This window comes from Panthera onca, chromosome B1 (genome assembly GCF_046562875.1).
Source record: "Panthera onca isolate mPanOnc1 chromosome B1, mPanOnc1 haplotype 2, whole genome shotgun sequence".
NCBI lineage: Eukaryota > Metazoa > Chordata > Mammalia > Carnivora > Felidae > Panthera > Panthera onca.
In genome coordinates, this window is record NC_138342.1 from 15,808,059 (window position 1) to 15,880,147 (window position 72,089).

At 36.7% G+C, this 72,089-nt stretch overlaps 1 long non-coding RNA gene across 3 annotated transcripts; it reads right to left on the bottom strand.

Moving 5' to 3' along the window:
* Positions 1-9,253: 9,253 nt before the first annotated feature.
* LOC132693350 (uncharacterized) lies at positions 9,254-50,671 on the bottom strand. 3 transcript variants are annotated; one of them, XR_013554932.1, is made up of 8 exons: positions 50,518-50,671; positions 47,802-47,927; positions 47,198-47,467; positions 43,736-43,858; positions 27,927-28,022; positions 26,915-27,108; positions 24,637-24,786; positions 21,725-21,809 (listed from the first exon to the last, which is right to left on the bottom strand). It is a non-coding gene; the product is annotated as an uncharacterized LOC132693350 (long non-coding RNA). The 3 variants fall into 3 exon arrangements; XR_009616748.2 differs by lacking the exons at positions 21,725-21,809; positions 26,915-27,108 and adding an exon at positions 9,254-9,486 and having other exon boundaries at positions 50,518-50,668; XR_009616750.2 differs by lacking the exon at positions 26,915-27,108 and having other exon boundaries at positions 50,518-50,668.
* Positions 50,672-72,089: the final 21,418 nt, after the last annotated feature.

Here is a 72,089-nt window from a genome sequence, read left to right on the forward strand (position 1 = left end):
CAGAAAGAAGTAACAATAGTTTGGAAATATTGCAATAGTGACAGTGTTGTCATCATGATAGAAAGAAGTAAAGAAGTACATGAAATATTTAAGTTAAAATCCACCAAAAATTGGTGGTGGACTGGAAAGCAAAAGAGAAGATGATGTTAAGGATTATGTTTAACTTTCTTGCTTTCAGGCAGATTTCCTTTTCAACAGCAAGAAGACTAGATTCAGGTGGGTTTTGACCTCCTGGGTCTGAGATGTCTTTAAGATATCCAATTGAAGACATTTGTAAATAAGAGTTTTACAAACATGTTGGAGCTCAGATGAGGCATCCAATTTGGATGTCTGCTAGACTTTCTCCAATGCCTCTAAATATACCCCGTATCCTCTCCTTCTTTCTGTATGTCCAAAGGAGTTTATTCTTTATTAGGTGTATGATCTATATCTCTTGACCTCTGGGCAGGCTTATCCTGGTTGGGTTTTTTCAGTGGGAGATGCCAGGAGATCAGAGGATGGAACGAGAGTAAAATTCATACTGAGGGGTAGTAAAAGCTCCCAGCCTTTGCTAGCCCCAGAATGCTTTACCATTTCTTTTTGGTTTCTCATATTCCAACATATATTTCTATAAGTAGTCCTTTATTAAACTCTCCTTAATTGGTCCATTTGTACCACCTGTTTCCTGTCAGGATCTTGAGTGATTCAGTAATTGACACAAAAAGTGGCCCCAGGAAACACCCTTAAAATAGGTTCTTGGGATGGGTAGCTAGCATATTTGAGAGTTCACAGATAGGTTCTTTGCTTGGGGAAATGGGACACTGATAATCTCTGGCATGCTGTGACATCGTGATTAGTCAAATAATCACTGGTGGTGGCATACGATGAAGTACAGATGCAAGGAAGGCGTTAGGAGATCAAGTGGCTGTGGCACTTAGTCACTATGGCAACAATGGTTATTACAAAGATTGTAGCAAAAGAAAAGAAAAAAAAAATTAAAGGTCTGATTCAGACCATGAATGAAAAATCAGAAAGCTTCTATGGAAACCTAAAAGAGTCCCTTATCTCCAGTAGCCATAGGGCAGATATGAATGAGAATCAAGTCCAAGGACTGAATGTAATTGGAAGGTCGTCAAAGTCAACTAAATGGAAAAATCAGCCACATATCTTACGCTAAGATAAGGGCACTCGTGGAAAAAGAATAGGACCCTGCGATATTCTGGCAGACCAGGGAAAAGATAAACATTTTGAATTTCTGAATTCCAGGTATACTCAACTGGGATTAGAAAGGCAGTGAATTGGGCTTAGTTACCCACAGAGTGGTTCTCACATCCAAAAGGCTAATTAACTCAAGTTTGGGCTCCATGATGGTTTACAATCAATGAGGAAGAAACGCTAGAAATCTTCTGACACAGTGTAGTGGCACTCGACCTTGGTTGTACACTGAAGTCACAGAGGAAGGCTTAAACCAATAAAAATTAATGTCTAGGTTCCACCCACATAGAGCATGATTTTACCATTTTGTTGTAGACACTGGGCATTGGGTTTCTGAAGCTGCAGCCTTAGTTGGAAACTGCTAGTGATGAAGGTGAAATCTTAAGGTTTAGGGCTATGGGAATATTACAGCAGATTTAATATGTGTATCCACCTCAGCTCCCCTCTAGCAATCACCCTGGAAGTATATGGAGGACACTTTCCCTCCCAAAGCATCTTCAAACATCTCTACACTGACTGTCTTTATAGTCCAAATATGACTGATAGTGGGAGATGCTGCAATGGAAATAGAGCCTTATTTCAGTGGGAATAATGGGATGTCAGGGTGTTAGAGGCCAGATCAAGGGGCTTAAGCATCAGAAGCAACATGCTGAAAATCACATTAATAAGGCAGATGTTGAATAGGTAATAGTGTTCTGACCTGCATTAACCTATGTCAGTGGCTTTCTGATCACTAGGACAGCCTACGGAGGTGTGGCTTAATATATAAAAGCAGACATTTTCTGGGTCTAGTGTTAAAAATCTAACTCAAGTCATTATAATGAGGACTCATAGCCTCTTATCCAGTTCCAAGATCTAAGTAAATACAAATGCCTGGAGGCCCCTCCTTTGAAGGGGAGGTTCGTTCCCTTCGAGAAGTGGTGTGCAACATAGTCATTAATAAAGACTACATGTATTCCCCAAACCTTCTCTACATGACCTATAGCTATTTACCAGGATGGCTGTGCATGTGTGAATGAGAAATACTCAGAACTTCTGTGGGATTATTAATTGAAGTCTCTGAGAGGCTGCTAATCACTAGAGACTCTCAGTAGAGCCTGGTACCCTAATAATGGGCATGTACTGATGTCAGGTAATAGGTGAAATCTTAACTCCCTTCATCTCAGAATGAGTCTAACAGGACCACTGACTTATTCTATGGGTTATTTGGGAAGGGAGGGAGTGGAACACCACCACTTTGCTGGAACAAAGTAAGTAGAAGCTCCTAAAACTGTATCCACTACCAAGAGAGGATCAAAGGCAGTGTTCCATCCCTGAGGGTAATGCAGAACAGTATCGCCATCAAACACGAGAAAGATGAGTGTGGTGGGAGATATCAGAGATTCTAAACACATGGTCAATTAACTCACATATTTTGGCCGTTGGAAAGCCAAATTCGGAGACTGACTATGGATTGTTACAAACAAAATCAGTCATTAATGCCTGTGGTGGCTCTGTTTCCAGATGCAATATATTTCCTGAAGAAAATTGATAGTACCCTTGTCACTTGAATTGGTTCTCAAAGTGTAGTTCTTGGACCAGCAGCATCAGCATCACCTAAAAACTTATTAGAAATGCAAATTCCTGGGTCTTACCCAAGAGAGAACTCTAGAAGTGGGGCCCAAAACTCTGTGTTTTAACAAGACTTTAATTCTTTTGCACTTTCCTGTTAGAGAAACACTGACTTCAATAATGTTATTTCTTCCAATTCCCAAACAATTTGCCTCTGCAGTGCAAGGGTAACAACTTCTCTCCCCGCTTTAGTCAACCCTCATGCTCTCTTTTATGGTAGAAAATGAGGGCATCTAACGATCTTTGTGTCTCAAAAAACATCAAACTGGTCTTTACATTGATGACTTGATGCTAATGCTGTCTGTAAGTAAGAGGTGCACGCACTGGTTGGCTTCCCCTAACATATAGGGACCAAAGGTTGAGAGATAAACCTTGTGAAAAAGCTCAAGAGACTGAGACTGCCATAGCGACAGGTTTACAAAGTTTCAGTAGCCTAGGATAAGACAGGATATTTCTTCCAAAGTAAGAGATAGATTACAGAAACTTTTAAGAAGCATAAAACTTAGCGAGCTTTTTAAAATTGTGGAACCAAAATATACTACAGTTTTGCATGATGATCTAATTCACCAGCTAATTTGTAAGACATCACAAGACATTAGGTTGGGGCCTGAATTAAAACAAGCTCCACAGTAGGTCTATATTGCAGTGTAAACCACACTACCATTTGGGCGTTATGATCAGCAAATGCAACTGTTTGAGATAAAGAAGCCATATGGAGCTTCCAGAAAATTCTAAAAAGGAGCATAGTTAAGCACAATTCGATGGCTTTGGTGGAAAATCATTGACACTTTTCTCCCAAAAATTCATATCCATTTGAAAACTAGCTTTGCTTTTGCATTGGGGCCACTTATCTGGCCCACGGGTCTCTGAGAAATGAACTTCTCATCATCAAATGTTTCTTATCTCATGCAATTAAAATTATATGTTAAATAGTAACAGGGGCTGAATTTACCCTCACCTCTGAAACAGCTGAAAAACTGGAAAAAAACATATGAAAACAACAGTTTGCAAAATATTGAGCATTAGCAATGAAAAGAAACAAGTGAGAAAAAAAAATGGAGGAAAGAAACAAATGAGAAGCTCTGGGATTGTCCCATCTTACTGACAGGAGAGTTCCCAGGCTGAATCTTAGGTACCAGAGATCTCCCTGAATTGTTGAGATATTACTGGGAGTTTGGGAAGGAGAAGGCAGCTAGAATTTACAAGGCAGAGGACCAGAAGTGAGAGCCGAGGGATTTTCAGAAGTCTGAAGACTTCAGCTGAATACTGACTAGTGTACCCACGTGAGAAAACTATATGAGACTCAAAAAGTAATCATTAGAAATAATTATGTAGAATAATACTAGGTGGCGATCATGGAGAGCTTGAAATAGTTTCCACCAGTCAGCTTAGAAGACATCATAATTTCAGGGACATCAGGTAGAGTACATAAACTGGTTTGCCAAAATGAGTCCTGCTACTGCTAGCAAAGTTTACAAAACAGACCAAAAAGCATCATATTGTTTATGAATAACATTACTGCATCACAGAAAAAAGTTCAATCATATTTACAGAAATAAAGTTCACGGGGCTACAAAATATCTATTCATCACCAAACAAGATAAAATTTATAATGTCTGGCATCAAATTTAAAAATAACTAAACATTAGAAGAAATAGGAAACTATTACCCATAATGGGAGAATAAAAGGATTAATTAAAAACATTGAAAAATAGTACAGATGGTATAAATAACAGACAGTTACTTTAAGGTGGTCACTATAACTATATTTCACATGTTCAGGAAGGTAGGGGAATGATTGAACATAAACAGACTGAAATTGATATTCCAGACATGAAAACTACAACATCTGAGATAACAAATAATTGAATGGGTTTAACAGTAGATTAGGAATTGCAGGGGGAAAATGAGTGCATTTGAAGAGCAGCAACAAAAACTATCCAAAATAAAACACAAAGAGGAAAAAAGACCGAAGGAAATTAACATAACACCATTGTGCTGTGGTTCAAATTCAAAAAGGCATTATGTAATTAATTGGGGTCTTTAGAGAAGAGGAAGGAGAATGGCATAATTTTTTTGAAAAAATTAGTGAAATTTTCCTAATTGATAAAACTATGAATCTATAGTTATAAGACCAATAAACCTCAAGAACAAGAAGCATGAAGAAACATAAACCATGGGATTTCACAATCAATTTTTATAAACCAGTGAAAAGAAAATTCTTAGAAGCAACTGGCAAAATAAGATACATTATATAAACAGGAACAAATTTACGGTGAATTTTTCATCTGACAACAAAAATTCATGCCAGAATATGGTAGAGAAACATGCTTAAAGTACTGAAAGAAAATAAACTACCAACCTATAATTCCATACCTACTGAAAATATTTTTCAAAAACAAAAAGGAAATAAAGGAGATTTCAGACATACAAAACTGAAAAAAATTCATAAGCAAGACCTACACTATAAAAAATACACTATGGAGAAAATTATACTAGGTGAAAATATGAATCAACATGAAAGAATGAAGGGGACTAGAAATGGTATCTATCTAGAAATATATATTTTTCTAATAATTTAAGTAATTTAAAACATGAATGAATGGTAAAAAATTAAAACTATATATTTTGTGATTTATAGGTTAAGGAGGACTGAAATATATACAATAAAGCAGAAAGACCAAGAGGAGAGACACGGACATATACTATTGTAAGGTGCTTCTATGTGAAGAAGTATAACATATGACCTGAATCTTTACAATGCGAAGTTAAAATATATAGTATAAACAAAAATAATAGAGTCTTAGCTAATGAGTCAACAAATAAAATAGAATGAAATCATTAAATGTACTCAATCCAAAAATGACAGGAAAAAAAAGAAAAAGGGAACAAAGACCAGATGGTACAAATGGAAAACAAATGGCAATATGGTAAATTCAAAGCCAACCATACAAGTAATCATGTTAAATGTAAATGGTCTCAACACCTAATTGAAAAACAGAGATCACTAAGTTGGAGAAGAAAGCAATAGCTGACTGTATGTTACAAGAAACACACTTTAAATATAAAGAAATAATGAAATTAAAAGTAAAAGTTATAGTAAAAAGTATATTACATTAATAATAAAAAGGTTGATGTGGCTGTATTAGTATTAGACATAGTAAATACCAGAACAAAGAATATAGCCAGGGATATAGAAAGCCATTCCCTATAATAAAGAGGTCAATTCATCAAGAGGACATAATATTTCTAAATATTTATAGACCTAATAATTGTAACAACTTTAAAGTACACAAATCAAAAATTGATTGAACTTCAAGGAGAAACAGGCAAATCCACAGTAAGAGTTGGAGTTTAATACTCCTCTCCAATAATGAATAGAATGAGTAGACAGAAAGTCAGTAAAAATAAAGAAGACAATAACATTCCCAAACAATTTAACCTAAATGACATTTACTTATAGATCACTCAACCTAACAATGGCAGAATACATGTGCACACAGAAGATTTACCAAAAAAGTCCGGAGTCTTAATAAAATTGGAAGGATTCAAATCAAACGTTTCCTATTTTTAGGTTTTTTAAACCTTATTTTGAGAGAGAGACAGAGAGAAAGTGCACAGGCAAAACAGAACGTGAGCATGGGAGGGGCAGAGAGAGAGGAGAGAGAATTCCAAGCAGGCTCTGGAGTGCTGGAGTTCCTCACGGAACTCAGGAACCGTGAAATCATGACCTGAGCTGAAATCAAGAGTGGGAGCTTCACCGACTGAGCCATCCACGTGCCCCTCAAATAAATGTTTTCTAATCACAATGGAGTTAGGTTTGTAATGAACACAAAGACATCTGGAAACTAAATTTTGAAACCAAATACACTTTTAAATCACATATGAATCAAGAAAGATATCAAAAGGAAATTAGAAAATAAAAATAGATTGAAATATATTGAAAAACATATTGAAATAAAACATTAAAATAAATGAAATCCAACATAACATGTTGTGTGACATAACTAAAGTAGTACTTCGAAATGTGTAGCACTAAATACCTATATTAGAAAAGTAGAAAGTTCTCAAATCAATGATTCTACCTTTCTACCTTAATAAAATAAAAATGGCAGAGCAAGTTAAACTCAAGGCAAGTAACTGAAAAGAAATAATTACAAAATTATAATTATGCTAGAAATCAGTGAAAGAGAAATATACAAAATCTATGAAACCAAAAGCTAAATCTTTGAAAAATTCAATCAATTAATAAATTTCTAGCCAGACTGATCAAGGGCAAAAGAAAGTATTTACTGTGAGCTCAAAAATCAGTTCTGCCCTGTAGATTCTGGTTCACCTTCCAGATATCATAGCATTTTTCAAAAGACCAAGTACAGGGGTGCCTGGATAGCTCTGTTGGTTAAGCATCTGACTCTTGATCTCAGCTCAGGTCATGAACTCTAGGTTCCTGAGTTTGAGTTCTTCCAGTTGGCTTGAACAACTACGGAAGTGCCAGCTATAGAAAGGGCTATAGGACAGATGTCAAAATTCAGGGTCAAGGACTCTAGGGATATATTTCCCCAAATGGTCTACTTAAGGAGTTTTTGCTTTCCATCTCTGAAACCTTGGGCTTGGCGTATTTGTAGTCATAGCGCTTACGGAAAAAATAGTTCCACTGGGGAATGCAGTCAGTTTATTTGTACTGGAAGGTAAGTCTCCATTCTGACCATTTTAGAATCTTCATGCTACTAAGATAACAGCCACATTATTCACTGCATTGTACCAACGGATACTGGATTACATCTCCACAAATGGGAGGAGAACTCTACCTGCAACTCACAGACTTCACAAAGCCAATATCCCTTACCCAATTGTCCTGGTTGATGGGAAGCCCCAACAGCATAATAAAGATAGAATCAGCAAGGATTAAGATAATGATAGAATAAATATTTGTGTCACTCATTATGTAAAGAACACCACCCAGCTACGGGTAAAACTAAGAAAAATGTGAAGGGTGTGATAGAAGAAGGAAACATAGGCTTTAGGACATGGTACTGAAGCAGGGGCAGAAGAGCTTATGTTTTACATTAACTTTTTAATTTTACTTTTAATCTCTGCTTCATTCCACAGCAACTTCTATGAAGAACATTGACAACAAACAGTTTTAATTTTGGCTACGAGTATAGCTGATTTATCAGTCAATGACAATAAAGTTGTGGATAGCTTTGTATGTCCTTTAGTTAGGGACATGCGATTAAAAAAAAAACCTGGACAAGATTTTAAATATGTACAAATGGATATTGAAAGAGAAAAGAGGGAGGCTGTACTGAATAGACTTCGTTTATCCCTTCAGGTTCATGATCTGCTCTTCTTCCCCCTGATCTGTGTCCTAGACTGCATTTTTAATTAAAAAAAAATTTTAATGTTTATTTTTGAGAGAGAAAGAGAAATGGAGAGTGAGCAGGGAAAGCGCAGAGAGAGGGAGACACAGAATCTCAAGCATGTTCCAGACTCTGAGCTGTTAGCACGGAGCCCAACGCCGGGCTCGAACTGGAACTCATGAACCACGAGGTCACAACCTGAGCCAAAATCAGACACTTAACCAACTGAGCCACCCAGGCACTCCTATGTCCTAGACTGTATTAATATATTCAGAAAGCAGAGGGCAAATGTCACTGGGGTGTTTATTCCTCCAGATCTCTCTCTTAAAGACCATACAAAGACGTATTTGAGGAGGATGAAGAACATAAGGTATGAAAAATATTCAGAAATAGGCCGATATAGTAGAAACGTTTTTCTTTTTTTCTCTCTGTTGAAAATACATTCATTTTTATATAAACAAATTATGTCATTCAGTGTCCCAAGGAAACCTGATGGCCCATTTGAAAGGTTTTACATGAAATTTAATGAAAGGAATGTTCACAGAGATGTGGGCAAGCATAACAAAACACATAAGAGATGAGGAAGTGTCTAGATATTAGTGACAATGGGAATTCATTACTATCTCTAGGGCCAAAGGGGAAGAATATATTATATAATCAGCACTCAGTAAGCGCTGATTCCTTAGAAGACATCCCAAGCCACCAGGCATTGTGGCTGTAGGATACAGACACTGCCAGAGCCCAGGGCACAGGGGAGATGAGGTACTAGAGGAGGAGGGGAATGGAAACTAAATATTTTAACCTCTCTCTATCACCTTTCCATTTCATGTTACGCCCTCTTGGCCAAATACATCTAGAATTCAAGGGGCTAAAGAATCAAGTGATGAAGTCTATGGAAGTCAAAACTCCTGGGGCAGAGAGCAATTCAGAGACCAGCAGAGAAGAGAAATCTGGTGAGCATGTAGTTAGGATGGGGGAATAGAGTGGGGTGAGGGGGAGAGCAAACAGATAAAAACCACCACACCAAGGAAATTATTTTCAACTGATTTTTTTAATGAACAAAATTGAAAACAAAACACTGAGTGGAATTACATTAAGAAAATTAACATGTTTCAAAAAATGCTTTGAGTCAAAAATCACAGTAAAAGCAAAATACAAAAAAATGCTCTTGGATTCAACACATTTATAACAGTTACAAGAAGCTGGATTGACTAGTATAGCTTTGATTCTCGTTTCCTCTTGATCCTGTAGTACATGTTATCTTTTAAGGCTCAGAATAATGAGTACTCCTGTGGATTCCCTTGTATCTCTGCTGTAATGCCTTTGAAAGAGGTAATTACTATAAATAGCCTCATTTCTGCTAAAAATTGTATGAATTTTTTATGTAAGAACAATAAATCAACTCAAACAACTGCCTCACTATTATTCATCATAACAAACTTGCGATATAGCCAATTTTGGGGAAAAAATGCAATTTTCCTAAAGTGCCTCTTTGAATTATTCAAAGTTTCTATTGCAGCTAATTAATTTACAGCATATTACTAAAATGAACCAATGAAAATAAACAAACTACTGAGCAAAAATAAAAGTACAGATGCTAGTAATATCCTATCTTCTTTGTTACTATGCTTTATACATCTGCCCCAAACAAGTAGAAATTAATGTAGTAAACTGATACTATTTTAATGGATTCTATATATAGCCAATTAAATATTAGCAATGATGGCTGGATATGTAATTTATAACATACTGTAGATGGACAACATGTAATTTCTTTGGGGAAAGTGTGTTTGCCATTAACAAAAATTAAGGTAAAGAAGTGAGTCTTTATTAAATCCACGATCATTTCAAATAGTTCCTTCTTTCACTCAGTTTTTACTTACAAGGGGCAGCCTACTTTAAATATTACATCTCTTATATCTAACATTAGATTGCTTCTTCCTAAGATTATTACAAAAGAAATTATAAGAAGTGATAAAAAAAATCCACATCACAATGGAAGGCAAATCTATTCTTAAAATCACATCCACTAAATTGCTAAATTGCCATTTCTCAGGCTAGAGTCACATGCCCCTTCCTTGAAACTTTTTTCTTCATTTAAGGAGACATTCAGCTCAGATCCATCTGATTTTATGAAACCAGAGACACTGAAAGCTGAGAATTCTAATCTCAGCTCTGTCATTACTATATAACATGACCTTGGGCAATCTCTCAAGCCTCATCTCCTTTATCTAAAAGATGATGTTCTCAACTCAGTGATAACTCATTTCACAGTCTTGTTCAAAGGAATAGCTAGCAATGTCTGTCAGGTATATTGAAAACATTAAGTTCTAGACACATATTTAATCATGAGATGGAATGTTTGTGACATTAAAAAATCTACTGCAAGAGGTGCCTGGGTGGCTCAGTCAGTTAAGCGTCTGACTATTGATTTGGGCTCAGGTAATGATCTCAGTTGGTTAGTTGGAACCTTGCATTGGGCTCTGCGATGACAGTGCGGAGTCTGCTTGGCATTCTGTCTCTGTCCCTCTCTCTCTGCCTCTCCCCTACTCTCTCTCTCAAAATAAATAAATAAACTTTGTTTTTTAAGTCTGCAAAAAAAAAAGCAAAATAAATCATGTACTACTGGGAAGCATAATCAGAGCAATTGGAAATTTTTCTTATAGGCTAGTTAGATATTTATGAATAAGGTTTACTTTTTAAATTTTTTTAGCTTATTTATTTTTGAGTGAGAAAGAGAGAGCGAGCCAGCAGAGGATAGGTGAAGAGAGGGGGAGAGAGAGAATCCCAAGCAGGCTGCACACTGTCAGTACAGAGCCCGAAGCAGGGCTCGAACTCATGAACCATCGAGTTCATGACTAAGTCAAAATCAAGAGTTGGATGTTTAGCCAACTGAACCACCCAGGTGTCCCTATGAATAAAAACTAAAAAAAAAAAACAAAAACTAAAAACCAAAAAGACAACTTTCTCATGGTATCTGTCTTAGTCCATTTGGGCTGCTATAACAAAATACTATAGACTGGGTGGCTTAAACAACAAACATTTATTTCTCACTGTTCTGGAGGCTGAGAAATCCAAGATCAAGATGCTAGAAGACTTGGTGCCTGATGAGAGTCCAGTTCCTGATTCATAAATGACTATCTCACAGTGTCTTGACAAGGCCTAAGGAGAACAAGGGAGCTATCCGAGGTCTCTTTCATAAGGATACTAATTCTATTCATCAGGGTTCCACCTTAAATGACTTAGTCACCTCCCAAAGGCCCCACCTCTAAATACCATCACATGGGACATCAGGTTTTATCATTTGAGGTTTTGAGGAAACAAACATTCAGTCCATAGCAGCACCTGTTGCAAAAACAAAACAACTAAGCCACGTTTACAATATCATTTTTTAGGACAATGAACTCCATGCTCCAACAAGATTTATGTTGAGGCAGGAATTTTACTAACATTGTGAAAAAACTGAAGAACACCTGTTTGTGCTACTCCAAGTAAATGTATTGTGACAAGGAAAACATTTAGATTCTTTATGGATCTGAGAAAGAATCAGATGTGATATGGAGGACTATTTCCTGCACTTTATTCTCTTTTCATACAGAGGAAGGTGAGTGGAGCAGAGTGCAGATGAATTATACTCTATAAAAAGATGACAGCAATATTTCCTTAAAAAAAAAAACCATCTTGGAAAATCAATCCAGTGAAATCTAGTTTTTCGAAAAGATCAATAAAATTGATAAGCCTCTAGGCAGGTTAAATATAAAAAAAGAGGCTACAAATAATTAATATAAGAAGTGAAAGAGAAGGTATCATTGCATATCCTATGGACATTATAAGGATAATAAAATATTATGAACAACTCTCTGCCCACCAATTTGATAACCTAGAAGAAACATTATCTTTTCTTCTTGAAATGTACTATTTGCCAAAACTCACAGAAGAAAGACAATCTGAATAGGCCTGCATCTATTAGAGAAATTGAATCTATATTAATAACCTTCCAAACCAGAAAGCAGTAGACCTAGATAGGCTTACTGATGAACTCCACCAAACATGTAAGAAAGAAATTATACAAATTTTCTAAAACCTCTTGCACAGGACAGAAATAGAGGGAATACTTCCTAATTCATGTTATGAGGCCAGCATTATGCTATGCCAGGACCATTAAAAGATTTGTAAGAAAAGAAAAATACAAACAAATATCTCTCAAGATAAGACATGCAAAAATCAACAAATAATATTAGAAAATTGAAGCCAACAATATAAAAAAAAAGATTATACACAAGTAACAAGTGGGGTTTATCCCAGGTATGCAAGTCTGGTTCAATATTTGAAAACCATTAATATAATCCATCACATCAAGAGGCTAAAAAAGAAAAATCACTTGAATATATCAGTAGATGCCGGAAAAGTATTTGACAAAATCCAACACTTATTCATGATGGGAAACCTCTCCAACTTGATAAAGATTATCTGCAAAAACCCCCACATCTAACATCATACTTAGTGGTAAGAAACTTGAAGCTTTCCCATTAAGATCTAGTATAAGAAAGGGCTGTCCCCTCTGTCACTCCTTTTCAACATTGTACTAGAAGGTCTAGCTAATGTAGTAAGACAAGAAAATAAAATAAAAGGCATACAGATTGGGAAGGAAGAAATAAATGGTTTTGTTTGCAAATGACATGATCCTCTATGCAGAGAACACTAAAAAAAATGACCAAAAAATCCTCTTTGAACTAAAGGGCAAATTAAAAGCTTGTAGGATATAAGGTTAAAATGCAGAAGTCAATTGCTTTCCAATATCATTAAAAGTGCAGTATCATTTACAGTAACATCCTCCAAAATAAAATAGGTAATTATAAATCTAACAAAATATGTACAAGATATAGAAAAGGAAAACTACAAACCTCTGATGAATAAATTCAAATCATAGAATGTTTACCTCTTAGAAAAATTAACTTAAAATGTATCACAGATTTAAATAGAAAGTTCAAAACTATAAAATTCCTAGAAGATAGCATAGGAGAAACACCGATGACCTTGAATATGGCAATGATCTGTTAGATGCAATACCGAAGGCATGATCCTTAAAGAAATAACTGACATAAAAGACTTCATTAATTAAAATTTTCTGTTTTGAGAAAGACATTGTCAAGAGAATGAGAAAATAAGCCACAGTCTGAGAGAAAATATTTGCAAAGATGGACCTGAATGAAGACTTTCATACAAAATATACCGAGAATTCTTACTACTCAACAATAAGAAAGCAAACAAATTAAAAATGAGCCAAAGACCTTAACAGATGCTTCATCAAATAAGATATGCAAATGGCAGATAAACCTATGAAAAGATGCTCCACATTATGTGTCATCAGGGAAATGCAAATTAAAAGAGCAATAAGAAACCAGTACAAACCTATTGAAATAGCCAAAATCCAGAACATTGACAACACCAAGTGCTGACAAGGATGTGGAACATCAGTAATGCTCATACATTCCCAGTAGGAATGCAAAATGATACAGCCACTTTGGAAAACTGCTTGGCAGTTTCTTAGAAAACTAAACATATTTTTACTTTTTGGCCCCACAATGATCACATTCATTGGTATTTATCCAAAGTAGTTGAAAACTTATGACCATACAAAAAGTACACATGGATGTCAAGAGCAGCTTTATTCATAATCACCAAAATTTGGAAGTAACCAATATGTCCTTCAGGAGATGAATGGATAAACAAATTATGGTACATCCAGACAATGGAATGCTATTCATCACTAAAAAATGAGCAAACAATACATGAAAAAGAAGTGGAAGAAACTTAAATGCATAGTACTAAGTAAAAGAATCTGAAAAGGCTACATACTGTATGATTCCAACTACATCACATTCTGGAAAAAGCAAAACCATGGAAACAGTAAAAGATGAGTGGTTATCAGTGGTTAAAGCAAACATTTCAGTAAGAGAAGATTCAGATTCTGGAAATACCGATTAATGCCTCATTTTTATTTGTGTGTGTGTGTTTTTTTTTTTAATTTAATTCCCATAAATAGTTGCTGGCTGAGGCTGAGAGAAGGTGCTTACTGTTCTAATGCTATGGGAAGACTAGGTGGGAAGACTAGTGGGTGAGGTCTGGAAAGAAAATCACATCAAGAGCAAAATATTCAATCAAAGTGAATAGAATAATTGTTTTTGGTTTTTATTCCCTATAATATACTCAAGGAGATGACACTCATTTCATTAAGGGCCAATGCCTCACTAAGCAAATCATTTCATGTGAATAGATAGAGTGGGAGAACAGGAACACTAACCAAACTTCTTAGAATGTTGATGAAAAATTCCAGATGACTCTAACATCATCCTCTATAAGCCTTCTATAGACATACCCCACTCCAACTTGCAACAGATGAAATGTTAAGATCAAGGTACAAAGCAAGAGAAAGAACGATTGGGAATTACTAAAGATTAAAATGCAGGGGAGGGAAATTTGTAGAATCAAAGATCAAAGTGTAGGGGAAGAAAAGTTGGGGACTCCTAGTATGTGGAGACATTTTATGAGGTTATAATAAAAGAAGATGAAACTGAATAGACAGTATATCAGTTAATTATTGCTGGGTAGCACATCACATCAAAACTTAGTGGCTTAAAGTATTTATTTTTCAACTGTTTGTGGGTTGACTGGGAGTTTCTTCTCCTTCATATATGTCGGGAGGGGTTACTCATGAATTTTGGAGCTCACCAGGGACCCTCAGTCTTCTTTCATGTGAGCTCCCTCTCATGCACTGTTTTAGCTCGAAAAACCTCTTATGGCCTTTTTTCCAGAAAGATAGTTTAGACAACCTTAAACATGGTGGTTGGGTTCTCTGAAAGAATGTTCTAATCAGAAAAGTTCTGCTGTGTGTGTATCGAGGCTCTGTTTAGCATCGCACATGCTAAAGCCCTGTTGACTCAGATGCAACGTGGGAGAGGGCTGCCTACGCAAGTAGCTGAATACTGGGAAGGACAGTCCTGTGGATGCACCAATGGAATAGCTTATCCATGTAGTGAGGGCTCAGTAGTCTGCTGAGTACCACAATGCTATCATCCAAGTGTTTCCATGCTGTAGCAAGTTTCTTTTTTTTTTTTTAATTTATCATTTATATATATATTGTTAAGACTTTTTAAAGAACAGTTTAGGATTCACAGCAAAATTGAGCAGAAGATAAAGAGATTCCCCATATACTTCCTACTACCATACATGTATTGTTTCCCCTATTATCAACATTCACCACCAGAGTGGTATGTTTGTTACATCATAATAACCTAAAATCAACAGTGTACTTTAAGGTTTACCCTTGGTGTTGTACAGTCTAAAGGTATGGACAAATGAATATTGACATGTATCCATTATTGTGGTATCATACAGAGTATTTTCACCACCCTAAAAATCTTTTGTGAAGGTTGCCCATTTAAGTATATTGTAATAGAAATGAACACTGAAAACAACTGTTCTTTCCTTTTTGATGAAATATTCTTCTGGATCCTGATCATATTCTCTTTCAGGACCTCACTTACTGAATCTACCCACCAAATAATCTTATTGGGACTGGATAAATAAGCACCTTCCCGCAGCCTCAGCCAGCAACTATCTATGGGAAATAAGTAATAAAAGAAAAATGCAAACAAAAATAAGCCATTAATTAATTTTTGCAAAATTGGAATGTTCCCTCCTTGAAATTTTTGCTTGAAAATCATTTTTCTTTTTGGAAAATTTGAACTAAGACTGGGTACCGCTATCATTTCTGTGTGATCCATAGTTATATAATATAAATGAGAACCTAACCATGATTTCCAAAATGAAGTCAAAGAAAGGGACAAGGAATTTCCTGGTTTGGATATCTCTACTTGACTAAAGATGAAAATGGTAAATAGAAAGTTCATCATCTGGCAGGAAAGCAAAGAAACACATAATAAAATGTTTTTAATGAACAGATTTGCAAGGTTAATATAAAAGCTGCCATTATATCTGAGTCCACTGTTGCAATGGTCATGTATTTATTGTAATAGATTATTATCAAAGTTCTCACCAGACCTGGAGAACTTTTTTTAATGCAGCTTTTTCCTAGTTGTCAAATATTAAATGTGATTGTCAATTTATTTGGCAAGAAAGGGAATAGAAGAAGTTGAGAAGAGAAACTGGCAGTCAAAAATGATTTATTTTTAAGAGTAATTCATGTTTGTCCTATAATTAATCCATCAATGAGCCACATCAACACAGTTAGTATCATCTATTTACTTAAAGTGCATCTTTTGCTTTTATTCATTTGAAAAGAGAGACCTGAAGTCCAAAAGGCATCCATATTAAATTGCTTTTTAAAGTAATTTTGAGAACACCAAAAGGAACCTTAAACTACATAAATATCAGTGTAACTTGCTAAAGAAAACTTCTGTAATCTAACTTAATTATATTGAAAATTGATAGGCATGGAAGATTTAGGAAAAGAAAAGATTTAAATGACCTTGATTTTATTTACTTTTTAAGTTTATTTATTTACTTATTGAGAGAAAGAAAGCACACACGCAGGAGAGGGGCAGAGACCTTTCTGCACTGTCGTCGCAAAGCCTGATCTCATGCGGGGCTCAATTCCATGAACTATGAGCTCATGACCTGAGCCAAAATCAGAAGTTGGATGCTTAACTCCAGGCACCCCACCTTGATTTTAATAAGATGTTTTATTTTGTAATAGAATATTGTATGTCATGCAATACATAATAATTAGTGAGCACAATCTGGTTTGCATATCATATACCCATGAAGCTGATGCATAGCTGGTTGGTGATTAATGTTCACAAAATTTTCCCCTACACTGACTTCGAGATAGGAAAGATAACTCACAATATTTTACAGAGGCTGATATTGAAGTTTTGGTTGCATTTATATCTTTCATTCATAATCTGTAACATATCTTCAAACAATTCTGGAATTCTCTGTAACTGAATAACTCCATTTTAATAAGGATAATATGATTTAATGGAAAGAAATTGGCCTGAGAAACCTACAGAGATACAATAGAGAATCAATGGTAATGCATCTAAATGAACTCAAGTCCATCTTTTTTTTATTATTACTTTACTTATTGTATGAAAGACATTCTATTTCTTTAGTGTAGGTTATGTGATAGTAATGAAGACACTTTTCACATACTTATGGTTGAAGTCTTCAAGAATATTTTAATTCCATGTGACAGAAATCTTTTTATTATTATTATTACCTTATGCTTCATATTATATTAATTTCATAAACATAACATAATGTTCTGGTGATTAAGTTCAGGTGGCAGTAAGCTACTGATAAGAAAGTGTAAAATACATTTATTTGATTGTGTAGAAATAAAAGAGCTTGCCCAACACAATGTAATTTGCAGAAAAAGAGAGAGAGAGAGAGAGAGAGAGAGAGAGAGAGAGAGAGAGACAGTGAACCAAAGATAAAAATTCTAGTGAAAACTATAATAAAGGGATGCACAGAGAAGGAATAATTAATGAAGTGTCTCAAGAATAATAGCCAAGGAGGTATAAAAAGAACTGAAGTCAAGGGTTTCATGAGTAAAGGGCAAAGAAAGTTCCATGAAATGAGAGACCTGCATTCTACCAGAGCATAAGAGACTAATGAGTAATCAGCAGTGAAGTTCCTGAAGGAAAAAAGGAGCCATGGGGAGAACAAAGTCAGTGCAGTCCATATAAGAAAGTTCTAGAGCTAGTTTTGAACTCTTAACTTCACTGTTATATGTTCTATGGAAAGAGAAAGTGAAGATTAAAATAGACTCTTGATATTAAAAGTATGAGATCATATAAACTCTTTAAAACTGAAATTTCAGAGAATATGTTTGCAGGCCACAATTCAATAAAAATAAGGAAACATGTGTGTATGTGTCTATATTAAACACTTAAATGTACCAAATAATGTAATAATTTTAAATATTCTCCTAAAAATACAAAATACAAAACTTTTATTACCAAAAAAATTACAAGTGATGACAAGCCATGTCAAATCTAAGAGGTACAATCAATACCAGGGTCAGAGGCATATGCACAACATTTCATGCATACCTTATTAAACAAGATGGCTTGGAAATAAATGAATTAAGCCTCAACTCAAGAAGTTAGAAAAAGAAAACAAACCTATTGAAAGAGGATAAAAGAAGAGGCAGAAATGTATAAATAGAAAAATTATATTAGAATTAATTTAAAAAAAATCCAAGAGCAGAGCTCTTGAAAAATAACAGCTGAAAAATAACAGCAACATACCCAAACCTTCTAAGTAAGATGATCAGGTGAAAAGTGAAAACATTATTATGTAAAAATAAAAATATACAATCCCAGAAACAGGTAGGATTTTAAAAATTATAATACTATGCATAATTCTGTGCTATACATGTAATTCCAATGAAATGAATAATTATTCTGGAAAAATGAAGATTACCAAAATTGACACAGGACAAAGTAGAAAATCTGAATCGACCCATCACCATGTAGTAAATTGATGTCCTCATAAAAAGAGCTATTCTTTGAAAAGGCATGAAGCTCAGATGATTTTAGCAAGAAAGCCTTCCAAACTCTGAGAAGGAGCTGATATTTTTGTACCGTTTAAACTGTTCCCAAGCATGGAAGAGGTGGAAAGTGTCACAATTCACATTATCAAATTATGTTGCTGTTCTCCACATCAACTCAGCCCCAAGCTGTTATGATTTGTAATTTGTTACTTTGAGGTTTTCTGAATGTTTCTCTCTCCATTTTTACAAAAAAAAAAAAAAAAAAAAAAAAAAACAAAAAAAAAAACACTTCATTGAAAAGATTAGGGTATTTTCATGGTGGAGATTAGCTTTTATTTAGAGGGAAGAAAAGATATTCCCTCCAGCTGGTGAGAAAGGAGAGATTTACAAGTCCCTAAACATCAGGGGCCTGAGCTCTGCTCTGGTCTGGTCTAAGAAGCAGTAAAATCTGTGAAGAAAATGGCCACTTAGGGATCTAGAACTGAGTGATAGGTGGCTGGGGAGCAAGTGAGGAGCAGGGATGACTGAGGACAAGGGATTTCCGCCAATGCCTCAGTACTTTGAGAGACCCTAGAAACTTTATACTCTCATAATATAAAAGAAACTCAAGAATAACTGACTTTGAATTTTCTGCCAAACTAGGGGCATGAGTGCTTGAAGTTGGAATTAAATTGATTTAAAGATAATAAAAACTGTGATTTTTTCCCCCACATTTGAGTTTGTGCGTCAAGATGTACCCACTACATACAGATTTAAAAAAAAATCTTAAATACATTTCTGGTCAATTAAATCCAGGAGAATAATAAAATACCAAGCAGGATTATTTCTACAAGTATAAGATGGTTTATGTTGAAAAATCTATCTATACGATTGATCAAATGGCCAAATTTAAAAATTATAGTTACACTTCTAAGTGCTGAAAAAGAATTTGAAAAAATTAGCATTCATCATTTAAAAAAATCAAATATGATTAAAAACAAAAGGGTCCAAGAAATGAAAATATTGGTAAAACCTTGGATTGTGAGTAACTTGTTCTGCAAGTGTTCTGGAAGACAAGCAAACATTTCTAATAAATTTTAAATTGATTATCAAGCCATGTCTTACAATACAAGTAGTACATGATGCCGAACTTCACATGATCACAGCTGAGCCAGTGTTTTTTCTCTCTCTTCCCTCACCTCCCCCTCACTGTGGGATTGTGGGTGATCATCTCCCATATTCCGACGCTTGGTCTCAGGCCACAGTGTTTGGCAGAAATCGGTGATTTTTTAGAACATTGGAAGGTGCCCACAATAGGCACTAGTGTATTTTTGTCACCTCAAAGCACCTATGGACAGTTCTTTGCTTTTCCTTACGAGAGTAAGCTTAGGAATGCTTTGCTTCATTCTAGGTCATTGGATAGGTTCCTTGTTGACATTGCATGAAAAGAAAAAGATACCATGGAGCCAATAGATAGCAGTGATTCCATTAGTGATAGTGAAAGTCATCCATCACAATAACCCTCCTCCCTCTTGTCTCCCTCACACCAGCCACAAAGGTTTTCAAATGTAAATGCAGGTTACTTTATTTTCTTTATATGTTGTATATTCTTCATTATCTTGTATTATATTACCGTATTGTAATCATTTTTATGTGAATCTTTTCGGGTTGTGGAATGAATCATTTGAGTTTCCATTATTTCTTGTGGGGAAATTGACTTTGATACACAAGTGCTTTGGATTACAAGCATGTTCTGGAATGAATTATGCCCGCAAACAAAGGTTTTAATGTAAAAGGAAAGGTATTGCTGTTACGCTACATTCTTTCATATAGTATCTTGTTTGGTTTTCCTAACAATCTTATCCCTATGTTTTAGACACAAACACTATCCTGGGAAGATTAAATAATTGACGCAAGCTTGTATTGATTAAGTGATGACGTTAGAATGTAGGACACAGTCGTATGTTTCCTTACAAAACTACCACACCATAAAATTATCTGGTCAAAAAGATAGTAAATGAAAAAGCAAAGAATAAATCTAACATGTTTGACTCTGAATCCAATGCTTCCTTCACATGAAGTTGGAAGTGTCTGTCTCTCCTGATAAATTAAGTGCTCATAGTCTACAACCTTGCCTTCTAATTCAACTTTGTTTCCCCCGACACCAATACAGTGCTTAAGCCTATTACAAACCCTGAGAAAATGTTTTGTATAGGTGAATGACTATTTTAAGTTAAATCTATGGGCAGGGGTAATATGAAAATGTTTAACAGCTTACATGGCATAAGCATCAGCAGGAAACAACCATCATGACCCTATCAGTATGTTCTGATAACTGTCAGTCCAACCCAAACTTGCTGTACCTGACACAGTTGTTTGGACTAGTGGTGGGCACCAGACATAGCCCAATTCCTTCCACATAGTCAGCTTCCCCAGAAACAGCAGATTGCTCCAAGCTGGAGATTAGGATTCTCATGAGTTCTACTCCTGAGAATTTAGAATTTGTCACAAGAGGAAATAGATACTGAATAAGGGAATTCATGTCTCTTCAGGTAGCTGGACATGTAAGTGGTTCTACTAACTCTCAAGGACATATTATCCAACATGTTTTGTGGACATGCATACTATAAAGAGAAAGAGAAACTGGAAATTAGAATAAGGAAGAACAGGATCGCCTGGGTGGCTCAGTCGGTTAAGCGTCCGACTTCAGCTCAGGTCACGATCTCACGGTCTGTGAGTTCAAGCCCCGCATCGGGCTCTGGGCTGATGGCTCAGGGCCTGGAGCCTGCTTCCGATTCTGTGTCTCCCTCTCTCTCTGCCCCTCCCCCATTCATGCTCTGTCTCTCTCTGTTTCAAAAATAAATAAAAACGTTAAAAATTAAAAAAAAAAAAAAAAGAATAAGGAAGGACAGAAACAAAGGCCAGTCTTGATTTCTAATCCTAATTCTTGGTCTCTAATTCCATTTCCTGCATGTAGTGGGCAGGGTTCAACCAGAGAAGCAGAACCAATAGAATATATAGGGATATATTAAGGAATTTATTACTGGGTACTTGCTTACCTAACTATGGCAGCTGGCTAAGAAGTCTCCGCAAGGCTGTCTCCACATCTCATGTCAGAGCCCAAAGTTCTCAGGGCAGACAGTCTGGAAGAGAAGATCACCAGCAGACTGGAACCCCATGAGGAAAAGTTAGAAATCCCCAAGGATTGACTGAGGCCTGTGTCCATTCTTATTGCCACTGACCTTAAAATGAACATCTTGCAGAAGCCAGAGCCCCTCCTCGAGGCACTAACCATGCACCCTAACACACCTAGTTCAGAAGTCAGAGGAATCCAGAAGATCCAGAGGTAAGGGAGAGCAATTGTAGGACAAGCTGTTGTTTCTCACCAAGAAGATAAGTCAGCAAATCAGCAACAACGTATGTATGCTATAGGATGGCTGCTTCCTTCCTTCATCTCTCCAGCTCTGGAGAGAATCTTCTTTGTCTCCTACCCTAATGAAACATCCCTAATGGGCATTCTGGGAATGCCTAGCCACAATGACACATTACATAGCCACCTCATTGTGGTGCTAACTCAGATTAGTCTTTGTTGCTTGTAGCAACACCAAATTCCTAATTTATGCAAGAAAGAAATGGAAATAGTGGAAAATGAAAGATAGTACGCTAGAAGATATATGGAGGCCCCAGAATCAGATCACAAATGATAATACAAAAAATAATAAAATGGCTTATATTTTTATGGTGTTTTTAGTTTAATTTGCAGCAAAAGATATTCAAGTAACTTTACAATTCTAAGATATGCTAGAGGGCAGAATTTACCTAGCAGGCTTTTATTATACTACCTAAATTGTTTCAAAAACAGGACAGATAGGCATTTTTTGGAGGGGAGAGGTGGTTGAGGGTGTCCCTTAGTCTCAATACAAGAGTTGAATTCGATGACTTCTCAAGATTATTTCCAACTACATGATGTATTATAAACCAAAAATTCTTTAATTGCACTTTTTCCCATGGCTTCAATTAGCTTATTCATAATAAGAATCTCTTCAGCCTAAGAAAACATATCCATAGCTTGTTGGCTACAGCAAGTGTTTTCCATGAAATGCCACAGGAAAAAAATAACTTTCGAGAAGAATAACTGCTTCCAAAATCTGAGTTGGAACAGATATCCAGTACCTCTGCTGCTTATGAGAAGCATACACGATCTGACTCTAAAAATACCTTCTTGATTTAGGTAAAATGACTCAGGGTTAAACTTTAAAAATGAATACAAGCGGAGCCTATCATACATCTCCCAATTGCGCTAGACAGCTCCTATACACTGAGCCAGATTTGAAAGGTGGGCCAGATTCCTCCATTTGATACAGTTTGCATCCATTTTCTTTTCTTTTTTAAAAGTTGTTTAATTAGTAAAATTTTTTTTAACTTTTATTCAGTATTGAGAAACAGTGAGAGCATGAGCGGGGGAGGGGCAGAGAAAGCAGGAGACACAGAATCCAAAGCAGGCTCTAGGCTCTGAGCTGTCAGCACAGAGCCAGATGTGGGGCTTGAACTCAAGAACCTCGAGATCATGACCTGAGTCAAAGTCAGCCGCTTAACTGATTGAGCCACACAGGCGCCCAAATCTTTTCTTTTCTTTTTTTTTTTTTTTTGGTAATATTTATTTATTTATTTTTGAGAGGGAGAGAGAGAGAGCATAAGCAGGGAAGGGGCAGAGAGAGAATCCCAAGCAGGCTCCACGCTGTCAGGGCAGAGAGAACCGATGTGGAGCTCGAACTCACCAACAATGAGATCATGACTGGAACCAAAATCAAGAGTCTGACGCTTATCCAGCTGAGCCATTCAGGCACCACTGCATCCATTTTCTGCCACATTCTGCCCCTAGCACCTGACTTCCAGTTCTCTGCCGACCTCAGAACACATTAAGTGCTACTAATTTTATAAAAAAAGATGTGATTTTGACAAAGTATTCCTGCGGCCTTACTCTGGCTTTAATTTGGTCTTCTCAGGAGAATGCATATTTTTTTTTTTTAATTTTTTTTTTATTTTTGGGACAGAGAGAGACATAGCATGAATGGGGAAGGGGCAGAGAGGGAGACACAGAATCGGAAACAGGCTCCAGGCTCCGAGCCGTCCATCAGCCCAGAGCCTGACGCGGGGCTCGAACTCAGGGACCGCGAGATCGTGACCTGGCTGAAGTCGGACGCTTAACCGACTGCGCCACCCAGGCGCCCCTGGGAGAATGCATATTAAACAAACAAACAAACAAACAAGAAAGGAAACACAATACAAAAAAAAAATCTCATTTTGTTGGTGGACTGATTGCCAGCATTTTAATTATATATATCCATTGGACAAGTACAGTTGTTTGCATAAAGAAGTGAAATACTTCTGGGGCACCTGGGTGGCTATCAGTTAGGCATCTGACTTCAGCTTAGGTCATGATCTCACAGTTGGTGAGTTCACCAGCTTCAAGTTCTGTGTCTCCCTCTCTCTGCCCCTCCCCTTTCTCCTCGAAAATAAATATAAAAAAATTTTTTTAAAAAAGTAAAGTACTTCAAAGCACCAAAAATTAAACAATCACATTCTAGTTGTCTATATTTTCATATAGCCATATATTTTGTATGATGTATATGTATATATATTCATATATATATGTACATGTATGTGTGTATATTATGTGTATGTATATATGCATTATATATATAAATTATATATAATTTAATGCATCACATCACTCAAACCACAGGTAGACCTTTTCAGTGCTTCTTTTTGTTTTGGAAAAGGAAGTCCTCTCCCCCACCCCCACACTCTCCTTCTGTTCTGACTAAACAAGTTAAATTGGTTAAATTCCACAATGTCTTATGAAGCCTTCGTTCTGAGGCTCAGGAATTTACTGGGCATGTTACAGGACCTATCAGGACTTCCTAGTTTCTCAGGGCTAGAGAAATACAACCTCTCCCTGGCTCCTACCTTTTCTATTCCTGAGAATATGGTGCTTTCCAAATGCATTACAAGGTAAGACAAGCCCAGAGGCTGCAGCTCTGCTTGGTCTGAGAAGGTCCGAGATGGGTAGCAGGAACAATCTTTGCCTATGCGTAGGCAAAAACTCTCATGTTCTTTCTGAAAAAGAAAAGGCTTTCCCTGAAGTAGGTGATAAAATCTGACACTCAGGCACGTATTGGAGGAAGTAGAAGGCGTATGGCTTATTTTGGTTCCAGATCACTTTAGCACTCATAGTAGTAACTATTTCCTGAGCTCTGACTCTGCACCAATAACTGTCCAGAGTGCTCAATATGGATATCTTCCTTATTTCTCATCTCTATCATATAAGGTTGCCTTATGACTTCAATAAGCCAATTAGGTAATGCAAAATAACTCTTTTATTCTGTGAGGTACATAATGTCCACAGTAGCAATCTGAGATATGTGACTTAGCTACTTTCTCACAACCTCTCTAACATAAGCAAATCTCATATCAAATTCTGCCACATAATAAAATCATTAATTAAATAAGTATTATTAGCAAGCAGATACAGAACGGTTCACATGACCTATTCGGTAGTTTTGATGAACCCCAAGTCTATCTTTTTAGTTACCTCCAACATGAAGCAGTAGGCTGTTTAAGGCAGATGATGATATAAAGGCAGAGTTTCATTAACACTAAGTTGGAATCCATTTACCACCCCCCCCCAAGAAAAAGTTAGAAATCATATGGACACTAACAGCGAAGGTAAAACCTACTGAACTCCTTAGATTCTTTTGTCTTATTTACCCAAAGATGGAGTGCATTGGTAGTGTTTTCTTTTAATATTTAAGCCAATCCATGTATCTTGAAACTTTAATTTTTCTTCATAAAGCACATTTCTAGCATTCGTCAATGCTAATTACCAAGTCACCGATCTTACAGATATAACAACTTATTTCTGACATTCACCATGCTAATTAAAGTATATTATGTTGATTGAGCTATCAACAACAGAATTCAATTAGCTTCTTCTCAGTATGGCTTTCTGGTGTGTATCATTCCTGAATGTACTATTAACTGCACCTATACTAAAATATTTTAAGATAAATTACAGATACCATAATAAGTAGGAACTGTGATTATCCTAATGTTTCATCTAAAGAATCTAATGACTTTAAGCTATTACATATCTCACTTAAGATCCTATCGTTAGTAAATGGTAGAATCAAAAATACAAACCTAAGTTTGACCCAGAGCCCATGTAATGCAGAACTTTCTCCTTAGGCTAAAAGCATCATTTACAGGATTCAGCTTGGATCGTAGAATTTTGTGTCGGACTTGGGAATCAAAGTTCTTAATGATCAAACAGACTGGTCCTTTGCTAGGAACAGTTCTCCTACATATATTTTCCCTGTGGACCATTCAGGGAGCAGTAGCTGGTTAAGGATCAGATAATCTTGAATGTCAGGATAAGCAGTCTCACTTATCATATTTAGACGATGACCAGGACCTTCAGCTCATACCATGTAAGGTCCAATTCAGTGTTTGTTCAAATGGTTGTTTATACTAATTTTTGTTGCTTTCTCATAAAGAAAAAGAAAGTGCAATTAAAAAAAATAGTTAAGTGCTCTAAGATCCCTTTGGTATATTTACATTTTTTACTAGAGTAGACCTAAAAGTGCTAAATAAATATTGATGATGTTTATCAGTCTTCAAAGTTTCAAAATAATTTAAGGCTTCTGAGTTTCATATCCATTTGATCCTGACAAAATGCTACTTAACTGAATAAACCATCTTAAATGTGCTTAAAACAAAAGACCTCTAAGTCCCTTCAGACTTCAAATGGTTCCTATGAAACACTTGGGGGGGGGGGGAGGAACAAATGCAAAAGAATCAGAAACACAAGGATTAAATTTCCCTTGATATCCACCTAAGTTATAAAATTAAGAAACAGTGATTGGTGAAACAGTTTGGAAATTTGGTAATATTTGTTAGGCATTCAAGATGTTTTTCAGAACTTAAAACAGGTGGGTTTTCCATTCTCATAAAAAAATATAATAAATATACACACATGTGGAATGAAAATGTATGTGTGTGTATGTGTACATATGTGTATGTATATTCATTTATTTTCCTTATTTTACAATTTCAAGGGCAAATTTTGCACCTCAATTTTCCCCCTCTGGGGAACTCAATAAACATTATGTAATCCCATTAATTTAAACCATAGGTCAATTAATTCTCTGTTAAAATTGTTTAATATGGAAAAAATGTCATTACTCACCCAGCTACTGCTCTCTTGTAGCACCTGGAGGCTCATCTACAACCGTTTGCTTCTTTAGGAAATGAAGCCCTTTTGTGGCAAATACGGGGGAATTATTGCGAGCTATGTCCCATGATCTATGCTATAGGTTGTTGCTCTGGTTCTTCAAATTCCCCCTTTTATACATAGCTTTCAGTCATTCTCTTTTTCTTCAGCTTTTTTGAGATATAATTGACATATAATATTGTGTAAGTTTAAGGTGTACGCTGTGATGATTTGATACACGTGTATGTTGGTTCGTTAATACATGTATTTTTACACGTATAAGGTTAGTTAATATACCCTTCCCCTCACATAATTGCCATTTTATCGTTATTATGGTGACAACTTTAAAACCGTTCTCACAGCAACTTCCATGGATACAACACAGCATTGTTAACTACAGTCTCCATGTAGAATGCCCTCAAGATCCATCCACGTTGTTGCAAACGCCAGGATTTCCATTCTATATAATCTTACATTTTCTATATCTGTTCATCTGCCAGCGGATGCTTAGATTGTTTCCATGCCTTGGCTATTGTAAATTGTGCTGCAGCGAACGTGGGAATGCAGATATCCCTTCCTGAGAGTGATTTCCTTTCCTTAGGATAGATAACCAGAAGTGGGATCGCTGAATTACACGGTGGTTCTATTTTTAATTTTTTGAGGAGCCTCCACACTGTGTTCCACTGTAGCAGTACCAATTTCAGCTGCCACCGACAGAGCACCCATAACACACTTTTGCTCCATATCCTAACAAACATTTGTTATCTCCTGCCTAACCCATTCTGGAGGCAGTTTTCCCAAACTCTAAGATGTATTAAAGTGCAGTTTGCATAATCGTCTTTACAATTTTACCAGTTTTATTTGCCATTTTATGGCAAAAGGTTAAATTCTAAGAAATGAGTGTGTTCTCAATTACAGTTGTTTATTGCGACGGGAAGAGACTACTTTCTATTAACCCACCTAAATCATATTACTTATACGTACTTACTCATACTCTCCCTAGACGTGAGCTTTTTGAAAGAAGGGTCTGTGACGTTGACTTCCTATTCTTGGACCAAACACAGCATCTGGCACATAATGGACACTAAAAACAAATGTTGAGTAAAAGAAAAAAATGGATAAATAAGTGCTATCTTTGTGCTCTACTTTTTTTTTTTTTATGAGCAAAAATAGAAAAACATCACACTCTAGGGATTTCCAAATTGAATATGCATCTATAAATTTTTCCACATATCAGATCCGTATAATTAAACATTTACTCAACTATCTTCACTTGCCACCTGCGGTAAGCATGTCCCAAACTGAACACATCATTTTTCCTCCGTTACGTTGTCTGCCATCTGCTTAAACCACTTCAGCATTGTCAGTGTGATGTGCGTGTTAGTTTTCATCCACACCCCAGAGGTAGTCAGTTGGCCCTAATCTAGAAAATACTCCCAGGGTGAGTCTTGGCATTTAATTAAAAGATATGGTTGCTTCAAGTGATTCAACTCTCTTTGTTTCCCAACAAGATCAGAGGTTTTGTTAACTAGCATAATGGATGTTAAAAAAGAGATTTTATTTATGAAATTAGTGGTATTCAAGTCATTTAAATGAGCTGGAAAATATTTTTAAGAAGCTAAAGAGAGGTCTGTGCCTCTAGGAATAGTCCTCTTGGCTTAAATCCAAGAACTAACCAGAAGATTCTGGGACAACTCCCTCCAAATAGATGGTTAGCTAAATCCTGCTGCTAGAACATTAGCACTTTTGCCTCCAGTGAACATTTTATGCAAGCTGTTGTAGGGTTCCCCAAAAGGACAGACAGCCAGACTTGTTTACAATTACGGAACAGGTTGGATGTCTGTTTTTTGAGTCAGATTGCTAATACAGCAGTGCCCTCTCCTCCGCGGTTTTGCTTTCTGCGGTTTCAGTTACCGTCAGTCAACTGCGATCCAGAAGCAGATGGTTCTCCTTCCCACATATATCAGAAGGTCGGTAGTAACCTAAGCTACCTCACAAAGCCTACATCATTCACTTCACTTCATCTCATCATGTGGGCACTTTATCATGTCACATCATCACAAGGAAAAGGACGAGGAAAGTACTGTTAGATACTTTCAGAGAAAAAGAGACCAGATTCACAAAGCTTGTATCACAGTATATTGTGGTAATTGCTCCATTTATGATTAGTTGCTGTTGTTAATCTCTTACTGTTCCTAATTTATATATTCAACTTTATCATATAAATATATGTATGCAGAGAAAAAGAAACATACTATACATAGGATTTGATACTACTTGATTTCAGGCATCTATTGAGGGTCTTAAAACATATCCCCAAGGATAAGGGGGCATTACTATAAATCCATACGTCTGTGACAGCATTTGCTTCCTTTTTAACCTGAGACCAAGACTGAGTGAAGGACATCTGTAGTCCCTACAAATACTTATCAAAAGTAACCTAGTATAACTGCAAAACATGCAACATTCTATTTCTATATTCCTTAGCACAGGAAGGAAACCTCTGTTCAGGTTGTTGAAGCCAGAAATTTAGACACTACTGTATGATTCCTTTTACCTAGCCCCATACATGATTTAGCACTGGGTCCTATGTATTGTGAATTTATTCATTTTTCTTTGGTCTTAAAAAACTCCCTTAGTTCAGGCTCCCACGATTCTCACATTGGTTAGGACAACTGTGTCCTACCTGGTGTCTTGGTGACAATCTTCCTTTACATTTTATAAACCATGCACAGAATGATCATTCTAAATTGAATTGTAATAATGGTGTTTTACATCTTAGTTTAACCTTCTCAGCTGCTTCCCAGGATCCTCGGGATAATGTCCTAATGTACTGATGGGGTGATGGAGTTCTCAAGAAAGACCCTATGATGTTGCCATTGTGTTGCCTTTAGGAAAGCCACAGAGGCATGAAATAGTACAGCATTTCAGTAGAACTTTAAAATCTTCTCTGGTGTTTGAGGGCAAAGTGAAGGTATTAGAGCGATTCAAGATGAGAGACTGGTGGTGGCCACAGCATGAAAAGCCGTTCATAGATCAGCTGATGCTTGGGCTGAAGTGTCTTTAGGTGTGTTTGTTTGGTATTTTTAATTAAGAATTTTCAACATCCACTCTATGAAGACAGCATAAAATTAAATAAAAGTTTTATAGGTTTTCAACAAATGTTACAAGTCTCCCTTTTTCTTCTTTTGTTATTGAACTGTAATTGACATTCAAGATTATATTAGTTTTAAATGTACAATGTAATGATTCGGTAATTGTATATATGGTGGCAAGATCACCACGGTAAGTCTGGTTAGCATCCATCACCATACATGGTTATAATTTTTTTTCTCATGATGATAACTGATTTCAAGATCCACTCTTCTGGCTACTTTTAAATATGCAATACAGTATTAACTATAGTCACTGTGCTGTACATTAATTACATCCCTATGACTTATTATTTTATAACAGGAAGTTTGTACGTTTTGACTTCTTTACAATTTTCATTCTTAATTCAATCATTGCACTTCTTGAAAAGACAGATTACAAATAATTAATTGGGTTGTTGTTAGTGTCCATTCAATGATTTCCACCTATTAAATGCTTTGCCTTTTACTATGGATGTTTTGGTATAATGGTCTTAGTCCAAGAATGATCTTACAACTTTCTTATGACCTTAAACGAGAAGTCATTGTTCATTCTCATCCTCTTCTTCTTGCTGTTAGTAAGTTTAGCGTCAGAAACCCAGAAGAAGACCCTATGATTTTTACCATGTGATCTTCACTGACATATCAAAGTGTAATAGGAGACAAAATTTGAGAAGTTTCCCTGGCTCATAATAAAAGAGGAAAAAGAAGAGGAGGGGGAGGAGCATAAGGAGCAGGATGAAGAAATAAGGCCATTTAGCATTTTAAATTGCTCTATTTATTTGGTTTTTAGCTTACTCTGAAGTTTCTCTATGAAATCTTCATTTAGCAATTCCAAGGCCTACATAGCATTGTCAGTGTGGCAGAACAGTTATGCCAAGACATTGCCAGATCTAATCCCCTATGTGTCATGACATCAGGAGTGCTGTTGACCTACACGTGCACAAGTGCTTTTGTATGTAAGACAATTATTGATAATTTGTTATATAAAAATAGTTGTGAAAAGAATATGTATAGGACAAAGTGGAGACAGTGCAGTAAGGTATGGCTTCCCTTATGTAAGCTTTCTCATATCATCACGGATAGAAAAGCAATACTTTCAGAATTTAGAGTAGAAAATTTGATATAAAAAACTATGACAAAGGCACCCGGGTGGCTCAGTCAGTTAAGTGTCTGACTCTTGGTTTCAGCTCAGGTCATGATCTCATGGTTTGTGAGTTCAAGCCCCATGTTGGGCTCTGTGCTGACGGCACGGAGCCTGCTTGGGATTCTCTCTCCTTCTCTCTTTGCCCCTACCCCATTTGTGCTTTCTGTCTCTGTCTCTCTCTCTCAAAATAAATAAATAAACTTTAAAAATTAAATGAAAAACAAAAACTAAGACAAAATCATGGTACAGGTGAGAATTGGGTCCGGGTTCAGATAATTGAGTACACAGATGTTTGAAGCAAAATTATAAAAATAGAGAAAATCAATCAGGTTGCAGAAATGCACTTTTATTGTGACCTGCTTATAAATTAAAAGCCTGCTCATCTTTCTGGTGTAGTGTAGACTGAAATGACATTCTTCTACAACTTGTAGATAAGTAAAGCTAAAATGCGTTAATTTATTCATTCACCATGTATTATCCAAGTGGTAGCTGTGTTTGTTCTCTCTGTAAATCTAAGTCTCCTTTTGTCTTTGTTAGTAATTCTTTTTTTTTTTCTTTTCCACTTAAATTGTTCTACCTAATTATTGAATCTTACTGCATCTCTGCTTTGAAGATGGCAGGCTCTGGCCCAAGGCCACAACACCGAGGAGACCAAGCCAGGATGTGAACTTAGAGCTCATGACTCCTGTGTGCTGCCCTTTCCTCCACACTCTGACAAGATTTCCACTCAGACTTCGGGAGATACAATTTTAAATCAGGTTTCAATTACCCCCCCAAAAAAAGTTTAAATCTAATACTAGTACAGTAGATGATACTTACAACTATAATATTTTTCTTAATGTTTATTTATTTATTTTGAGAGAGAGAGAGAGAGAGCATGCGTGTGGGGGAGGAGCTAAGAGAGAGGGAGCGACAGAATCCCAAGCAGGCTCCACACCATCAGCGCAGAGCCAAAACGGGGCTCTATCTTAGGAAACGTGAGATCATGACCTGAGTCAAAATCAGGAGTCAGACGCTTAACCGACTGAGCTACCCAGGCGCCCCAATATTTACACATAAAATCTGAAAACAAGGTAGAAAGTAGTGGGTAACATGACATAGATAAGGACCAAATCCTACAAGTATCCCTAGATGAGACAGTATGGAATGGCTTTATGGATGGGGTGACATTGTAATGACACCATTGCAGAAAGATGGAACAGACCTAAAGCCTAGGTAGGCAAGGGGTCCATCTATGATGTTAGAGAGGGTATCAAAGAGCATAGAGATTTTGTTTGTTTATTTGTTTACATAAGTTTTGGTCCACCAAAAGTCCTTACTGTTTTTCATAAATCGCAATGTACTTATTAAGTTCTTTTAAAATGTAACTAAAAATCATAATGATTTGGTGTTAAAAGGGGATATCTCATCACATGCATAAATTAAAATATGGTTTGTGTGTGTTTGTTTGTTTGGACGGGTGCATATAAAACTATATCCCTGGGGATAGAACTGGGCGTCCAGAGGACTCTTGCTTTTATTTTATACATTTCTCTTTTTGAATATCTGCTTATTAGTTTTCTTTTGATTCAGAATAATGGAATGCATAATGTATCGGACATCTTCTTTTTCCATCTGCAAATGCATCCACCAGCTTTTCCCACCTGCTCTGGTGCCCTGTCCATGCTGCTTATGGCTGTGCAGAATGTCGAGGGCTCCAAGTTCTCTGTTTCTAGTTGAGTTTGCTCAGTGGGAGGTACCAAGAGGAGATCAGACAGTGAGAGGACAGAGAGACTGAGATATTTATTCCCTGGCCTCCCTACTCTCTTCCCCTCCACGTACCCAAGTGCCCTATGTTGGTTCTGCCCTCCTACTAAAGACAACGGCTGCCAGGTGGCCCTCTACACAGAGACCCCCCACTTCCTTATCTTGATACTTCAGGGCTTAGGGGTAGAAGTGGCTCCCAAGGGTGCTAGGCTGGAGACCCACATTCTATTGCTGGTTTCTCTACACCCTGCTTACACCTTTGTAATTAGTCTCTTTACTAAAATCTCTGCAAATCACTTATCATGAGTGTCATTTGTTTTTGCCCTGGATGCTGACCAAAATAAAACCCAAAACAAAAACAAACAAGCAATAAACCAAAGCAATAAAGTATTAAGATAACTTAATTATACACATTGGTCTTTATGCAGTTTCAAAACAATGAAATATTCGAAAAAAATATAAGTGAAGAAAACTTAGTTTAGTTAAGGACCATGCTATGGGAGGAAAGTAATAGTAAATATTTCATGAGTACAATCTTAAAGCTGAAGTGTCTCTCTCTCTCTCCTTACTCATGCTGTTGCTGGGTTTCTGGGCCTGAAGGCAAAACAGGCATGAACGAGGTCTCTCTGATGCAAGTCTTTATGCAGCATTGTGGGAGCACGCTGCAGAGATTTACAGAATCTCAGAGAGAGAAGGGGCCTTGGGGACTACACAGTACAGCAAAAAATGCTGCAGTTTGTCATACAGCCCTAGATTTAATTTGTGTGGCAACTGTTTATTTATTTGTTTTTAAATGTTTATTTATTCTTGAGAGAGGGCGCTAGCAGGGAAGGGGCGAAGAGAGAGGGGGACAGGGGATCCGAAGCAGGCTCCACGCTGACAGCAGAGAGCCTGACATGGGGCTCAAACTCATGAACCAAACCCTGATATCGTGACCTGAGCTGAAGTCAGACGCTTAACCAACTGAGCCACCCAGACACCCCTTATTTATTTACGTTTCAATTTAAAAAATAATTTCCCTTTAACGCAAGGTGAGCCCTGCTGACAGATATTTTGCTTATTTTTATTTTTCTACAGAACATTTTTTATTTATTTTTATTTTTTTAAGTTTATTTATTTATTTTGAAAGAGAGAGAGAGAGCATGAGCAGTGCACATCCCTACATGGGGCTCAATCCCACCAACCATGAGATTGTGACCTGAGCAGAAATCAAGAGTTGGACACTTAACCAACTGAGCCACCCTGCCCCCCCCCCCTATAGAGGGTTTCCTTAATTGAAGTAGAGCTAACATACAGTATTATATTAGTTTTGGATGTACCATAGAATGATCCAACAATTGAATGCATTGCCCAGTGTTCATCACGATAAATATACTCTTAATCCCCTTTAATCTACTTCACCCATCCCCCTACCCACTGTCCCTAAGGCAACCACCAGTTTGTCTCTGTATGTAAGACCCTGTTATATTGCTTATCTCTTTTTTTCTTCATTTGTTCATTTGTTTTGTTTCTTAAATCCCACGAGTAAAATATAAGGTGGTGTTTGTCTTTGTCCACTTTATTTCACTTAGCATAATACTTTCTAAGTTCATCTTGCAGATGACAAGATCTCATTCTTTTATATGGCTTAGTAATATTCAATTATGTGTGTGTGTATATGTGTGTATATACATATACACCGCTTGTATGGGAATTTTTAATAAAGATAATAAGTTACTGTCTAAAAAGATTTATTTAATTGTAAGTACAGAAAACATGACTCTTTGAGACATAGCCCTCAAGCATTACCTAGAATCTGAAATATACTATATATATGGTTATAGGCACAAGCAATAATTCTACTTTTCATAGTGAGTAAATCCAAATAATATAAGTAGTATAAGTATGAAAGAAATAAGTGAAGTTCTTTTTAAAAGGCAAAATGGAGAATTGCCCCTCTATTTCTCTTATTCCTACAAAAGATAAATATCTAAAAGTGTGAACAGATCACAAACCCACACCCATACCCACGTACCAAAATGTTTAAGATTTTTAAAGTTATATAAAATCACTTGAAAAAAATTAGAACTTTTTGTTTTAAAAATATAATTTTATAACTCATGAAATATTAAAAATTCCAGCGTCATCTTGACATAGCTATTGTTAACATGTTCAATAATTTTTCAAAAATATTTCCTACCTTTGTACCCACCATACACACACACACACACACACACACACACACATGCACACACACACAATTGGAAATACTATACTATTTATTTGGTAGCTGAATAGTAATTCAAAGCATAAATTTAGATACTACTGATTTAAACAATCTCCTATTAGTAAATATATATTGCTTCCCAAATTTTGCACTTGGAAATAATCCTACGATAAATATATTTAAACAAATATATTGTTCTTGTCCTATGATTACTTCCTCATAAACTCCTAGATGATAATTGCTATATTCACTTATATGTTTATAGCATACATATTGCATATATATAAAATAGAAATATATAATGTATGTATATACATTATTATACATATTATATAATGTAATACATGATGATATGTACGTAGTAAATATGTTCAGCAGAAATTTATCAGTTTATCCACAGAATAGTATACAAGAATGTTCATTTCTCCAAAACCTTATCAATACCAGGCATTATCATTCATTTAAGTTTTGACAATCTGATATTGATTTTAAAAATATTTACTGAGAGCCTACTGGAGTGTAGTCTCTTTTCTAAGTTCTGAGAGTCAGCAATCATCATATAGGCAATCTCTGCCTTCAGTGAGCTTACATTCTAGTAGAAAGAAACATAAAAACTAACAAATAGAAAATACATGTTATAGTATGTTAGGTAACACACACAGTTTTTTAGAAGTTAGTTTTGCTATGAAGAAGAATGAAATAAGGAATAGACAGTAGGGAGTAAAGGGTTAGTGGTGGGATTTTCACTAAAAATGGTATCCCACATATTTCTTTACGTACATTCTTTTTATTACTTATTATGTCCATATGTTTGTTGAGTCTTTCCTCTCTTTTGAATTATCCTTTTATATTCACACTTATTTTTTGATTTGGATATTTTTTATTGAACACAGTGCCCAGTGTTCAAGAGTTCAAGAGTTATAGGATCTTTTCATGAGTTAAGTATGGCATATATAATGCATATATAATGTTATATTATGTATTTATTAATTATAAAATTATCGAATATAATTAACATTAACTAATTTTAAGCCAATACTGTATTATTTATATCAGTGAGTATACTGTGCATATGATATATATTTCACTCCAATATACATTGCATCATTCATCATTGGTCTTTAAACTTTATGGTATTTTATATACATGTATATATGTTACATATATATGTGGACTACTGCCCATTTGGAGGAGAATTTACATCATTAAAATATTCAGTCTCCCATATGGTGATATAATGTATCCAGGTATATATTTATACTTGTCTTTTCTTGCCTTATATAAGATTTCAGATGGTTTTGTTTGTATTCAAATAGACTCTAAAAATAAGTCAATTTTAGGTATTTGTTGCTATTTTCCCCCAATTTTGTCTCCTGCGGATTACTGTCGGTATGTTGATGTGTCTTTAATTGTTTTAACTTACAGACTCTTTGAAGACCTGATGAAATCTCTCAAAACTTGTCCCAGTAAAATGCCTACACAAAATTTTGCATGGGAAATCTTTTGAAGTCTACTTATAGACTTTTTATTTGTCCATTAACACTTGGTTTAGATAATCTGTATTATAAGAAAGCCACTAAACTTTGCATTTATTTTTAAGTCAATCATTTTTCTGAACTACCTAACATTTTATACTACTTCCTAAATGGACTTTCTAGTGTTTTCCTAGTAGACAATGTATTACTTGAAAATAATAGTATATGGGGCACCTGGCTGGCTCAGTCAGTTAAACGTCTGGCTTTGGCCCAAGTCATGATCTCACACATCATGGGTTCGAGCCCCATGGGTTTCTCTACTGTTAGCACAGAGCCCACTTTGGATCCTCTATCTCCCTCTTTCTCTCTGTCCCTCAAGCTCTCTCACTCTCTCTAGTCCAAATCTGCATCCAAAGGGAGGAGAAGACCAATGTCTCAGCTTGAAGATCATTAGCAGGAAGAACTTTTTCTTACTCAGCCTTTTAGTCTATTTAAGCCTTTAACTGATTGGATGAGGCCCACCCAAATGGTGGGGGGGGGGGCAAGGGGCTTTTCTCAGTGTACCAATTCCAAATGCTTACCTCATCCAGAAACACCCTTACAGACACACCTAGAAACAACATTTAGCCAAATATCTGCGCACCATATAGTCTAGTCAAGTCAGCATCTAATGCTAACAATTACTTTATCCAGTGTATTATTACAATAACATATTTTATCATTACATATTATTTTATCATTATATATTTGTTAATTATTTATTATTAATGTATTTTTATCATTATAGATTATTTATTATTTATGTAGTTTTTTCAAGATTTTTGAATCCATATATGTAAAGTGGATTGTCATGGCTTTTTTTTCAACTTTCTTGGTCAAATATTATTTTCATTATTATTATACTTTTCAGTAATGGACTGGTAATATGTTTCCTTTTTTAAAAAAACATCTTTAAAAGTATAGCAAATATTTGTTGTTGGAAATCTTGAAAAAAATTCATCCATAAAATAAATAAATGAAGGTAAGCTCTTTCTGAGGCATTAGCCTCATTTATTTACTATATCATTTATCAATTTTTTAGCATTATCAATCCTTTTTATTTTATTATTTTTCCTAGCTTCTGATGTTATATACATCATCCACACTTTTTGCTGTTTGTTGTAAAAGCACTTAGCGTCTTTTCTTTTCTTACGAGTACATCTTTGAACACTTCTGTGAAGTCTCGATATGTAGCAGTAGTATTGTCATTTTGGTATAATTTAATATCTTTACACATGTAATATATACATGTATATTTGCATATATATATAAATATATATGAAATTTTCATTTTCTCTTTGATTTAAAAAAGTTGATTTAGGAAAATCTTACTTTGTTTCCAGTTGGTTTTATTTGTAAGAGTGTGTTTATGCTTTATTAGTCTCCAAGCTTTTGTATTTCAGGACAACGAATATGGAGCATGCAATTTATAATTTTGTAGATTTATTGTAAAGATATTCTAGGAGCTAAAATTCAATTTCTCTGTGCAAATGTTTAATATATACATATATATATACATATATATATTTTAGTAATGTGTGTTTTCTATGATAGTTGCAGTATACCAAGTCAAGTTTATGAATTATGAAATTCAGTTTTTCAGTTTATATTTTGCCTTCTTTTCTGTCAAAGACCAAGCTTCTTACTATAATTGAAGTTTTGTCTAAATTTGTTGTTGGTGCTAACTTGTTTTATAATCACAAACTATGTTGTTATTTGAACATTTACAGCTAGTATTTAGTCATTTTATATTTTATCTAAATTCAATTTTCTTTGATATGTAATAGTAGTTCTTTTTTTTTTTTTTTAATTTGAATTTACGCAGTATTTGTCCACTCCCTTTAAAAATATTCACTTACTGGGGATCCTGGGTGGTTCAGTGGATTAAGTGTCTGGCTCTTGGTTTCAACTCAGGTCATGATCTCAGGGTTGTGAGATTGGGCCCATGTCAGGCTCCACACTGGGCATGGAACATCTTTGGATTCTTTCTCCCTCCCTCTCTCTCTGCCCCTTCCCAGGTTGCGTGCATGCTCACAGTTGTGCACATGCATGATCTCTTTCTCTCTAAATAAATAAATAAATAAATAATTTCATTGTTGTAGTGCACTTGTCATATTTCTAACAATTTTTTTTTAACCTAGCCAGACTCTTTAACTTTTGTAAAAGGAGTTTATAAATTCCACAAAGAAGCTGGAAGAGATGAAGGGTAAGAGACTCCTCATTTGAAAATGAGCACCAGGAATTTTTGGACCGCTGAGGTTTTCAAAACCATGAAGCAGTAAATTCTACACTTTGGCTTAAACAAATCTCAACTGTGTTTGTGAACTTAGAGTCAAATTTGTCTCACTTGCACTCCAGATTGTTCTGACTAATGAAGCCTTACTTCTATCACCTTATGCTAAATTTCTGGCTATTTCTGCTGCCCGGCTGTTCCATCTCTTCTGTGCAAATCCTTTTCGTAACTCCAATGTTTCTATTGCTTTATATTATCTGAAAAAGTATAAAAACTTTACTTGTTTTCATTCTGGTTGTGGATGCCTACATACTGAAAAATGTGAATCTCTATTTCTCTTCCAATGGAATGATTTGGTTTAGAATGAAATCACTGATCCTGGCTCATCAAATGAGCAGTGTGTGTGCTGTATTTCCCTCCTCCACATTCCATAATTTCCACATGTTGTAGAATAATCTTGACTTTTAGAACCAGATTATTAGTATTGGTGTAATTGTTATATTACACACTTAGCATCTGTATTGTATCCATTTTAACAATTGTTTGGTAATCAACTCCCAAGTTTTGCTGTGCCTCTGGCCACTTCTCCTACAACCAGTTTTGCCCATATTTGAGCTCATTATTTACATTCATTTCTCAGAAAGCTAGAATATGTTTCTAAATAATTTTTTTCAGGAAAGTTATTCGGTTCTTATTCTATGAATATTTACAATCACATGAAATTTGTTTTCTAATGTGTATATCATATCAGTTAAGATCAGGTTTGACTACATCTAAGAGAAAAACAAGTAAACAATGGCTTTAAACACATTAAAATTTATTTCCATCTCATATAAAAGAAGTCTGGGCATAGGAATCCCAACCTGACCTGAAAGCTCCATGAATTTTGTTGGTGATTCAGATTTTATGCTCTGCCATCCTGGGAGCATCCATCATACATGTGACACAAGATAGCTGCCCAGGGGCGCCTTAGGTCAGATCTCACGGTTCCTGAGTTCAGTTCATGAGTTCAAGCCCTGGTGGGGCTCTGTGCTGACAGCTCAGAGCCTGGAACTTGTTTGGATCTGCATCTCCCTCTCTCTCTCTGCTTCTCCCCCACTTGTGCTCTATCTCTTTCTCTCTCTCTTCCCAAAATAAATTAACATTAAAAAAAAGAAATTAAAAATATGGCTGCCCAAGTGTCAGCCATCAGACCCATTTTTTTTTAAATGTATATTTATTTTGAGACACATACACACACATACACACACAGAATGTGAGCAGGGGAGGGGAAGAGGGAGAGAATCCCAAGCAGGCTCCATGCTGTCAGCACAGAGCTCAAGGTGGGACTCGATTCCACGAATGAGATTATGACCTGAGCCAAAATCAAGAGTCCATAGCTTAATGACTGAGCCACTCAGCACCCCAGATCCATTTTCTAAGCAGAAGAATGGAGGAAAAGAGAGAGAAAGGAGAAAATGGAAGTTTACACACTTCCAGTCACATTTCTTTGGACCAATAGAAAGATAATAGCCACATAGACACACACAATTTCAAGGAAAGTTAAGAAATGTGCCTGACTAAAATTGAAGACTAAAATGGAAATTTGAAGGTACAGACAAATTCTGGTCACAAAACTGAGCATTATCTTTAATGAATATACGAAATGTTGGGGTTGCAAACATTTTTTTCTAAAATCTCTGTTGATACTGCTCCATTGTCTCCTTGCTTTTCTCAGAGAAGTAATTACCTAGATTATTCCCTTTGAAGGTAACATCTTAACTTCCCCTTGTCCACAATGGATGCTTGCTGAAACTGTTATTTATCTCTTAAATCACAAATAAATAAATAAATAAATAAATAAAACATATATGTACATATGTTTTTCTTTTATTCTTCATTAATTTACTTTGCATCAAGTAGTTCCTTTAAATGCTATAATTATAGGGGCACCTAGGTGGCTCAGTCAGTTAATCTTCTGACTTTGGCTCAGGTCATGATCTCAGGGCTCTAAGTTCCAGTCCCGTGTTGGGCTCTGTACTGACAGCTCAGAGCCTAGAGCCTGCTTCGGGTTCTGTGTCTCTGTCACTCTCTGCCCCTTGTGCTCTGTCTCTCATTCTCTCAAAAATAAACATTAAAAAAATTCTCTTTAAAATTACAGTTATAGTCTTCCTTCCTCTAAAAAAAAGTTTTTTCTATTATTTCTTTGATTTTTGTTTCTTTTCCATTTATCATCTGGTATTTATCTTATAAATATATTGGGTTTCTTAGAGCTCCACTCTCAGAGACTTATCTTTCCTTTTTCATTTTTGTTTACTTCTGGGAGACTCTCTTTATTTTCTAAGCCACTAATTGAGATGGTCACTTACACGACATCTCCTCATCTGTCTGAGATTTGTTTTAAAAATTTTAGAAATGGGGCGCCTGGGTGGCTCAGTCGGTTGAGCATCCGACTTTGGCCCAGATCATGATCTCATGGTTCATGGGTTGGGGACCCGCGTGGGGCTTTCTGCTGACAGCTTGGAACCTGGAGCCTGCTTCAGATTCTGTGTCTCCCTCTCTTTCTGCCCCTCCCCAGGTCATGCTCACACTCTGTCTCTGTCAAAAATAAATAAATTTAAAAAACAAATTTAGAAATGATCATTTTCCTCAGAAACAAGGGTTCTTAATCTCAGATTGTTCCATGTTGGTACATACAACGTTCTCAGATTTTGTTGTGAATATAAGATGGAAGGCCTTTTGGGGCTTTTTTTCCTGTTTCATGAAGTAAGTCCATATCACAGGATTGTATTTGTATGGATTTTTCAGCACTGTTTTCTTTTGGACTACTGAGTCTTTTCACATACCTGGTGATCTTTTTTTTATGCATATTCTTAAACAGAAGATCTATGTTTGCCTAGAAATATGACTTGTGTTTATTTTCAGAGATTGTGTTTAAGTTTTCATCCCCTGTGAAAGAGGAAAAGAATGTTGGTATTTTCTGTGGTTTGACTGTGCTAGATTGGGGATCCAGATGGCTACAGGCATAGGGAAGGATGCGTTTCTCCTTTTCCAGCAGGTCCTGTCCAGCCACTAAAGCAGGTGACTGATTTCTGGCCCACTCTAGCCTGTAAGGTGGCCAATAATTAGTTTTGAATTGCATTTTCGAATGGAAAAGGGAAATATATTATGCAGCTAAGCCTTTAGGTAAATTCCTTACTACTTCAACAGACAGTTGTTTCTGCATTTGTAGTACATCAAGAGAGGTCTGAAAAAAAATCTGCTGTGGCAAGTTACTTGAGTGGAAAGAACTTGGACAAATAGTACTCATCTCCAGATTATCTAAGCAGCTAAATCTTCCCTCCAGTCGTTATCATTCCAAGATTAGATTTTTATTTTTCACATTTTTCAGTGAGAAATACTACCCACCTACCGAAAACATGGACCTCTCCTTTGCCTCTATCTGCTTGGTATTTTCCAACAATTTCTCAAAGATTCTCAGTCTTTCATGGAAATCTCAGTTTCCAATGCATTGATAGATATATTCTTATTTTTAGACTCCTTGTGTAACTTCAATATTTGAAGAGTGAGAAGTAAATGCATGAGCACAAATAACCATATTGAAACCAAAATCTGAAAATGTGGTTTTTGAGCCAAACCATTGTGTAAAGGCCAATTTTCCAAACTACAAATATGGTTTAAATCTTTCCACTGTTTACAGTATGTGCTTATGTGGAATTAAAGAAATTATTTTGAAATGAATAAACTTGTTTTACTTTTTAATGTTGTAAGGTTTTTACATATACATGAGTATTCTAAAGCTGAAAATATGCTAACTTTATCTAAAAGTACAATTTAAGGAGGTCTAAATTGACAAGCAATACTATTTCAATAATTTGGGCTTTGCCTAACAGAATTATGTGGTTGATATTTTCCACATAGTTTATCTAAACTCTCAAGTAAATGAGACACTAAAAGTATCAAAGGTCTGACAAACCTAAGGCCTGTGGGGCAAATTTTCACCTTTCATTAAATGTTAATATTTACTTGACAGATTAAAAACTATTTTTCTCTGGTTAATTGGATTAACCATTTCATAATATGTTTGTCTTTCTTTTTTTCTCAAGAGAAAAAAGGTATATTGAGTCCATGCTCACAATTTTCTATCACAGGCCACTGTATTGTGTGATATGCTTTTATAGAGGTAAGGTCAGCCTGGCTATCCCCTCAGTAATCAGTGGATGACTGAAATTTTCCAAATAAGGCCACCAGAATACTACTATATGCAATCATTGGGCGGTTCCATCTGGTTCTAATTAGCAATAAACGATGAGACTCTTTACTCTGGAATTTTTGAAAGATTAAAAGTTATTTTTTTGTAGAAGATTCCTTGTGAAGAAATTAACCCATATTTGAAAAAGTACCACATATGGGGCACCTGGGTGGCTCAGTTGGTTGAGCGTCCAACTTCGGCTCGGGTCATGATCTCATAGTTCATGAGTTCGAGCCCTGCGTCGGGCTCTGTGCTGACAGCTGAGGCCCTGGAGCCTGCATCGGATCCTGTGTCTCCCTCTATCTCTGTTTCTCCCCTGCTTACGCTCTGTCTCTCTCTCAAAAATAAATAAAGAAAAAGAACCACATAAAGTTTGCTGTGTTGCTAACCTAAAGTGAAAATAAACACTAAACGATGTGGTACATAACTTAATTACCATGCCTTTCTCCCATTATTGATAATAGTAGTACTGATGATGATGATAGAAGTTATTATGGTTCCCCTGTGTAGTGGAATTGTTTTCATCCAGCATCCATTCACCCTATATCCTTTAATAGCTCTGGATTTTTGTTTGAGCACAGTGCCTTACCCTGCTTTTGCATCCCTGCTCTATTCTTACTCCACTTCTTCGACCCAGATAGATGTACAGGTTGAGTGGCCAAAGTCGAGGACATAGAATCAATTGCTGGTCCTAGGATTTTTGTAGAGATGGCTGTAGATAGAAGTTGGCCAAATTACAGATTAGCTAAAGGTTTTGCAGGAGCTACTAGGCAGAGGGTGACCCTCTTTCCAATGAATCCAGGACACCTAGACCCCCAGATGGATCTGGACACCAGGAGGAGGAAGCTTGCCTGACAATGGAAACAGACAGGAGGAAATAAAGCCAAGAGATGGAGAGAAAACAAGTTTGAGTGACATCACACTTGAGCTTAAACTCTGAACCAAGTCTTTCCTGGGGCCCTTCTTACTCAACAACTCGTGTTTTCACAGTCATCTCATCATTCTTCCTGCCTTGCTCACTCCTCTGAAGCTCCTGATTTGCTTTGAAGAGGCCAAACTGACTCTCACAGAGGCCATTGCATTTGCTGTTCCCTCTGCTTGAACTGCCCCCCACCCCCACTACCCCCCCCCCCCAGACCCTCAGCTATTCTCATCACTACCCCCTTCACTCTCTTCAGGCCTCTGCTCAAATATCCAACTCCTCGGAGAAGTCCTATCGGTCACTCTTCTAAACGTGTACTTTCTATCACTCTCTCTACCCTTCATCTGCCTGTTTGCTCACAGAAATCAACCACATCTGCCACTATCTATGATGGCTGGTTCCTCTGTGTAACTTCTCCGCCTCTTCCACAAGTGTCTGAGCGTCACACGAGCGGTAGATTGGCCTGCTTCTTCACCACTGTATCCCGGTATCAAGAACATGCCTATTGCATAGTGGGCCCCAGCAACTATTTGCTGAATGAAGGAATAAATGAATCAATAAGTCCCGTTGTTGTTACTTTGGCTTCACCCAGGAGTAAACTTCCTGTCACGGTCAAAGTGTTGTAACAATTAGAATATCATTATGCTAGTTTTCATGATACAGACATGAAGCCCTAAATGGTTAAGTAAAAAGTAAATGGAGTAAGAGATTTAAAAGTCATATTCTGCCTGACTCCAGGGCTATTAGAAGCTAGTCTCTACTGCTTTCAAAATTGCTAAGTTCAGCCAGGAGGGCTTAAAAAGTATTCCTCTCCTGATTATGTCCGTGTTTTCTTCTTTTAATGGATAATAATTTAACAAAAATTTCACGTTTTATATTCAGCGATGGAGACTAATAGCTAATAAACTCTTGGCAAATACAGCTTCTGTTAGAAATATACTTTAGTTAACAGAATTATGGGACTACTATACTTTCAAAATTCATAGTAAGTTACATGCAGTAGACATATGCTTAGTATGAACACACATCCAGATTTTGCCTGAGACAGTCTTTATTTTTTTTGTTGTCCTGTCATAACAATGAATATCTGCCCCTTTTCCTATCAACACATCATATATATATATATATATGTATATCTATATCTATATGTGTATAATATGTATATATATACATATATACATATATATATTCCATTTTTCCATATATATATGGAATATATATATATATATTCCATTTTTCCATATATATATACATATGGAATATATATACATTTGTTTTCCTCCCTGGAGTTAGTTCACTGTAACCTTCTGAACAACCTATTGCTGTTTTCCTGAGTGTCTGGAATTATCATGCTGTCTCATTCATACAACAGAAATATACTATGTTTCTGAAGCATGCTAGCAATTCCTACAGATAGAGCATTCATAGTAGAATAGGCAAGTATGCAAATACATAATGGCAGTTCACATGAAAAGGACTATGAAGGAAGAGGAAGCGATATCTCAAACTTGTTCACTTTTTTCTATTTTTACAGCTGGCATTCTTTTCCTTAGCACCATCATCTTTCACTGGGACCATTGCCATAAATTCCTTAGTTCCCCACTTCCTCCCTTCTCCCCCTCCAATCTGTTAGCACACTGCACCAAGATGAGCATTTAAAACACAAACTGGATCTCATCCTCCAGTTGTGAGAATGAAATGAATGTCTAAGCCCAGGTGTTCTAAAAAACAGAACCTAGTACAAAAGCTGATGCATTAAGACTATACAGAGGAGTCTAATGCCAGGAAATCCAGAATGAAGGACAAGGGCAGTGAGGCAAGAAAGGAAAGAGCAGAAATGGCTGGGGGGGGGGGGTTGTATCTGACTTCTGGTCAGTCCCAGGTATCATGTTGTGTGACTACTGAGTCTCATGGGACCATCTCCCAAGGGGCCTTGTGCACTATTATATTTTGGGACTGGTGGGTTGGGGAAGGGGGGGAAGACTTTGTCTTTTGTCCCTTTCTATTGGTCCAAGTTTCGTTCCTCACCCTCAGCACTTCATCTCTCCCACATTTTTAGGTTGGGCAAGTATGGGAGTCTCATGGGTCTTGAAACAATCATATCTCAGCAGCCACAGAGAGAAGAACCCTGGGGCTGGAGGGGAGAAATGGAATAACCAGGCATGAGGTAAGTGCAGTAGGTTTGCCCCAGAGAAATTGGTTTTACAAGGACCAAGCCTAGAGTGGAATGGTGGTCAAGAGCCTCAGAGACAATAAGGTTGAGAGGATTTAAAATGGTGCAAAAGAGGTATCTGATAGGATAAGTTAACATTGAGTATCTACAAACTGAAAGCACCTGGTAAATGTTACTGGTCTATTATTTATAGTTATTATGGATGAAACATTTGAAACAAGTGAGTGATGATTATAAATACATTATAAATTCCACTTGGTAGACATATGGAGATTTCTTGTGCTTATTGGTTTTGACTGAGCATACACTTTGTGCAACATGGTGCCTGGGACCAGCAAACACAGTGGTGAACAATTAGGTGTGGCTTCTATATTCATGACAAGACAGAGCCAAACAGGAATCAAATACATTATGAATTAAATCATGCCTGTGGTAGGGGCTCTTAAGTAGCTTGTTTGGTTAAGCTTCATACTCTGGATTTCAGCTCAGGTCATGATCTCGCAGTCATGGGATTGAGCCTTGTGTTGGGCTCCATGCTGAGCATGGAACCTGCTTGGACTCTCTCCCTCTCTCTCTGATCCTTCTTCTCTCACTCAGTCACTAACTAACTAACTAACTAAATAAATAAATAAACATGAAGAAAAATTTTAAATCATGCCTGTGATGGAGAAATACAGGGCTTTCTACGAGCCTATAACAGAAGGATATAACCCAGTTAGGGAGGAAGTGGTCAAGAAGGCCAGACAAGTGACAATTTAGTCAAGAGGTAGAAGTGTGAAAGAGCATTGTGGGCAGAAGTGGTGTCATGGATGCGAAGGTTACTTGCGTGTGTCAAGTTGGGTAGCTCATGGTACCCAGTTTTTGGCCAAACACTAGTCTAGATGTTACTGTCAAGGCATTTTTAGATCAGATTAACATTTAAATCAGTGAACTTTGAGTAAAGTAGATTAACTTACATAATGTGGATGGGCCTCATCCAGGCGGCTGAAGGTGTGAGAGAAAAGGCTAAGGTCTCTTGAGAAGGAATTCTTCCTCCAAAAGGCTTTCACACTGGAAGATTCAATGTCAACTCTTCTGTGGGTCTCCAGCCTGCTGGTTGCCTTGCAGATTACAGACTTTCCAGATCCCACAATTATGTGAGCCAATTCTTTCAAACAAAGTGCTCTCTCTCTCTCCTTGTTTGTACATACACACACTTCCTGTTGGTTCAGTTTCTCTGGAAAACTCTGGGTAATATAACAAAGCAAAGGCCCTGAGGCCTTGAGAGAACATGGCTTCTTCAAGGCCCTGAGAAAAGACACTGTGGTAGAGTGAGGAGCAGGTAGTAGGAGTTGGGTGTGGAGAGGGAGGCAAGAGCCAGATGTTCAGGACCATAATTCAGGATCTTTGTTGTGAATGCAGTGGAAAACCATTCAATGATTTTAATCCAGCTAGATTAGAGACATTTTACTTTGAAAAATGGAGACCAACATAATAATATGGATAAAAGTTACATGATCCTGAATTAGGATAGGGCCAAAAGAGAGGGAGAGAGAGAGGAGTCAATTAACATTTCCTTACCTGTCCCCTTTGTGGTTATCCTGTATGTGCAGCTCTTCTAGAACACTCCAGAATACCTGCAGCAGTTGCTAGTGAATTCTTGAATTCTGGGGCAAAGTATTCCTCTGCCTAACCTGCACCTGTAGCCTTGGGAAAGGGTTGTAGATGAGGAAAACTTCTTATAGGCCAGAGAAGTAAGCTACAATTCAAATTCATGTTCCCAATTTTTAAATTATATTTTATTTACTTTTTTCAGGCATCAAAAATTTTAATATTTTACTTAAAAGTTCTCAGACATCTTACGAAAACCCAGAGATCTTTCTTTAGGTGTGCCTTAAAAGCAGTATAAGTTAAAAGTGATATTAGTATACTCCTGAGTTTCTTTCTCTTTTCCCTTTGACTTGGTCTGCTCAAAGCATAGTTGTAAGTTTCTGTAACAATTGAAGCTTGCGCCCTCCCCCGCTCACATGCGTTCTCTCTCTCTCTATCTCTCTCTCTCAAAAATAAATAAACATTTAAAAATTTTAAAAAGGCGGGGCACCTGGGTGGCTCAGTCAGTTAAGCATCTGAATTTGATCAGGTCATGATCTCACAATTTGTGGGTTTGAGCCCCGCTTTCATTTCTGTATCTTCCTCTCTCTCTCTGCCTCTCTCTCTCTCTCTCTCTCTCTCTCTCTCTCTCTCCCTCTCTCAAAAATAAATAAACATTTAAAAGTTTTTTTAATAAAAAATAAAATAAAAAATTGAAGCATCCAATTAATGCTTAAATAGATATAACTCCCATTGAAATTAGAAACAGCCAACTTTTCATTTTCTAGGTATGTGGATCTTATGCTAAGAAAGTCACCAGTTCTTAATGGAGTCTTCAAATCTTCCCTATAGCCTATTACATTCTTCTAGTACTCTTATTCTTTCCCGTAACTCACAATATTTTATATCTTGTTTTTCCCTTAAAATTTCCTACGTCCTTTCCCCAGCAATCCCACCCCCAACCCAACTCCCATACTTCATGGTGGAAACAGAAGCAATCAAAAAGGAAGCTCTTCCCATGATCATCTAAACTCTACTTGGCTTTCCCCACCACAGCCTTTCCTTTCTCCTCTATTTAATGAAGGAAGTGTTCCCTCATCTTTTCAAGTTTAAGCTCCCAAATGTTCTTATTAACTTTTAACTTATTAACTTACTAACTTTTTTTTTGTCTTCCCTAAGATTCTATCTTTTTGGTTATCCCCCTTCTTCGAGTACATTTAACTTCTCCCTCTCCCCTGGGTTGTCTACCAGCATAAAAAGAACACTTGGTAATTCCCATTAAAGATGTTAGAGGAGGAAGAGAAGGCAGTCTCCTGTTTTAATTCGTTGTCCAGCCACCCCCTCTTCTGTCTTCTCTCCTCCAAATAATAATACCCTTTGTAGTTTGGACACATCTCTCCATACTTAGGGTCCTAATGAAATCCATTCATTCTTGATCCAGTCGTCAAATATTTACTTTTTGAGAAGCTAATACTGTGTTTTCAGTCTTAAAATGGGACAAGACCTTTGTGATAAGGTGTGTAGTCAAGCCACTTCTGTAGTTGAGGATTAGGAATAAAATCACAAATATTAAACACAGTCTCCAATATCAGGTGCTTCTGTAATAAATACTGTAGGCTCCAGCTACCTTACTTCTTTGTCCCATTTCTTAAAGGTGAGAGTGCTAACTTTTGGTTCTCTCAAAGCATCCGAAATGCCTGAAATCTAGCCATTATCACCAAGTCTTATGAAAGATTTTTTTAAGGTAGGGATTGCCCTACACCAAGCCAGCTGGCTCTACCATCCGTATAATAATTCTTACCTGATTGAGTTAACACTTGGATGTGATTTCATAAAAGTGTGAAATCATGCCAAGGTTTTCAGCTATTAATTTGTTATCATAGTCGTGAGTTTACTTAACGTATATGATTAACTGTTGTTATATTTTGTCCCTGAAGATAGAGCTGAAGACAAACACCTTGCCTTTGAGTTACTAGTTTTGTGGAAGAAAGAGAAGTATTTATTAGGGATTGATGAGAAACAATGTAGGCAATGGTCGCTGAAGGGATGACCAGATAAGGGCAGAAATGTTCCTCAATTGGCTTGAGGAGGCCTCACAGAGTAGGTTACATTTGAGCCGAGAAGGAGTTTTCAAGTGAGGATGTTAAAGAAATCATAACAGTTTGTTAGATTCAATTATTTTGTTCATTTGAGAGTCCCAGGTGAAATGATATCCAATATGGGTACATTTGGGGGAAGAGTTGTATAACAAGGTCAAGAGAACAGGGGTTGCTCACAGAATACATCTCAGTAGGTATCAATCATTTACATGGATTCAACCCATACCATATTGCATTAAACTATCTTCTTTCCTCAACAGCCCTGGAGTTTAGGTCATTTCACAGTCACATACATTTTAACAGATGAGTAAACTGAGGCTTAATTTGAGGAAGTGATTTCCCCAAGGTTCCAATTAAAGGAGAAGATGGTGGAGTCAAGATTTGAATTGAGACAATTGGTTATCAGCCCTGAGGTCCTGCAGCAACCCCACAGTGTCTCCAGGAGCAAGAAATAGACAGTGACTTCCCATGAGGGGTTTCTAAAGGATGGAAAGAAATGCAGGTGGCACCACACGGTAGCAGAAAGAGAGAATGAACTGAATCCCACGGTCAAATTCACTGGCATTGCCTGGAGGGGTGCAAGCAGCTCTAGAAACCCACTGATTTACCTTCTCAGGTCACTACTCCAGATGATGTGGCTTGGGAGGAGTCTGGCAGCCTAGAAAGGCAGTTCAACTGGCATTCTCCATAACTATGGGATTAGGGGCCTGCCAACATTCTACCAACTTCCATCTCCAAGTAAAGCAGAAAACTGCTTCACTTGATGTTGGAGAAAAGTTCACAAGAGGAGCTCGCTTAAAATCTCTTGTATTTCTCTCACTGACTTATTTCACTTAGCATAATACACTCTAGCTCATATGTGGAATTTAAGAAACAAAACCAGATGAACATGGTGAAGGGGAAAAAACAGAGGAAGGCAAACCATAAGAGACTCTTAACTACAGAGAGCAAACTCAGGATTGGTGCGGGGGGGGGGATGGGCTAAATGGGTGATGGACATTAAGGAGGGTGTTTGTTGGGATGAGTACTGGGTGTTGTATGTAAGTGATGAATCACTAAATTCTCCTGAAACCAATATTATACTGTATGTTAACTAACTAGAATTTAAGTAAAAACCTAAAGTAAAGAAAATCTCCTATATTTCAATGAAATTTTCCAACTGGTAAGTTTCAGCTGTTTTTCCAAGTTAAAATCCAATTCTCATTCTTTAAGGTTTTCCTTAGGGCTATAAAGTACACTTGGAAAACAATATCAATATAATGTTAATATGGGGCAAAATTGCTATTTGCTGGGTTAAATAAATCTTGTTTGGATCATTTTATTATCTTGTCACCAAAACATTAAAACCTTGACAATATGTTGACTTTAAGATATTCTAGACTTTCCGGTGTTGATGACTCTGTAAGCCGAAGATGAAATATTCTGATTTATAGATTAGTTAATTTGGTATAGGCTGAAGGAACGTATTTAAAAAGAGCCAATATCATTTTGTATCTTCAATTTTTAAGCTCTTATTTAAAATTGTACAAGTAAGTTTTGCTCTTCAATGGCAGTTTCGTGTTAATTTTTCTGATCTTCTCAAGTGCAGTTCGGAAAGCCCCTTGATCACAGCTATGACTAATTTATTTTTAATTGCATTCTGATATTGCTTAACTTCCTCTAAATTTTGGCAGTTTTCTACCATTCAACGCAACAATATTTTTGTGAGAAAAAAATATTTACTCTAAAGTGAAAACAGGTTTCTCCGTGGGTGTTCTAATATATTTGTCACTTTCCAGTTCTAGAATATTTTGGCATCGAAAGTATCTATTTGACCTTTATAGAAGGTTTTGAAATAGTTACTGTGTTTTAGTGTTATTTCTCAAAATCTTCAAGTTAAACCCTGTTTAGAATTTTGCTTTCTGCAAATACTAACATAAAGAAACAGCATCAAGTTCCATTGGAAATACATATTCAGGATATGAATGTATTTATGAAGGTGACCAGATTATATCTGGAAATATTATGAAGCTGGGATACTGAAGGGGCAAATAAGACATGAATGAATATGTAGATTAGATATTGATATTTTCATTTTTAAAATGAGGAGTTTCAGACTCAGAGAGGTTAAATGAGATGTCCAAAGTCACACAGTTGAGGCTAAATAAAGCCTGCTGTTTGAACCCAACATGCATGCTCATTCCACTGTACCACATTGACTTGTTATGCTTTGGCATTTTTGAGTGAATTCCATCCATTGAGAGGGACATGAGGGGAAAAATTGGAAATAAAACACTGATGAAAGATTTCTGTGGCTTTGAAACAATGAACAAAGTATGCATTAGTCAGCCATTTTCTATCTCCTCCCACCCAGCTGGGAAAATTTGGTCAGACAACAAAGTATTTCTTTTTGTTGTTCCAGTAATTCTGCAAATTGTTCTAAGAAAAAAAGGACAAATAGAAAATAAATTGGAGACTTGATCTCTGATCTGAGACAATGTACAGTATAGATAGGAGGAAAATATGCATATAAAATAAGGAAAGAATGAGTTTCTAAAGTCATGTAGTAGTAAATACAAGTAATCATGCAAATAAGCACCATAGTGCTAGGCATAGAGATGGAAGTGAAAGTAGACTTTTATTAGAATCAGATGTACTACTCATAAAAAGCTACATGAAGGCGATTAATTGTTAACAAATTTCAAAAAGAAAGGAAATTAAAACAGGAGAGAGAAAGAAGATGGGGCAAGTTAAATGCCCCAAGAATGATGTGATTAGCCTGGGGAAACCATAGAGAAAGAAAGACTGGAAACATTTGACATTGGTAAAACTCATTGAATTCTAGACTTAAAAAGTTTAAATTTGGTCACGTAGCCTTCAAAAATAGTGAATTAATGAAAAAAATACCTTGAGATTTTGTCCTTTTGGGTGCAAAATGTCCCAATTCAGACTCATGAACTGCTGTCCTTTGAGTACGCAAGTCAGGAAACTGTGTTATCCACGACTGCTTCCTCTTCATCTTCTCTCCCCCTTGCAACTCTTTCCAAGTTCAGACCATTTTATTTGCTAGATATTTCTTAAATCCATCCACCTCTCTCTGTGTCCATCCCCACAATCCTAACACAAGCTCTCATTGTCTTTCTTTTGAATTATTTTATTAAAATAGTCTAATCTGTCTGGACACCTCGGTGGTTCAGTCAGTTGAGTGTCCAAAGTCTTGATTGTGGCTCAAGTCATGATTCCAGGATCCTGGGATCAAGCCCTGAGTCAGACTCAGTGCTGAGAGCAGAAACTGCTTAAGATTCTCTCTCTCTTCCCCTCTGCCCCTTTCCCCTGCTCATGCACTTTTAAGCATGCATTCTCTATCTCTAAAATGAAATTTATAAAAATACCAAAAAAAAAAAAAAAATAGCCCAATGTGTCTACTGTCAGCCAGTCAGGCCCTTCTGCAAGCCAATGTCTCATCACATTAAAGCTGATAACGGCCAGCAGTTCACAACTCCCATAAATTGTCCTATGAAGTCCTTTATCAGCTGTCTTCCATCTATCTCTCTAGCCTCACCTTCCTCTCTTTGCACTAGATTTGCTGACATTCCATCTCCATTTGTGCTCATCCTCATTCCTCGCAGCACGTGACCTGTGTTTACAATGTTCTTTCCTTCTTGACTGGGTTAACTCATTCTTTGGCTTTCCTCTTAAGCAGGATACCCCATCGCATCCTCCCCGATCTTACTCGACTAGGTCAGATCCCTGTTTTAAGCTCTCTTGGCCCCACCTACCTCTCCCTTGAAGCATTTAACATCATTGTTATAAGCTATTCTCTTTAATTCTCAAAGCAACGCCATGAAGGTGGTTTATTTTTACATTCTCTCCATGAGGAAACTGAAGAATAAAGAGGCTAAATAAATATTCAAGCTTATAGAGATAATAAGTGACAGAACCAGGATAGAGAGCAAAGCAGTCTGAATTCCAAGGCTGTTCTTGTTCTCTCTGAGCTGTAGTTGCCTCTATATATTTGCCAAATGGATGGGTGGACAGACAGCTGAATAGGCAAATACAGGAGTTAACGTCAGCAGACATTTTGGGGATATTTAAAAAAAAGAAAGAGGAGGAGGAAAGGCTATCTACAGAGTTGAGATGGCAATTGGGTGTTTTAATCATGGGTGAGATTGGTAATGGAAAAATATCTGGATAGCCCATCTACAGAGCAGTGAGGAAACAATGGGTGATGACTGATGTGTCGGGGTCAGAACTGAAAGGGAAGTGGATGGCAATTCTAAAAGTGTGACCTATGGAATTGAGAAAGTAATGCTGAGAGTCTTTTATAAATGCTGGGGACACCTCAATGTCAAGGATTTTTGTCTGTTATAGTCTCCAAATGAGTTTTACAAACTTTCTCACATCATCCCCTTCCATAATGAGAAATGCCTATTGTAATTTGTAAATCCCTCTAGAACATACCATTTCCATATCTTTGTTATTGGGCTGATATTCAGTATAATAGGGCTCTCTAGAGTAGACCTCATGTGTGCTATTTTACAACAGCTAGCTATTTATTAATCATTGAGAGTTCAGCTATTTTATTTCATTTGGGATGAAATAAAAATCAGTGTTACCAATTATGCACAACATTAGAAGCCAGTTGCTATAAAGTTAAAACACACTTCCCCTTCTAAATCATTAGGAATTTTACAATGATTTTGACAGTAACTTTTTTTTTCCTGGAAATTTCTTGGAGTCAACACATTTTCGAAGCATTATTTGCCTTTTGAGAGATTTTGCTAACACAAGAGCCAGCATGTTTAAATAATAATAATATAAATTATATAGAATGTAAAAAAATAGAGCCTCTCTAAGAAATGGTCATGACAAAGCAAAACTTTTCAGAAGGACCACTTACAGGATTGTATAAAGCTTGTTCTTAGAGCTTTATTTGTAAGTATTCCCTTGTTTTCTAAGAAACAAGAGTAACCACATAAAGACAAGCATGAAATGGTTTAAGTTGAGCACTGAGCACAGTGTCAGAAAGCCCTCCAGCTTGCATCTTGCACAATCAGACAGTGTGGATTTGATCCTTCTATGACTTCGATGGTTTCTCAAATGAGCTTAAACACCTAGGCTCTCTCTCTCTCTGCTCTCTCTCTGTTCTATTCCATGGAAACTTTTTCTTTTGGAGGGAGATGATCTTGAAAATAATTTTAGAAAAAAAAATCTTCTTGTAAGAGATTTGTCTGCTTGGATTTTGTTGTTATTGTTTGGTTTTGGTGGGGAGTGATGGAGAAGAGAATGAGTGTGCGTTGTTGCAGGTGTAGATCAGCAGGGAGGGGTATGGAGTCCACAGCCACCTTGCCACTTTTTCGCTTCACAACCTTGAATGGGATGAGTAATAGTGGCCGCATGGAGGTTTTGTGGGGGTTAAAAGGACAGTTACAGTAGGAGGAGTCCCTGGCATAGGACCAGCACATAATCAAGGTCAATTCTGATCATCATTAAATGTTAATTTTAACACTTGTTCAAAGTCTTTCCTGGCTTTCCATAACTTCAAATCAAGCCAAAACTTTCTTTCAAGGAAATCTATAGTTAGTTCCTAACCTTCCTCGTCTAATTCCTTATGCTCTACCAATACAAGACACCTGCCCTAATAGAGGCCTCTCTTCCCTGACCTATGAAAACCTCATATTCATTACTTTTAGTGTACTGCTTTAACATTTTCCCTTATGTATTAATTAACATTCCCCCATTGAATTAATTATTGAATCAATATATTGATGAAGCCATGCATTAATTAATACCCCCCACCAATGGACACAAGGATTGTGCCTATTTCTTTTTCATTGTATTAATGGTAGGGTATGCATACTTATAGGTGTATTAACATTTAAATCCCAATTTGGTTATTTTATAATTTTCCAAATAGTGATAACAATTTGAAGTTTATCTGGAAGTTTAAAGACCAGAGAGCTATTGCCAATAATTTGATGATGAAAATGAGCGTCAACGTACCTCCCAGATAGTAAAATGTTCAGTTAAGTTACAATATTCCAAAAAGTACAATGTTGCACAGGAACTGAATCTGAATCAGTGAAACAAAATACATACAGACATTCTTATCCAAATCCACACCCAGGGCTCATGCGCAGTGGGAAAGACACTGAACACAAGAGTGACACATAAAAGGTAAATATTTTTATGTATTTAAAAAAAAAACCTAAAAAGCCAATAAGAAAAACACTAAATGGAAATTTAAAAAAATAACATTTAATTTATTTTTCCTAGAATATTAATACTATTGACATATATTGATACTAGGAATAAATTTATATCAGAAAAAAACTGAAAAGGAATTTAATGTTATTTATCAAAGGTGTCAAAAGATTCGTAACATTTGATTCAGTAATCTCATTTCTAGGATCCTAATATAAGTAAAAATTAAAACTGCAACTTAAATATATCTGTAAGTATGTGCATTGTATTTTTATTAAAATAGTAAAAAGGGAAGTCACAAGACTTGGTCCATCAATTGGAGAAGATTAATTAATATAGGGACTTTATTTTTAAGTAATAACTAAAGAGTGAGGAAATGCTTGCAAAATGTATTACATGACCTCAAAAATGCCATTACATGACAAAAGACAAGTAACTTATGAACTGTGACAGCTTAAATGTCAGCTTCAAACCCTAAGTTGCCCCCTCAAGCAGCCCAACAAAAGGACCAGAGACAGTAAAGGCGTAGGACATTTTAATCAGCAGTGAAACAAAGGATCAGCATCAGATACAAACATGAAGGAATTCTGACTAGTATATCACAGATGGAGACAGATTGAAAGACAAACTCAGACTACTCTCTCCAAGAAAACGGAACGGCAGGAAGTATTAAAAAATTCTGGCACAACATCATAACCATCCCTAGTTCAGAGACACAGTTTACAGTCAGGAGTTCTTGGCACGAGTAACGAGGACCTCTACTTGAAGTTCTTTTGTTTGCAGTGGATCAACTATAATCAGATGCAGCATCTGTGGCCTTTTTGAGATATTCGGGGAAAGAAACCTGTGGGCTCCACTTGTCTCCTGACGCATCCTTCAGCCGAAGATGAGCCTGGATGTAGTGTGTGAAAATGGACGAGCTGTTTGTCCTCTGTAAGTCTGCATTATCTCATCCTTAAAATGGGGATAATAACGGCGCCAGCTTCATGGAGTGATGGGGGCGGAATAAGGCACTGCTAAGCCAACGCACACACGTAGGGATGTTTCAGGAGGTCTTGAAAATCATTAGAATTGTAGCTAAAAAATCTGAGAGTGTGGATTTTGAAGGCGTAGCCGTGTGTTGGAGGGATGGTGTCTTAGGTCAGGCACTCGAGGAAATAGATTCTGATGTGGTGATTTCCCTGTACTTGGACGTGCGCTATGGAGAAAGGAGGGCTGTAGGACTGGGCAGAAGGAGAAATGGAAGCCCAAAGCAGCTACTTCAGAGGTGTCAGCGTATGCCATGCAAAGCTTTGGAGTGAATAATCCTTCAGAAATCACAGTCCACACAGTGGGTAGGGGCTGTCTTTGGGGAGGGATGAGACTATGGGGAATGCGGCCTAGGGCAGTTCCCAAGGGAGTCAATCTGCTGTGAGCCTGCAGCAACCAATGTTTCCACCAGCCGGGGTACCAGTACCCCAGTCCTAGCAGGAGTCTGGGCTGGGCCCCACAGCAACTACCACAGAAGATGCTCAGAACCCTTCTGTCACTTAAGACCATGATTCCAAAGGGGATACTCATGAACATGCCACAGAGGAGATCTAGGGGAGGAGAGGGGTTTTGGTTTTGTTTGTTTTTTCCTAGCTTTCCCAATACAATATACCATAGGCTCTCCACCAGGCTTGCTCAAACCGAGAAGGCAAAAACTACAAAAACAAATACAGGCCTCATTTCATGCTTTCCTATAACAGAGACACAGAAAAGTGAAAATCAGATGCTCAAATTTGGGCTCTCATACGTAAATGTCAACAACTTTATGGAAAGAAAACATGCATGTGTGTGCACCCACACACCCATACAAACACACAAAGGCAAGATCCTCACTCTGGAGCCGATAACCCTGGGCCTCTAGAATTTTTTTAGAGGTACATTTTAACAACAAAACAATGGGATGTAACAAGTTAAATCAGTGGAAAGCAGGCTTCTTTTTTGCTTGTTGTCCAAAAGCTGATGTCTTTAGGAAAGTAGAGAGGACTCCTAGGAGACAGAAGATTTCCCCTTTCTCCTTAAAGTAGAAAAGATTCCTTTGGCCTGGGCTGGGCAGAGGTGCTGTGATGTTCACAGTGTGGCGATACTGCCATTGGAAGGTTCTGAGGGAAGATTCTTCCAGGCCACAGTCAGAGAAGAGCTCCATGCAGGGTGGAGAACCCAGGGGAGGGGAGACTTTCTGAGCACCCTGACTAGCACCTGGAGAGGAGACAACCCCCCTAGAAATTGTGTGGATGTCTGCATGGACAGGCTTTAAACCATCTCATTAAGGATTGCCTGGTGCATAATGGCCAGAGGAACTGAGTGAATCCCTGCCTCCAAATATGGGCAGAGCAATGGAGAGAGGTCCAGATGTGAAAAGATCACACAGGCAGACATGCCAAACTTCTCAGTAGCGGCCACCATGGCCCAAGGAGCAAGTGTCCTGTCAACAGAGGTCTGCCTGGATAGGTGAGAGATGCTAGGAAGCCAACCCCACTCCCTCCACCAAAGAGAGGGAAACGGTGTTGTCCCGTAATATATGTAACCTGCACTTAGCTGCAACATGACAGAAGGAGGCGACGAAATACTCCAGACTGATTAAAATGTAATTCTCACCACTGTGACAGAAGTAGGTGCTTAACTGAGTTGTAGAAAAACTAAATGTTTGGTTTCTGGAACACTGGGATTTACTTGATACTTATATAAAGCAAAATTGTTAGAAATTTCAGGAGAGGGGTACCTCGGTGGCTCAGTCAGTTGTGTCCGACTTTTCTTTGGTTCAGTTCAGCATCTCACGATTTGTGGGTGAACCTCACCTGCTTGCTCCCGCACACCCTTTTTCTCTCTCAAAATAAGTAAATATACTTAAAAAGAGAAATTTGGGGAGAAATCGACAGTTATTTAGTAGTAGATCTCAACTCATACAGAAGTGTGAGGAAAGGGATAAAAATCATCTGAATAATATATTAATAAGATTGCTCATACTATATAAGTTGATTGTATAACCTGCAAAATAGAGAACATCTTTTGTTTTTCCATCACATGTAGAATAAATAAAACATATAAGCCCAGTCAAATCAATATGCTATATACCTGAAACTGATGTAACATTTTGTGTCCACTATACTCTAGTTTTTTAAATGTTTATTTATTTATTTTTTAAGAGAGAGAGAGAGAGAAATAAAGAGCACACATTTGAGCAGGGGAGGGGCAGACAGAGGGAGAAAGAGAATTCCAAACAGGGTCCACACTGTCAGCACAGAGTCCTATGCGGAGCTCGAACTCAAGATCTGTGAGATCACGACCTGAGCTGAAATCAAGAATCTCATGCTTAAACAACTGGGCCACCTAGAAGACCCTTAACAGATTTCTTAACAACAAATATTGGAAACATAATGGAAAATATCCGTAACAGGAGCAAAAATTTTAAAATACCTGAAGTTAATTGAAGGAGAATGTGTGGTATCCAGAGAGAAAAGATAATCTATAAATTTCACTCAAAAGACATAGAAGAAAGCTTGAATAAATGTTTAAGAATTAGAGGAAACAATACTTTTGAGAGAGACAGCAGCTGAAGCGAGTGAAAACTTGAATAAATGGAAAGGAATACCTTATTACTTTTTAGGAAAGATTAATATAATGAAGATATCAGTAGTCCCCCTACATAAGTATAACATAATCTCAAAGAAAAATCCCTAAAATATTTATTTAATTTGATTGTTTCAAGAGATAATTTGCAGGATAAACATGATAGTCAACAGAGAACTTTTGACAAATACTAGCTTATCAAAGAGACCTTGCTCTCTCAGATGTTTGAAGCACCTTATAATCAGGTGTATTTAGGCCAGAATCTAAATTTGAATGTGCTGCTTTAAAATGAAATATTGGGGGCGCCTGGATGGCTCAGTCGGTTGAGTGTCAGACTTCAGCTCAGGTCATGATCTCATGGTTCATGAGTTTGAGCCCCGCGCCAGGCTCTGTGCTGACAGTTCAGGGCCTGGAGCCTGCTTCGGATTCTGTGTCTCCCTCTCTCTCTGCTCCTCCCCTGCTCATATTCTGTGTCTCTCTCTCAAAAATAAATAAAGATTAAGAAAAAAGATGTATTGAAGAAGGTCAATAAAATTAAAGTATAATTAAAATGCCCCACCTCGGGCAAGAGTGATCTTTCTCTTGCTATTTTTGTATTACTGATATATGTAGATATCTACCATCATAGTTTCTGCTTTATTATTTGTTTGCTGTGTTCCTTTATGCTGTTTTCCTTTTTTTCTTTTTTGGCATTCATTGATTTTTTTTCCTCTTTCCATCTTTTCTCTTTTCGTAGTTTGGAAGTTATATACTGCACTTCTCTTCTTTAAATGGTTATTAATTTTTAATTTTATATTTCACTTAATTAAAACATACAGACTCTTAATCATTCACACACACACACACACACACACACACACACACACACATGCATACAAACTTCCCATCCTGATTTTTTTAATTACTTTCACATAGAGATAAATTATTATAACATGCTTATAATTTCCTTTGTTTTCCAACTTTTTTTTAATCATAGCTTTGCTTTGGAAGTATTTTTCTTCTTCCTGAAATATCTCCATCCTTTTTAGTAGTTCACTTTTATTTGTCCAAAAATTTCTGCTTTTTGCTATTGCTTTTGAAACATTATTTTGTAGGCTATATGATTCTACGTAAACAATTATTTTCCTCAATATTTTAAATACATTTTTCCTCACACTCTTCTCTCAAATTTCCATATACCTTTCTTTGATGCCCAGGAGTTCTGCTGTTATGTGCTTGGGTGGGGATATCTTTTCGTTTATCCTTCTTGGGTTTACTGTCCTTTCCAAATCTGAAGATTAATGTCTTTTGCCTTTTGTCAGTTTTTTAGAAAATTTGTACTCATTATCATTTAAATGTTAATTATCAAAAGCACGGATTCTGCTGCTAGGCTGCCTATATTTGAATCTCTACTCTGCCACTTACCAGCTATGGAATCTTGGAGAAATTATTTAATCAATTCCTGCCTCAGTTTTCACATCTGTAAAATAGGATAATAGTAATAGTAATAATAATAATAATCCCCACTTGATAGAACACTCCCAAAGCCATAATATAGGATAATAGTAATAATAATAATAATAATCCCTACTTGATAGAACACTCCCAAAGCCATAACAAATCTATGTATAATATATTATTTATAGTAATAATAATTCTTATCTTTATTACTATTCTGTTTATTTTCACCTTCGGAAAATCTGATCAGACTTTCGTTAAAATCTGTAGCTCTATATTTCAAATCTTTTGAGTTATTTTTTAATAGCTCTCCTTTTGCCCTTCTGTTCTTCTCTGAGTAATGTTTTCATATTTATCTTAAGTTCAGTTTGCTCAGAAGATTTTTTAACACATCTGCTGAATTCTGTATATGATAATTCCAACATCTTAGAGTTTCCTAAATCTTATCATGCCTTTTGTTGCCTCTGCTGAGTCTTTTTCATGGTGCCTTGTTTCCTCATGTGATATGTGTTTGTGTTTGGTCCTAAACTCATGTTTTGGGAATTTTTTATGTCATAATTATTTGAGTGCAGAATTAGAGGTACATTCCCCCATGAATGAAACCCAAGGTTCTTTAAAATTCAATTCTCATTTTGGGTAGTGAAACTACTCGCCCTAAACAAGCGAGAAGGATGTCATGTGGGAAAATCGAAGGGTCAAAGTCATACTACCCTCTAACCCAGAGCCACATCAGTGTCTTCATCTTTGGAGATTGTTCCCCAGTAGCCCCCATCCCCAACTCCCAATCCTCCCACCCCCACAAAATAGCTTCCTTACTGAGCTTTTAGAACTCCTGCCTGCTTCAACACTCACTGCTCTGGATTAATGGTCAGAGTGTGGTTTGTTTTTGTTTTCTCATTTTATATCTCTCCTCCCTCCTCAGACTTCCCATTACTTTCTTGACAGACCATCCATGCTTCTTTCAGTGTTTCTTCTTTAAACATTATATTGTTCCATGTTTTGTTGTTGGAGAAGATTTTAGACTATTTCATTTGTCATATTCTCAGGATGAGAATTTGATCCTAGATGTCAAAAGATATTTGTTTTTCTAGGAGAATTCAACACAGTGACTATCTCAGTACAATGTAAGTTTTTTAAAATATTTTTTGAAGTTTTATTTTTATTTACTTTGAGCGAAACAGAGAGAACGGAGAAGGGGCAGGCAGAAAGAGAAGGAGAGAGAGAGAGTCCCAAGCAGACTCCATGCCTCCAGGGCAGAACCTGAAGCGGGACTCAAACTCACAAACCATGAGATCGTGACCTGAGCAGAAACCAAGAATGAGGTGCTTAACTGACTGAGCCATCCAAGTCCCTTAGTTTTTTTGGTTTTTGTTTTTTTTAATTTTGTAAGGAGAGCTAGTGGGGGAGAGGTGCAGAGAGATTAAGAGTTTCAAGCAAGCTTCACACAAGCATAGGCATCCATTCCCCAATGTTAGTTTTTAATGGCGCAATCAAAATATATTTTAAAGCAAAGCTAGACATTTACACAAATGAAAAAGGCTTTTGTCTTGTTTTCTCTTTGATGCTGCTACAGCACACATACCTACAAAAAGGCTAGGTGGATGAAATAGGCCACGCTAATCGAATTAAGGCCACGTGAAAAGAGAAAACAGTGATTTTTAGGGAACCCTTGGAAAGTAACAAGGACCCCAACTGCAAAAGGTGATAAACAAATGCACTTTTTCTCTTGTTTGGATGGTCAGTAGTGACGGTGATTTATTTGTTTAATGACAGGTGGAATAACTGTTTATTAAATGTTTTCGTAATTGGGGCACCTGGGTGGCTCAGTCAGTTAGGCGTCTGATTCTTGATTTCAGCTCAGGTCGTGATCTCAGGGTTGGTGGCATCCACCCTCACATCGGGCTCTGAACTTCCACAACCCCTTAGGGTTCTCTCTCTCTCTCTTTCTCTGCCCCTCCCCTGCTTGCTCTCTCTCTCTCTCAAAATAAATAAACAAAAAAAATAGTAATAATGTTTTCATAATCAAGAAAAGCAATCCTCAACAAAAGAGCCAATGCAATTTAATGGATGTTATGTAAGTTTTCCCTAAGCTAAAATTAAACATAATTTACCAAAGCCATTTGGGCTTAGTAAACACAATTTTAAGGAAGTATTATTCATATCTAACTTTATTTATAATGCTATTTTCCAAAGAGAATCTTCATGTGAAGTAGAAAACTGTACATTTTTCTAAGTTAAATCCTCAGAACACCTAACGTTAAATAGAGATGAGAACATATTTTGCAAAAGTAAATTTTCAGCAGAAAACTTTCAGAAAGGTTATACAACAATTTCTTTAATCGTTTTTTGGTGCTACAAAAATTCACTCCCCCTACTCCTAATACGTAGGATTGGCTTGGTGCAGGTAAAGTTATCTACTCCGTGTGTCTGCACAAAGTCTGAAATTCTGACCTTCAATAAACAGCTGGGAAATTTTATTTTCTGAAGACTACCAAATTTCTAGCTCCCACATTTATGTAAACTAATGAACCAATGTGGTCTGAGAACCCATTGTATGCAAAGCAGTGTGATCATCAGTTTTAAGGAGGCAAATCTACTTATTGACCTTTCATGTAGACGGTAGCATGATGAACATGCTAAACACTACTTACATGTTTAAGAGCATGGAACACTACCAAAATTCAGATATAAGGTCCCAGGCAGCCTGCAGAGAAGGATGTTCTCAGCCACTTTCATAGTAATTGATTATGCAGTAAAGCCTGAGTGATTTTCTGGGGAAATTTTTGTAACATTATGAAATCCAGCCCCACTTACGGCAGTGAATCACCATTTATACATTGGTTATATGGCTTCATCCTGATGGGAGAAGAGTTCAGCCTTTATTAAGTCAAAGCCCCATAAGGCACCAGTGAAACTATAAAAAAGAAAGTTGTCAAAATGATCCAAACATACACAAAGAAAAATTTCAGTGCCTCAAACTCTACACAAGAAACTACACAAATAGAAGAAAATGTCTGATTCTAAAATATGCCAGTTTCTCTTACTGATCAAATATTCAAATGCCAATTTAGTTGACATGAAGAATGAAGTGAAAGTTTGCAATGCAATAAGGTAATTTCTCTGAAGGCTCTTACTGTGAAAGTTTAGACAGCCTAATTTCCTCATTCGGAATAAATTTATGACGCCAGCTCTTTTTCCCATTGAAGGATAGATATTCCATCTTTGACACTCTGGTTTTTTTCTATACTTGGCATCATTGCTCATATTCAGTAAACCATAACTGATCACGAAACTTGAAAAAAACAGAGACATCTACTTTTCTACATTGTTACCAGTTAAAACCCTTTTCTGACTTGATTACTCAAACATGAGTTGATGAGAGTTCTTACAGTCATTGTGTAAGAACTGACACCTTCAGTATTGCAGACTCATTGTTCTTCCCTTGGAAGTAGTCAGTTGTACAAACCCTCCTGTCACTGTTCCATGAATATTTACATTTTTCTCAGTCACTAGTAACTCAGGTGGATTTGATGTTCATTTCTTTCTATGCTGCTATACATCAGTCTTTCTTTTTGACAGGTGGTTCTTATAATGGAAGTTCCCCTTCTGTTTCACTACTCATATCCATCTCATCATCATCATGCTTAGCTTGACCTCTCAAGCAGCCCATAAACCTGTCGCAGAGAGTTTGAGCTATTTTGTTGACTTCTAATCAATAGTTTATTTATTCTTCAATTTAGTAAATATTTGCTAAGTGACTACCATATCCAAGGCACTCTTCTATATTCTGAGAATATAGAAGAAAATGAACAAATCAGAAGTCAATTTTCATGAAGTTTACATTCTAGTGGGAAGAAATATAAAAAAAAATGAATAAGTAAAATTTGTAGGATATCTGATGATAAGGGCTCTAGAGAAAAATAAAACCAAGAATGACAGAGTGTGCAGTAGGTAGGTACAAGGATGTTTGCTATATGGAAAACATTTAGAGAAGGCATCAGAAACATATCAGTGGTGGCTGGCTGGCTCAGTTGGTAGAGCATGTAACTCTATCACAGGGTCATGAGTTCAAGCCCCACATTGAGCATAAAGCTTACTTAAAAAATAAAGAATCATAAAAAATAAATATGGTGATATTTGAACAAAGACTTGAAAGAAGTAAAGGAACAGAGCATCCGGGTCCATGGGGGGAAAAGAGGTCTATACCCAGGAATCAAAAACAATGACTCAGAAGCAGCAGTATGCCTGGTATGTTCAATTTACAGTATCTATTTTGAGATGACTATTAGACATCCAAATGGAGATATAAAATATTAAGTTGCATATGTCCATCGGAGTTAAGGGAGATGTCAGAGTACAAGATATAGATTTTCGAAACCTCAGTGTGTATGTGTGTGTGTGTGTGTGTGTGCATGTGATATAAAGTCATGTCATGAGATTGGATAAGTGAGTGTAATATGACAGAGAAATTGTTCAAGGGCAAAACTCTAGGAACTCTAATATTGTAAACTGAGGATTTCTAACTGGATAACGTGTATCCTGGGAATATACATAAGGTTTTCTAATATACATAAGATATTCAGGCTGAAATAGTTTTGGGAAAATCAATGTCCATGTCCTCAACCAGATAAGTAATCATGACTAGAATTGCTTGGCCTGATATCCTTCAGTTGAGTATATTATGTATTCTTATTTCACATATGTCCTTTCAAAATTCTTCACTCTTATGCACTTTACAAATAAGTGATATCCTTTTCACATATTGTGAAATCTTTGTATGTTTAATTGCCCCAATGATTAATAATATTGGACTTCAGACAAGGAGAAATTTGAAAGTATTAGTGCTTAATTAGGTGCATATCAGATGGCTTCCAATTCTATTGCTATAAAGTTGGAGGAGACGCTAATGTAGTTATCACCCAAAGTATTATTTTTTTTCCAATATATGAAATTTATTGTCAAATTGGTTTCCATACAACACCCAGTGCTCATCCCAAAAGGTGCCCTCCTCAATACCCATCCCCCACCCTCCCCTCCCTCCCACCCCCCATCAACCCTCAGTTTGTTCTCAGTTTTTAACAGTCTCTTATGCTTTGGCTCTCTCCCACTCTAACCTCTTTTTTTTTTTTTTCCTTCCCCTCCCCCATGGGTTTCTGTTAAGTTTCTCAGGATCCACATAAGAGTGAAACCATATGGTATCTGTCTTTCTCTGTATGGCTTATTTCACTTAGCATCACACTCTCCAGTTCCATCCACGTTGCTACAAAAGGCCATATTTCATTCTTTCTCATTGCCACGTAGTATTCCATTGTGTATATAAACCACAATTTCTTTATCCATTCATCAGTTGATGGACATTTAGGCTCTTTCCATAATTTGCCTATTGTTGAGAGTGCTGCTATAAACATTGGGGTACAAGTGTCCCTATGCATCAGTACTCCTGTATCCCTTGGGTAAATTCCTAGCAGTGCTATTGCTGGGTCATAGGGTAGGTCTATTTTTAATTTTCTGAGGAACCTCCACACTGCTTTCCAGAGCGGCTGCACCAATTTGCATTCCCACCAACAGTGCAAGAGGGTTCCCGTTTCTCCACATCCTCTCCAGCGTCGCTCCTTATCAGGGAAATACAAATCAAAACCACACTCAGATATCACCTCACACCAGTCAGAGTGGCCCAAAGTATTATTAAAAGTAATTTGTGATGACTGATCTTTTAATTTGGGAGCACATAATTTGAAAAGTAGTCAAAGAACCAAGTGACATTTTTGTAAGGAAACCTCTATTTCCATCTTTGAGAAAGAAGTTCCTCAGGGAGTACACGTATAACAATGAAAAAAAAAAGGAATGGACACAATACAGAATAATAATACTTAATATTCACTGATGGACACATGAACATTAAAAAGAAAGCTCTGTGCAAATCACAAAGAAATGCCAGTGATGATATTGGAGAGGTAGGGAAATGTTGGGAATGGGAAAGTGGAGATTCAAATGTTGCTGCAAATGTTGTATTTGGTCTCCTGGCTGATGGTTTCATGAGTCTGCATTGTGATAAATTGTGGAACCACATATGCTTGTTTTGTGAAATTTTCTTCAGGTGTGTCTCACAATAAAATGGCTGAAAGTTACACTAGAATAAAATCCCATGATGGGAATGCAATGGAAGTGATACTGTAAGAAAAAAGGAATGGTTTATAATTTCCCACTGCTAAAGAAAATCATGCCCATGTACTTTCAAAATTATTTATTTATTTATTTTTCAAGAATAATTAACATACAGTGTTATATTAGTTTCAGGTATATAATATAATAATTCAACAATTCTATACATTTCTGAGCTCTCATCAAGATAAATGTACGCTTGGGGCACCTGGGTGGCTCAGTCGGTTGGGCGTCCGCCTTCGGCTCAGGTCAGGATCTCGCGGTCCGTGAGTTCGAGCCCCACGTCGGGCTCTGTGCTGACAGCTCAGAGCCTAGAGCCTGTTTCAGATTCTGTGTCTCCCTCTCTCTCTGACCTTCCCCCATTCACGTTCTGTCTCTCTCTGTCTCAAAAAATGAATAAAGGTTAAAAAATAAAAAATAAAAATAAAAATAAAAAAAGATAAATGTACTCTTAATCCCCTTTACTTATTTCCCCCTTCCCCCAACCAACTCCCCTATGGCAACCACCAGTTTGTTCTCTGTATTTAAAAGTCTGTTTTTTTGTTTTTTTTCTTTATTCATTTGTTTTGTTTCTTAAATTCCATATATGAGTGAAATCGTAGGGTATTTGTCTTTCTCTGACGGATTTATTTTGCTTAGCATTATGCCCTCTAGGTCCATCCAGGTTGTTGCAAATGGCAAGATTTTCTTCTTTTTTGTGACTTAGTAACTATACATGTATATAATTATATATCAAGCAAATATCAAATTGCATATGTCCATCTGGAGTTAAGAGAAATTCTTGAGCTGGAGATATATATCACATCTTCTTTATCCATGCATCTATTGAGGAATACTTGGGTTGCTTCCATATCCTGGCTATTATAAATAATGCTGCAATTAAACACGGGGTGTATATATCCTTTCAAATCAGTGTTTCAATTTTCTTTGGGTAAATACCCAATAGAGAATTTACTGCATTATATTGTAGTTCTGTGTTTAATTTTTTGAGGAAACTCCATGCTGTTTCCACAATGGTTGCACCAATTGCATTCCCAACAACAGTGCGCAAAGGTTACTTTTTCTCCACTTCCTAGCCATTCCGACAGGTATGAAGTGATATCTCATTTTGGTTTTGATTTGCATATCCCTGATAATGTGTGATGTTGAGCATCTTTTCACGTGCTTATTGGTCATCTGTATGTCTTCTTTGGAAAAATATCAATTCAGGTGCTTTGCCCATTTTTAATCAGATTATTTGTTTTTTAGTGTTGAGTTGTATGAGTTCTTTATACATTTTGGTTATTAACCCCTTGTTGGATATATAATTTGCAATTATCTTCTTTTGTTTAGTAAGTTTTCTTTTTATTTTGATGATGGTTTCCTTCACTATGCACAAGGTTTTTATTCTGGTATAGTCCCAATAGTTTAATTTTGCTTTTGTTTCTCTTGCCAGAGGAATCATATCTAAAAAAATGTTTCTACAGCTGATGTCAAAGAAATTACTGCTTCTATTATCTTCTAGGAATTTTATGGTTTCAAGACTCACATTTAGGTCTTTAATCCATTTTGAATTTATTTTTGTGTATGGTGGAAAAAAAGTAGTCCAGCTTCCTTCTTTTGCATGTACCTATCCAGTTTTCCCAAAACAATTTGTTGAAGACATCATCTTTTTCCCACTGTATATTTTTGTCTTATTTGTTGTAGATTAACTGACCACAAAATTGTGGGTTTATCTCTGTTCTATTGCTCTATGCATCTGTTTTTGTGTCAGTACCATACTGTTTTGATTACTACAAGTTTGTACTATATCTTGAAATACTCGAAAGAAATAAAGGGCATTCAAATTGGTAAGGAAAACTAAAATTTTCTCTATTTGCTGATGATATGATAGTATACATACAAAACCCTAAAGACTCCACCAAAAAACTACTGGAAAAAATGAATTCAGTAAACTACAAGATACAAACTTATTATACAGAATTTTGTTGCATTTTTATACACCAATAATGAAGTAGCAGAAAGAGAAATTAAGAAAATTTAGAAAATGCTAGTTGGAACCTAAAAATTTTTTTTTCTAAAAAGGAAGAAAAATAATCCCATTTAAAATTGCGCCAAAAAATAGCAAAATACCTAGAAATAAACTTAACCAAAATGGTAAAATATCTGTACTCTGAAAACTATAAGACTTAAACATTGAGGAAAGAATTAAAGATGACAGGAACAAATGGAAAATTATCCCACACTGATGGATTGGAAGAACCAATATAGTTAAAATGTCCACACTAACCAAAGCAATTTACAGATTTAATGCAATCCCCATCAAAATATGAACATATTCACAGAACCACAAGAGACCCTGAATAGCCAAAGCAACTTTGAAAAAGGAGAACAAAGCTGGAGGTATCACAATTTCAGATTTCAAGATACACTACATGTTCATGTACTTTAAAATAAAGATATGTGTCAGAATGCTACCATATTAAGATTTCACTGGATGTATTTGTAAGTGTGATGTCACAGTTTTATGTGAAATGACCACGTTTAAAATATGTTAGCACTTCTATGTTTTTTCAACTATTTAATTTTAAGATGAAAATATTTTGATGTTGCCTTTAAAAATTGGGCAAAGAGGTACAGGAAGAAAGAGTTTGAAGACCACAGGTTTGGAGGTCAGGGGTATGATGAGGAAGTATATGCAAAGGATCTTGAGATTGAACTCCAATGGAACACAAGGAAACTGGAAGCAATGCAAGTAAGGTATTTCTATAAGGAGGACATGATCAGCTCTGGCCAACACAATACTTCTGGGAGTTTAGCTAAGATGAGGACTGAGAATTCAGCACTGGACATAGCACTAGTGGTCATAGGTGACCTTGACAATAGCTTCTTCCACAGAGCTGGGAGGAAGAAAAACCTAACTGAAGTATGTTCAAGAGCAACTAGGAGAGGAATTGAAGACAACAATTGTAGAACAATCTTTCAAGAAGCTTTGCTCTAAAGGGGAACAACTGGGGGTGCCTGGGTGGCTCAGTCGGATGGGCATCCGACTTCAGCTCAGGTCATGATCTTGCGGTCCGTGAGTTCGAGCCCCGCGTCAGGCTCTGTGCTGACAGCTCAGAGCCTGGAGCCTGTTTTGGATTCTGTGTCTCCCTCTTTCTCTGGCCCTCCCCCGTTCATGCTCTGTCTCTCTCTGTCTCAAAAATAAATAAACGTTAAAAATTTAAAAAAAAATAAATAAATAAAGGGGAACAAATGGAAGGTGGTGAGAGGTCCAACAGGTTTTTTAAATTCTTTTTTATTTGTTTCGATGAGAGAAATTGCAACATGCTTTTATGCTGGTGGCAATAATCCAATTAAAAAGGAAAACACCAATAATGCCGCAAATAGAGGGAGATTACTGGAGCTAAATTCCTGAGTGGGTGAGAAGACAGGGTATATGGAGCATACATGGAAGGATTGGCTTCACTGACAAGGGGTTTTTCCATAATAAAAACAAAACAAAACAAAACAAAAAAGGCAGATTATACAGATAGAACTGGAAGTTGGGTAGATGTGATTTGAGGGTTCTGTGACAGTTCTCTCTGATTGCTGTTCTCTGTTTCAGTATAAATTGGAACAAGATCATTGTCTTAGAATGAGAAATGGGGTGAGATGGAGGGGGGTTGAAAGGAGAGAGAAGATGTGGACTAATCATCTCGAAGAGGAAGAGTCTAGAATAAGGATGGATAGTAGTGTCAATTGAGGTTAGTCGTTATGGATTTGAAGTGATGCCTTGGGGACGCCTGGGTGGCTCAGTTGGCTGGGCATCCAACTTCAGCTCAGGTCATGATCTCATGGCTCCTGAGTTTGAGACCCAAGTCAGGCTTTGTGCTGATAGTTCAGAGCCTGGAGCCTGCTTCATATTCAGTCTCCTTCTCTACCTCTTTCTCTCTCTCTCTCTCTCAAAATATAAATAAACATTAAAAAATAGATATTAAAGTGATGGCCCAGTAAACACAGTTTTGTTTTGTTTTGTTTTGTTTTGTTTTGTTTTCCCAAGCCATGTTCCCCTTCCTCTCTATCTGTAGATACATGCAGATGTAGAACGTGCAAAGAATTGGATTTAATCAATGTTGGACCTTGCTAAGTAGGACACAGGAGAAAGTTGTGAGTGAATGATTAAAATGATGGTCCAGAGTTCAATGCAGGTAATGAGGAGGGTGAGGCATGAAGAAAGTGAGGAAAAATGGAAAGCTCTTAGAACCACTGTAAAATACATTGTGGGTTCCAGTGGATCAAAGGATTGCTGAAATCTCCCGGTCCTTCCTCTTTTCCTGCCTCTCTCCTTTTTTTATTTTTTATTTTTTTGGCCTTCTTTTTTTCCTCACCTCTAAATGGCCTTGGACAAGTTACTTTATCTCTCTGTGCCTCAGTTTCCTCATCCTTAAAATGGAATTCACCTCCTTTTATTGTTGTAAAGATAAACTATTCTTGTATTTTTATTGTAAAATACATGTAAAACAATTGAAAGAGTAATTGGCACCCAGTAGTTAGTCTAATGTCTGCTATTAATGTTATTTAATCCTTCCTTAATACTTTTCTTTTTGTAAATATGTGTTAAGCCTCTACCTTATTTCAGTACTATGAGAGGTGTTGGGTTGCAAAGATGGCTAGCTCAGGCTTCCTCCCCCTAAAGAACTCACAATGTTGTCAATACTAACAGAAGGGAGTGAATGGAGTGCTGGGGGTCCTGAAGAAGTAAATGCTTAGCAATGCTTGAATTGATTTCTTACGAATGAGAAGGAATTCAAATGAAGTGTTTGAGGAAGACAGGAAGGGA